At 40.5% G+C, this 72,089-nt stretch overlaps 2 protein-coding genes across 2 annotated transcripts; both read right to left on the bottom strand.

Annotated features, from left to right (window-relative positions):
* Positions 1-59,521: 59,521 nt before the first annotated feature.
* On the bottom strand, positions 59,522-63,061 carry LOC143867739 (uncharacterized). The gene is made up of 3 exons (XM_077376136.1): positions 62,554-63,061; positions 62,176-62,466; positions 59,522-59,637 (listed from the first exon to the last, which is right to left on the bottom strand). The coding sequence occupies exons 1-3, from the start codon at positions 63,059-63,061 to the stop codon at positions 59,522-59,524; spliced, it is 915 nt and encodes a 304-aa protein (XP_077232251.1).
* Positions 63,062-63,120: 59 nt separating this feature from the next.
* LOC143867723 (uncharacterized) lies at positions 63,121-64,154 on the bottom strand. Its single transcript, XM_077376135.1, has 3 exons — positions 63,984-64,154; positions 63,444-63,863; positions 63,121-63,360 (listed from the first exon to the last, which is right to left on the bottom strand). The coding sequence occupies exons 1-3, from the start codon at positions 64,152-64,154 to the stop codon at positions 63,121-63,123; spliced, it is 831 nt and encodes a 276-aa protein (XP_077232250.1).
* Positions 64,155-72,089: the final 7,935 nt, after the last annotated feature.

Below are 72,089 nucleotides of genomic sequence, written 5' to 3'. Positions count from 1 at the left end.
GAGTAGGCCTCGGATTTGAGGACCGAACCACTTTAAATCTCGGGTGCACTCTTTCTATCTCTTTGCTCTTTTATTTGCATTGCACCATTAGATTTAACTTGTATGCTTGAATATTGATTCTTGATCTCTTAATCTTAAAATCGGTTTAAAGGTTTTAAATTGGTAGATTCTATTTCTTAAAACAACCATATTCTCCCTCCTCATTGTGTTGCCAATCTAGTATAACTTGGGACCCCCCTACATCGGATTTTCAAAAACCCAAAAACTTGTCTTACATTGTTTTCGGGCCGGCCAAAATGCGTTGTCTGTTCAGCTTTGCCATTCGTGTGACAAGCACACTCTGCCAAAGAGGGGCATCTGTAGACACCCCATTTTGATCGAACCCTAAACCCTAATGAGAGTCTCTGAAATTGAATAAGGATCCCCGCAACAAGTAAACTCCCGAAGAACCGAGTCAAATGTTAAAGAGACCCCTGTTTTGTTAACTTTGATTATTAATGGGTACGAAATTATGAAAGATTGTAATCATTTCGAAGAGTATGCTCGGAAAATTTCAAGTGAAATGGATGAAAAAAGGCAAATGAGGCGAGGTGAGCTTGTGCAAACATCAAAGTGGGCTTTTGTTGATGTTGTTTACAGAAGAGGATTGAATCAGCCCGAACAGGGTGGTCCAGGAAGAGAAGAAATGGTCACTTTAAAAGTAAAATGGGAGTGGTTTATCCTAATTGCGATTGTCCCAGGAAATGGGGAGCTGAATATATCATTTAACCTTTTGGTATGTCTTACCTTGCCGCCCCTCCTTGTGCAGAGAATCAGTTATGAATGCACTCGAATGGGCTGTCCAAGGGAGGTTTGGGGGGTAAGCCGAATTTATCATTTCTCTTTATAAGAACCACCGAACTAGGGTTCCAGGGAGAGGGGACCTCATTTTCCAGCCATAAGAGAGAGTGGAAGAAGGGGATTTGCAGCCGCCGACCATCTTCCCCACGGCACCTCCATCTTCCATCAACACCGCCCACTCCAAACCCTCTTGCACCTCCATCTTCCATTTCCCATCTCCATTTCTACTGAACCCGATCCTACCCCATCAGCACCTCCGGCCACCACCACCGCCCACTCTAACCCATCTGCACCTCCATCAGCCATCTCCACGACCACGCTCAACACCCCTTGCTTCTACCCATCTCTATGAAACCCATTTTCATCTAGTTCAAACCCACACCCCAGCAGCCACCCATATCACATCTCTCAAACCCACTTCAAAGTTCATTTAAACCCCAATCCCATCATCCCTTTTTCAGCCATTATCGTCAAGACCCAAACCCTCTTCCATTTTTCGTTTAGAAATTTTAGCAGAGAGAGTTGAGAATGGCTGAGATTCAGAGAGAGAGAAAGACAGTAGAGGAGAAAGGCGTTCATTGGGTTTTCTTTAAAAGGAATTGAGAGAAAAGGGGAAAGAGCTTCTGAGAGGAATCTAGGGCTTTCCATTTTCCATTTTTATCAGAGAAATAGAGAGGAGGATTTTCCATCTTGAAAAAGCTAAAAAGAAAAATCGAAGAGAAAGAGAGGAGGAGGTTGCGGCTGCAACTCAACCACCGCCATCACATACTCCGGACACCTCCTAAATCCGCCCACCATCTTCTTCCCTTTTTTACTTCTATCCCAAACCCACTTAATTTCTCTCCTATTAGCAGCCATTAAAACCCCCTCCATCAGCCCTTGCCACCATCAAATCCGGCAAACCCACCATTTCCGCCGGCCACTTTGCCTTCTCCGGTAAACATCTCCGAGCTCCGATTGTTTCACCTCAGCCCTCCATAATCCCAATCCCATCAAACCCTCTTGTACCTCCATTTCTATCTCTTATCCACCATCATTTTTTGCTCATCAAACCCATCTCAACCATCCTACCCTGTTTTTTTTAACTCTATCAACCACTCCAACTTCAACTAATCACTAACCCCCTAACCCTCATTGGAACCCCCTCAACAGACTCAATTTTAATTCGCCATCTGTGTAGCACCCTCTTCACTGCAATTGGTCCTCCTTGAACACTTGAAAGCGGAGTCGGCATAAAAGCATGGAGAAGGCATTCGGCAACTGCAATCCTTCATCCATCTCAGGTAATACTTCTTATCCAATTTTTAGACATTAAGATTTTCTAATCCCGATAATTGCAGAAAATCTTATTGTTTTAGTCATTTTCTTTAGCAATTTAGTTTAGCATGCTTCTCTTTTGGATAAGCTAATAAACCCATGTTTTAGAAATTACGTGAGGTTGCCCTGCACTACTTATCAGGAGAAGATAGCAAGGAGGCATGTCTAATCCTTAGTTTTAACTTTTAATTGTATCTTGATTTCCCTTGGGCGCTGGATGTGCATTCTTGCGAGCAACTGTTGCCTCATTTTACAACTCTGGATTTATCTTCTTGGTTTTGGATCGGTTGTCTAGCAAATACTGCCAAATGATGCCATCAATTCTCCTCAACCCGTATCAAAAGACCCCGAAAGGGAGTGTGATTTGATCTATTATATTCAGATTGTCTTATCTGAATCAAGGGTATTTATCCATTGTTTAATGGATACATGATGTTCCTTATTATCTTGTCTTTCAACCTGTCAATTCTAATCATTCTTCATAGTTACACATGCCCTGCGACTTTGATTATTCGATCCTAATAGTTGTCTAAATGGGTCATTCAATTGGAATGCTTGCGTCGTCGCAATTTCTATGTCCCATTTTACATGAGAAGGTGAGATGGAATGGTAATTGTTAATGAGTAGGCTGAGAATCGAAATAAGGTGTATAAGGTTATTTTTCCCTCCTAGTGTCTTACAAAAAAAACTTGGGCAAAGAGCGAGGAGTACTGTTATCATCGCGATGTGTTTGGGCGAATGCTCGGGCGTCACTTCTGACTCTTAGAGTCTCCTATTGTCTTCGGAATTCTCATTGGAGTTAAGATTGGTTTCTAGCGCTTGATATCTCCTTCATTTTTATTTTATTTTTTTTGGATCTTCCTCTCATGCCAGGCTATGACGGACGACAACATCTTGAGCCAACCCATGGTTCTTCATGTCAATCTCTTATCCCATCCCTTCTTATAGGGTTTGAGGGGTTTCCTTTCTTTCCGGGACTATTCTTTGCACGTTCCTTGGGATCCTCTTCGAGTTTTGGAGTTCCATCAATCTTGAGAGCACTTTGTCAGGTATGGCGACGATGGAACGTTTCTTGAGCCAGCCTCTTCCCTTCCTGCCTTAGAGTTTTCGCAGGTTAGGGGTTTCTCTCCTCTTAGAGTGTTTAGCCAGTTAGGACTGTTCCTAAGTGACTGATCATTTAATAGATTTTCTTATAGAGTTTTTGTCGGTCCCTTTTTGTTTAGGAAGCTTTTCATCTATCGTTTGTTTAGGATTTTCCCTCACGGGTTAGATATCGTTTCCTTTGGAGATTGATTAGGGCTCATTAGTTTTGCTTTCGTCTCTTTGAGATTGTTCTTTTCTTTGGGGATTTTAGTCCCCCCTGTTTTGATTTCTTTCCCCTTAGGCTTTAGGGATCTCGTTTCCCTCTAAATTACTCTACCGCGATATGGTGGGTAAGGAAGCTCTTCTATCGGATCCCCTTTAGCCGAAGGGTGTTAACACACTTTTAAACGTCAAAAATATAAAAGCACTTCAAAAACATTTGAAAACATAAAAAACCTTTAAAAAAATCTAAAGTGTTGAGTTTTATAGCGTATTAGGAAAGTTCGTTTCGAACTACGTTGGCTTGATCCTCTTCGAGGAGGTACGTAGTGCAGCTTGGGATCTTCATCCCAAGTCCAGCCAAACTTTGTAAATAAATGCTTTAACCATTTTTCTTCAAAACCTTGTTTTTAACAAAAATATTCCTCTAGAGTTAGGGCTTTGTCCTAGATAGAGAGTTTTAGAGTTAGGGTTTTGTCTTTGATTTGTTGTGTGCTTATTTGTGATTGTTTTAGAGTTAGGGGTTTGTCCTAGAGTTATAGGAGCGCCTCCGTCCGGTCAGTTGGCGATTCACATCGCCGACTGATGACTAGAATAGGATGCGTTACTCAACCCTTTGTTTTTCTTAGGAAACACAGCCTAAACTACACATAGGTTGTAGGAACCGACAGCATTAGCTTAGGGCTAACCTGCATTTAGTTAGGGCATATAGGGTGTCCTAAAATCTACAATTCATTGGAATTTAAATAATCGTACAAGAAACTTTAATAATTGGTCCGATCTTTTAGATCGAGTCTATGATAGAGGTCTAGGTTTCTTAGGCATCATAGCTTAGAATAAGTGCGAAGAACTACGTTGCCTTGATTCTCGTGGAGGCGGGGATACGTAGGCTTCTTTGGATGAATACCAGACCATCCGAGGACTCGGGTTAATCATTTAGAGTCTTTGGATTTGTTGTGTAATTATTGTATTTCTTTTGATGTTTTTTCTTTCTTTCTTGTACTGATCCTATACCTTTAGCTATAGCTTGCATGTTTTTGCACATCAGAACTTAGACACCCTTTAGGCATGTCACTCATAACCTAGCTATGCTTAGGCAACACATCTTTCATTTTATTTTATGGGTGCTTATTATCTTTATCCTCAGGAAGTGCATGCTTAGATAGACGACTCCTGAGGATTGTTCCCATTTCACATGATTTTTGCCTAAAACTCTTCAAGGTTAATAATAAATGGCATAAGAGACCAAGTGTTCGCACTCGGGCGAATTGGGGGCGCTCTTCGGACCTTCTCCATTTGAAATTCCAAGGGTGGTCCCGAATTGGCAGCAAATGAGGAGTGAGAAAATTAGGTTGCTAACAAGTTTTAACTCTTTTGAAAACTCAAACCCAATTTTGTAAATTAAGAGATCAACAATAAAATTCAAGCACACAAGTTAAATCTAAAGTGCAAATGCAAAATAAAGAGCAAGAGTAAGAGAGATTGCACTCGAGATTTAAAGTGGTTCGGTCCTCCAAATGCGAGGCCTACTCCAGTCCACCAACCAAACCCGTTGATGGCTTCACTATGTGATCTTCTTAACTTCGGCGAAGATCGGTGCCGATTACAAATTCCGATTACCTTTAACCTTGGTGGCAATCTTCACCACGGAGAGTGGGCTACGCTTCTCCGAACACTCGCCCGATCCAAGTTCTTTGAGTAAGAAAGAAAGAACAAAAATCCCTCACAAGGGTTTACAAGAATTGCAGAAGATGTACAAATTGAGCCTATGATCCAAATCCTAATCTTTAGAGGATGAGAGGCATAATCAAGTTTGATTCACTCTTTGGATGTTCAAATGGAGTTTTAGAGTGTTAGGATTGATTGTTGGAATGTTTGGAATGCCCATATATATAGGGAAAACAAAATATGACCGTTCAATGGCATTGTTGTAATTCCAGGAAAAATCGCAACGGCTAAAAATCCGACCGTTGTAGTGTTCTCGGAGTTCCGAGAAAAAATCTCGGAGTTCCGGGAATACTAACAGAAGTGGGAAAAGTCTACTGGACCATTTCTCTGAGTTCTGAGAATTCTCGGAGTTCCGAGAAGCCTATGAAGAGCAGATTTTCACTTCTGTTTTTAGGCTTCCAACTTAACACCAAGTTGGGATTGCTATGAGGGTTCCAAGGTGTTGGAACTCCGCAAAGACAATCTCTTATATGTTTAGGGTGTGTGTTTAATTAATTAATTATGCCTTTCAAAATCCTAAACTAGGATTGGATCTTAATACAATCTAATATAACTTGATCTTCAATGGATTCTTCAAGTCTTCATTTGTCTTGGACTTCGATGTCTTTGGCCTTCATGATGTGGTCCAATGAGATCTTCTTGGCCTCAACCAAGCAATATTGTCTTAGCACCAATGTGATCTACAACTTAGACAATCAAACACATTAGTGATCATAAATCACTTGTGTATTGGAATCATCAAAATAAGATGGGAATGCCAAGGTGGAAACCATTGGGCTTACACCATTCGTCATCAGGCACGGACCTTCTTTATCTCTGGTTATCCATTGCAAACAGAGCATTTGTCTTTGGTTCCATGGCGCATCCATGGATGGCGATTCTGAGTTATTTTTAGATATATCTTGGTTTCGAGCCCTGGCTCCGGATCAGGATGTATCTCTTTCTTTTTATATATCGCCACTCATGCTATGCTGTGAGGGTGGCAACAGTTTCGAGAGTTCCTTGGTAGAGCTCTCCTTCACGTTGTGGATGATCCAGAGGATGTCAGGGACTCGCCTCCCTCGGCACCGTCCTCGGATCGGGGTCCACACCCCTATTTGGAGACAAGCTTTGTCTCATTTAGAGAGTTTCCCCATTAGGAGGCTTACCAAGCCTCATTTTAGAGCCCCCTGTCTTCTAGAGGGAATCTTTGACTTTTTTCCCCTCTCATTTTGGTAACATTATCAGAGAGTCATTGACTCATTTACGCCCCCCTTCTTTAGTATTGGTAGCTAGGAGTTTCTCCTTTAGAGTTGTTGTCATTCTTCCTTATTAGAGACTAACACAGTCTTATTAGAGCTTTGCTTACTTGGGATTTTAGATCGTTTTTTCTGTTCTTGGGACACTTGTTTAGTTTTTTGTGGATTGTGCATCTCGTTTTGGGATGCTAGTTTGTTGCTTTGGGGTTTCCCCTTTACCCTATGGGTTTTACCCTAGGGTGTTGTTTTGTGTCTTTCCTTTGGCCTTTAACCAAAAGGGTGAAAGAATTTGATTTTTTAAAATCCATAAACATTGAAATCATTTACAATCGCAAGAGGATTGAAATCATTTAAAAGGTCCAAATACATTAGAAATTTAAAACATAAAAAATATTTGAAAATCAAAAGCATTTAAAAACCTTAAAAAAAATCTAAAGTGTTGAGTGTTTTTATGAGTGTAGTTAGGAAGTTTCTTTTGAACTACGTTAGTTTCTACGTTAGTTTGATCCTCTTCCACGAGGTACGTAGTGCAGGTTGGGATCTTCATCCCAAGTCCAGCCAAACTTTGTAAATAAATACTTTAACCCTTTTTTCTTTAAAACCGTGTTTTCAAAAAGATCTTCCTCTAGAGTTAGGACTTTGTCTTAGATAGAGAGTTTTAGAGTTAGGGTTTAATCTTTGATTTGTTGTGTGCTTGTTTGTGCTTGTTTTAGAGTTAGGGGTTTGTCCTAGAGTTATAGGAGCGCCTCTGTCCAGTCAGTCGGCGATCCACATCGCCGACTGATGACTAGAATATGATGCGTTAGTCCACCCTTTGTTTTTCTTAGGAAACACAGCCTAGTTACACATAGGTTGTAGGAACCACCTGCATTAGCTTAGGGCTAACCTGCATTTAGTTAGGGCATATAGGGTGTCCTAAAATCTATATTTCACTGGAATTTAAATAATCGCTCATGAAGCTTTAATAACTAGTCCGGTCTTTTAGATCGAGTTTAGGATAGAGGTCTAGGTGTCTTAGGCATCATAGCTTAGAATAGGCGCGAAGAACTACGTTGCTCTGATTCTCGTGGAGGCGGGGATATGTAGGCTTCTTTGGATGGATATCAGACCATCCAAGGACTCGGGCTAAATCGTTTAGAGTTTTAGGATTTGTTGTGTTATTTTGTTGTGTTCTCTTACTTTCTTATGCAGACCTATACCTTTAGCTGTAGCATGTACGTGTTTGTTCATCAGAACTTAGACACCAGTTAGGCATGTCACTCATAACCTAGTTGTCATTAGGTGACACATCTTTTATTTTGTCTTGTATGTGCATATTATTTCATCCCCGAGTCATGTATGATTAGGTAGACGTCTTCTCGGGGATATTTCGTTCCCATTTCATTTGATTTTCGCCCGAAACTCTTCGAGGTTAATAATAAATGACATAAGAGACCAAGTGCTTGCGCTCGGACGAATTGGGGGTGCTCTTCGGACCTTCTCCATTCGTAATCAGGCACGTACCTTTTGTATCTCTGGCTATCCATTGCAAACAGAGCATTTGTTTTGGTTCCATAGCGTATCTATGGATGGCGACTCTAAGTTATTTTAGGTACATCTTGGTTTTGAGCCCTGGCTCCGGATCAGGAGGTATCTCATTCGTTTTGTATCGCCACTCATACTTTGCTGTGAGAGTGGCACCTATTTCGAGAGTTCCTTGGTAGAGCTCTCCTTCACATGTGGAGATTTTTTAGGATTGCAGGGGGACCTCGCGTCCCTCGTCGCAGTCGTCCTCACGGATCGGGGTCCACAGGCTGGCGACTCTGCTGGGGAGTTCTTGAAACATTCCCTAACTCTATAAAAATGCCATTTTTACTAACTTTAGGGAAATTTGGGCTAAAATCATTTTAAATGGGAACTTTATCGTTAGAATCCAGGGGCAGCAGATAGGTGCGTAAATAAAGCGAGGGATTTACATACTGCACAACATATATTATCATACTCTTTATTCTCTATTTCTTTCATTGTTTTTCATTATTACTGGCTCTACGAAAATAGATATAGTGCGTACCAGACTGGGAGGTCATTACCCTAACGGAACTGCTGGAACTATTTTCAAGCTATGCGCCGGTGCTGCAGTCGTAGACAATGGGCGTACTTTTGTCTACATCAGCCGATGAGCAATGAAGCATACTATGTATAACATGGGGCGTACTTGTGTTATACATATTAAGTATGGTTCATACGCATAGTACCCGATAGATTGAGTCTGGAGCCCTACTTTGTTTATATATTATGTATATACTTACTGACTTAGTGAAACCCAACTAGGAAGTACCTGTGTTTATATACATCTATATTGCATTCACATAGGGACGAGCATGTGTTGCTTACACATGTAAAGCTTAGAGTCAAGAGCCTTGTCCCCTTTGTAGACTAGGGTAGCTCATTTTATATGGCTATAGCATGGTCCTAGTACACTTATCAGTCTGTCTTAAGTCAGGATTTTCTTGACTCTGTTAGATTAGATTAGGGCTGGTGCCCCTGGTTAGGGTAAATGTATATGTATATATATGTATATATATTTACTGATTATAAATATTAAGGTCCTCCTCTTAGTCAGAGTTCCTTATTCATTTCAATCGGTTATATCTATTCTTTATTTAGATTTAAATCTAGTCGGTAGCTTTTGATCGCCATTACCTTGGCCATGATTAGTCCTTCGATTTATTGGTTATAGGATTTGACCCGTTGTCATATGCTCTCACCTATGGTCAGTCATTCATTTGATTATCTTTCTCCTGTGACCGCGTTTCATATACTGATTATGAGCTTACCTTGTCACTGTGGGATGAGTATTAGTATTCTCGCTGAGAGTCTTGCCCTACTATTTTGGTTGAGCTATGGGGATCCCTTGTATAGTCGTTATGCTACCGGATTTCATCCAGAGCATTTTGAGCATGACTGCTGTTCTTTAGAGATAGGTAAACCATGCGTTTGTCTTGTCATGTCCCTTTTCTAGCGCCATCGTGCTACCGGATTTTATTCAACATATTTTGAGCATGACCGTTATTCTTTACAGTTAATCAAACCATGAGTTTAACTTGCTTTGACTTCCTTGTCCAGCCGTTATGCTGCTGAATTTTTCACAAAATATTTTGAGCATGACTGCTATTCCTTAGAGTCATTTTACCTTATCTCAATTCCCATGTATATCCTTGATTAGCTTAGAAGCCATTTTTAGTGAGAATTTCTAGTTTGATCAGTCGTATTTACATCCTTTTAGTTTCACTGGGTTAGTGGCATGTACATGTCACTCTTGTGGTTACAATTTATTCTTTATTGTGTCATAGCCTGTACATGTCGCTCTTGGGGCAACAGTTTATTGGCTAACCTTTGATTGTATACCTATTATTTTGTTGTGTCATAGATTCAATTTGTATATCTATTATTCATTAGGATATATGTTTGCCTGTATACCCGTTTCGCCTTGAGGTCTGGCCGATAGCTCATTCGCTGCCCTTATGGCCATGGTCTACCATTCTGATCTTCTTGATCGTAAAGTTGTCGGTATTCATCACCAGATTTAGATCCGGTTTATGACATACTTCTGTCATCTTATGGCCGTGGTCTATTTTTTTGATCTATTGGTTACCTCTCATCTTTGATGAAAAATTCATTGTCACAGATTGTATCCTTTTCATATAATTGATTGTCAAGTTATCCTTGTCATTTGTCTACGCAAAGTTATTCCTATTCCCTCCTGTTCTTTGTCCTATTTGAATGTTAGGTCTGATCATGGCGAACAATTTGTTAGATAATTGGATAGCTGAGACTATTAAATCTTTTCCATTAAGAAGTGAAGAAAGGAGTGTGGCCGAACATTTCATCAGTTCATTTACCCATCTGAATAGTCGCGGTATAAATTGGAAGTATCTTCAAGCAGCTGCTGGATTTTGGGATCCTGTTTTTCACGTTTTTCGATTTGGGTCTTTTGAACTTTGTCCTATATTTGAAGATTGATGTGCCTTGTTAGAGCTTCCTCCTGAGGGACTTTGGATCCGACCTTCAAGCATAGACTCCCCTCATGACATTTTTTGCAAATTATTCGAAAATAAGATTGTGAAAACTTTGTCATGCTTAACAGAGAAAAATGTGCAATTTCAGGCCCTCATTGAATTGTTTTCCAAAAATGTCGATCCTACTGACTCCCGTTTTCAGGAATGTCGAATTAATGCCTTAGTCTTTGTTGTCTTTGCACGTCATATCCTTCTTAGAGACTCTAGTACTACTCCTTTCACTTTGTTGACGATAGTAGATCAGATAAATGAGGGGAGAAATCCTATCCCGACAATGCTAGCCGAAACCTTTTATGGCTTAGACCTTATTGCTAGTAAAAAGGTGCAGGGTAATTTTTTCGGGTGTGCTAAGCTGTTATATGTGTGGCTATGTGAGAAACTCACTATCCTTCAGCCACAAAACCGCATTGAGTACACTCTTAGGAGTTTTCATTCCTGGAAGACAAAGATTAAGCAACCTCAGCTTAATGAATGGCACCATTGGTTGCAGAAAGTAGGGGAAAACCAATTTCGTTGGGTGAGTCAATCCTGTCCACAAATTATCACCAGCACCTACCCATACTCATTTGTCTATCTTATGGGTTTAGAAAAATCATCTTTCTATGCACCTTTGTGTTTCCCTTGTCAGATTACTGGAAACTCTTGTCCTCCTAAGGTTATCACACCACCTAGCTGTGAAGACCTTACTCCTGATCTCATTGCATCCATTGTAGCTGCTTGGAGAGACAAAATCACGGAGAGGAGATCTGCTTTCGCGTCTAAACTTCGGAAGGGAGGAATATCTGGAGGGCCTGAAAACCGAAGAGCTCAGATTGATGAACCATGAGGATCTTCCGCATGAGATTATCATTTCTTTACTGTCTTCATTTGTTTTACTTGAACATAATCAAAGTCAAAAATTGTAATCCCCCTCTCATTATAGATGAAAATATAAAGAAAAGAGTTTTACTTGATACATGTTATGGACAGTTGGCGATTCAAAGTTTCATCAATTTTTATGTTGCCAATCGTTGTCGTTGTAACGTGTTTTGATATAATCAATGCAAAGTGTGTTTGTTTTCTTTTCTCTCTATTTGTGGAAGCTACCTGATTTCATTTCTCATTCATTTAATCTAGTTTGTTAACTTCCAACCAGGATTCTGAAAGATAGCAACCATCGCTCCGAAAAAGGACACCCAAGCTAAACCTACCTCAGTGTCTAGACTTGTTCATCACTTTGATCCCACTGTGTCACCAACAATACCTTTACCATCTTCTCCAGAGTCGTCAGGTTCTTTCAAAGTGAACCAAATGGCTACTGACCCAGTAGACCCCATGATAGTTATACAAGAGATGTTGAGAAATATGTGCCGAGATATAGCGGGACTGAAAGATGAAGTGACTCATCTGAAAAATCAGAATACTGAAAAAGTCTACTTCTAGAGATCCCGCGATTCAGCCTCCTCTGGCCGTATTTCCTAACCTCGCTAGACCTGTCATCCCTCTCGCAGAGATCGATCTGGACGAAGAGCAATATGCCGAGGACTATTATGTCCCTCAGGTAAATAAGGAAAAAGAGTTATTTGATATGTACGAGAAGATGGCTCGTGACATTGAGAGCATGAAGGTTCAAGGGTCCAAGGGGTTCGACATTTCTGAATTCCTGATATCCCCCGGTGCTATATTCCCACCTAAGTTCAAGGCGCTTGACTATGACAAATATGATGGAACTGGGTGTCCGAGAAACCACGTCAGGTGGTTCATCACTCTTTCTCAACAGCATGGCCTAAGTCGAGAGCAGATGGCCCATTTGTTTCCCATGTCTCTTATAGGGGTGGCCAAAAGATGGTTTTTGAGATTGAAACCCGAAGACATTAGGACATTGGAAGAAATCTCTAGCCGGTTTGTTGAACAATTCTCTATGGAAGAAGGGATTGAGGTTATTAAAAGAGACCTGAAGCAGTTGAAGCAGAATCCTCAGGAGACATTCACATCTTTCATCAGGCGCTGGAGGCTCAAGTCTGCTCAACTGAGCCAGAGAATGACAGAAGAAGACCAAATAAAGTTGGTCCTCAAGAGCTTGTCTCCACAGTAGTTTCACTTCATGGCACTGCAGCACTACCAGAATTTTGATCATTTGATCAAGACTGGCACCCAGACCGAGGATGCTATTGCCAAAGGCCTTAGAGCCAAGACTCTGTCTGATGTCCGAGAAGGGAAGAGGCCTATGATCCAGCCGAAGGAAGTTCATGCAGTGAGTTATACCAGACCGGTGGCCAAGCCTGTTGCAGAAGTTGTTAGACCAGTGATAAAGAAGCAGTTCATACAATTTGACCCATTACCGTATCCACTGCCCATGATACTTAAGAAATTGATCAGAGACGAGAAGATCAGACTTTCAGATGTCAAACCTGTACCTAATCCACTGCCTGCAAACTGGAGAAGGGATCAATACTTCGAATATCACAGAGGCCAGGGGCATATGACTGAGAACTATTTGTCTTTGAAGCACGCGATTCAGAACATGATCGATAAAGATGAACTTGTAGTTGAAAGGCCGAATACTACTCAGAATCCTCTTCCCAACCATCGTGTTGTTGCTCCTCCTACTACTAATGCCATCTTTGTAGATGAGCCCATCCTTGATCCCTCTGCTCTCATTTGCGCTATCACGTCAGATAAATATGTTTTGAAGTTTGACGATGAGGAGCTCAGAGAATTCAAAGAGAAAGAGCCTTATGTGCTGTCGTTTGACGACACTGAGCTTGCTGAGTCATCTTCATCCCATTTATATGCACTTCAGAATGTTGGTATGGAAAAGGCAAAGAAAGCCACCTATGTTCTAAGGATGGAGGACTTTGAACAGGAAAATGTCAGTAATGCACCGTATGTTTTCAGAATGGACGAAGATGAGCTGCTATTGCTAGACGATCAGTGTGACAAGATGCGTCACATGACCAGAGGTGGGCGAGTATTCAAACCTCCGGAATTGAGTGTAGAAAATCCGGCAGAGGTTGCGAGGAACGTAGAAAATCCGAAACAGAATAAAGTGAGCACAGACGAAGAAGATGAGAGCCTGTTAAAGCAGCTGAAAAAGACTCAAGCTAATATCTCAGTATGGGGTTTACTCATGGCCTCATCGAAACACAGGAAACTAGTCCTTCGAGAGCTTAATGTAGCACAAGTCTCTGTTAACACCACACCCGACGAGCTTGTCAGTCTCGTAGCCAAGGCCAGAGCAGCGAAGACCTTGTCATTTACTGATGACGATTTACCTCCTGAGGGCCGAGACCATACCAAACCTCTTAAAATCACAGTCATTTGCAATAAGAAGAAGGTGCCGGAGGTGTTGGTTGACAATGGCTCTGCGCTGAATGTTTGCCCGTTAAGCACCGCGACAACCCTTGGGTTCGGTCCTGAGAGCTTTATTCCATCCGAGCAGGGTATTCTGGCATATGACGGCACTCACAGAGATGTAATCGGGACTTTGGTCACTGAGATACAGATCGGAGGAGAGGACTTTGAGATAGAATTCCAAGTCTTGGATATTAAGGCTTCATTTCTACTGTTATTTGGCCGCCCGTGGATGCACAAGGTCGGGGTTGTTCCGTCTATTCTTCACCAAAAGCTGAAGTTTATTCACAGGAACAGAGTGATAACTGTAAAAGGGGATCCGGATCTCGAGATAGGGCAGATGACTCCAGATTTTACTGCGGGAAAATTCAAGGATGTGAGTCTGACTGGGTTTTCATTAGAGGTGACTGCGATCACTTTAGAAGAGGCTATGAATGAGGAAATTTGCTTCCTAACCAGCACGAATTCGAATGTCATCAGGATGATTCGACGGCAGGGGTATATACCAGGTGCTGGGTTAGGCAAATATCATCAGGGTTTGACCGAGTTTCCTGTGTTCAAAGCATTCAATGGTTTGTTCAGGCTGGGATACAAACCAACAAAGAAAGAAATCATAGAGATGAATCAGTTAATGCTGAAGTGGGCAGAAAACCATCGTCGGGGCTTGGGGTTACTAATGGCACCCATTGATTTGACAATGAATGGCCGGTTCCGAAAAGAGGACGCATGTTTCCCTTTTTGTGGCTTTACTGAGACGTGGTTAGATGAGAACACAGGGCAGATGCTTCCGGGGTTTGAGATTTTCTTCGATCTTGAGCTAGAAGATGAGCCAGTGGGTATGCAGATTGTAGAGACAGAGTCTGAGACTGATTGGGCAGAGCACACAGAGTCGAGCCTTCTGAATTCACTTTTTGAAGAAGGGTCACAGACTGTGGCCGTGATTGGCAGAAGCCCGCTGATACTAGACCCAACTCACCTTATCACCCTGGCTGAGGGACCTCTGACTAACTGGACTTCTCAAGTCCTACCCCAGGTTATTTTCCAGTACAATCGTATCCCTTCAAAAGAGTCACTGGTCCGTAAGTATGTGTCAGTCTCCGAGTTTGATTCAGAGTCTATTTCTTCTAATGAGTCTTTTGATGCAGGTACCATAGAGGACTATTCTCCTAAGGTCGGTGACGGTTCTTCTTTTTCTGGCAATATTGAGCTGGAGACTATTCATAATAAAGCATCTGATGCTGTTTTCTCACATAGTTCTGAGTCAGTTGACACTGGTGTCAACATATCCATTGAGTTTGTAAAACGAGTCCAAAGTTCATTGTAAACCCCGAAGAGGGTAATTCATCTTCTGATGTATTTGATTCAAATTTTAATGAAATAAAGGATTCTTCTTCTGTGTACATTCATGTCTCTGTTTCTATTTCATCTACTGAATCTGCTTTAAAATCTGATAATTTTAATAATAACAATCAAGATTCCCCCTCTGAAGAGGATGCTGACGAAACTCCCCCTGAAATCAGACATATGATCAAATAGGAGGAGAGTCGCCGAGCAAAACCACTTGATGAGGAAGTTGAAACTGTAACCATTGGTGACGAAACCTCAATTCGGGAAATAAAGATTGGCAAAACTTTGTCTCTTGAAGAGCACGAGGAATTGATCACCCTGCTTAAAGAGTTCAAGGAAGTTTTTGCTTGGTCTTATGATGATATGCCGGAATTAAGTGAGGAAATTGTCCAGCACAGATTACCCTTAATCCCTGGCGCCAAGCTAAAGAAGCAAAAACTCTAAAAGCTCAAAACAGAATGGGAGTTGAAAGTCTATGAAGAAATGAAGAAATTGTTAGAAGTAAAATTCATCCAAGTAGTGAAATATCCTGAATGTCTTGCAAATATTGTACCGGTGCCCAAAAAGGACGGGAAAGTTCGAATGTGCGTCGATTTTCGAGACCTGAACAAGGCAAGTCCTAAAGATGACTTTCCTCTTTCAAACATTGATCTCCTGGTGGATAACACTGCTGGACATGCTCTTTTATCCTTTATGGATGGGTTCTCAGGTTACAATCAGATTAAGATGGTACATGAAGACATGATAAAGACAGTGTTTATTACTCAGTGGGGTACTTACTGCTACAGGGTGATGCCGTTTGGTTTAAAAAATGCTGGTGCTACATATCAGAGGGCTGCTACAACTCTTCTTCATGATATGATTTCACAAAGAGGTCGAGGTTTACGTAGATGACATGATCGTAAAGGGGAAGACTCGGCCTGAACACACTGTTGCCCTAAGAAAGTTCTTTGAGCCGATCAGGAATATCAGCTTCGTCTGAACCCGAGTAAATGTGTATTTGGCGTTACGTCCGGAAAACTCTTGGGGTTTATGGTCAGCGAAAGAGGAATAGAGGTGGATCCGCAAAAGATCAAGGCGATCCAAGAAATGCAGCCGCCTAAAACAGAAAAGAAGATATGAAGTTTCCTTGGAAAAGTTCAGTATCTGAGACGATTCATGGCACATCTGACGATGATGTGTGAACCCATTTTCAAGCTTCTGAAGAAGAATTCCTCGAAAAAGTAGAATGCAAAATGTCAGGAGGCCTTTGAAAAAGTTAAGCAGTGCCTATCCTTACCCCATATTCTATCACCTGTCATTCCAGGCCAGCCGTTGTTGCTCAGCAGGATCCAGAAACTAAAAAGGAGAGGCCCATTTACTACATCAGCAAGAAGATTCTTGAGTATGAATTAAAGTACACTGTTTTGGAGAAGACTTGTCTAGCATTAGTTTGGGCCACCCAAAGGCTTAGACATTATTTGCTGTCAAGCAAGGTTCTTCTGCTTTCACGAATGGATCCTCTAAAGTACTTGTTTGAAAAACACGCCCTTACAGGAAGGACTGCAAGGTGGTTGTTGTTACTGTCTGAGTTCGACATCACTTATGTCACTCAGAAATCAGTTAAGGGGCGGGTTATAGCTGAGCAATTAGTTGATGCTCCAGTTGAGGAGAATGTTGTTCTGAAAGCCGAATTCCCTAATGAAGAGATTATGGATGTTGAAGAAGAGACTCCGAGCGCCAAGTGGTTAATGTACTTTGATGGAGCCGTAAACAGTCGTGGCCAAGGAGTGGGTGCAGTCTTGGTATCTCCAAAGAAAAGAGTATATTCCTATCTCTATCAAGTTGCAGTTTGAGTGCACCAACAACATGGCAGAGTATGAAGCTTGTATTGCCGGACTCGAAGCAGCCTTAGCTTTGCAGATTCAAGACATCGATGTGTTTGGAGATTCCATTCTGATAATTTGCCAGATTAATGGACAATGGAAAACTTGAGAAGATAAATTGATCCCTTATAATGCGTATTTGGAATCTCTGGTCCAGAAATTCAAGTGCGTCACATTTACTCACTTGTCAAGGACCAGAAATCATTTTGCTGATGCTTTGGCTAATCTGGCCTCGATGTTAGATATTTCTGCTACAATGGAAGTTCAACCGTTAGCCATCAGACTGCAATGGGCTCCTGCGCACGTGAATGCTATAGAGATTTCAGCTAGGTGTCCAGATGGGAAGCCTTGGTACACAGATATCAGAAACCTCATTTCAGGCGAGGGACATCTTCCAGAAGCTTCGAGCAAAGAAAGGAAGACTCTTCAGAAGTTAGCTGCTAACTTCATCATTTGCGGTGAAGAGTTGTACAAAAGGTCATTTGACGGCATACAACTCCATTGTGTTGATGAAGATAAAGCCGCAAAACTCATTGAACAGACCCACGAAGGAGTTTGTGGGCCTCATATGAATGAGAAAATGTTATCCAAAAAGATTTTGAGATTCTATTAGCCTACTATGGAAGCCGATTGCTTTCCTTTCATGAAAAAGTACCAAGTTTATGCTAATCTTACTCATGTTCCTCCTTCAGAATTGTACTCCTTGACTTCGCCATGGCCGTTTTCAGTATGGGGAATAGATATCATTGGGAAAGTATTTCCAAAGTCATGCAGCGAACATGAGTATATTTTGGTTGCCATTAACTACTTTACGAAGTGGATAGAGGCTGCATCTTATGCTTCCATCACTTCGAACACAATTGCAAAGTTCATCCGTACTAATATAATTTGCAGATACGGAGTACCTCACGAGTTGATTTTAGATAATGGATCACATTTCAAGAAAGAGGTGTTACACCTGTGTGAAGAATTTAAAATCAAGCACCATAAGTCATCTCCTTACAGACCTTAAACAAACGGGGCTGTAGAGGCTGCAAATAAGAATATTAAAGTCATTATCAGTAAGATGACTGAGACATATAAGGACTGGTCGAACAAACTCCCTTATGCCTTATGGGCTTATAGGACATCGATCAGGTCTTCAACCGGTGTAACTCCGTATTCTCTGGTGTACGAAATGGAAGCTGTTCTCCCTGTTGAGTTAAGAATTCCCTCTTTAAGAGTGATGATGGAGGCCAACCTGCCAGAGTCAGAATGGGCGAAGGCCAGATATGATGAGCTACAGATGATAGATGAGAAGAGGCTGAGAGCCTTGTATCATATCCAGGGATATCAGAGGCGGATTGAGAGAGCTTGCAATAGGAAAGTTCGTGTCCGAGATTTGAAGCCTGGGGATCTTGTTTTGAAGTCCTACAGGGCACCGATATTTGACCCAAGAGGAAAGTTCAGGCCAAACTGGTCTAGTTCTTACATTGTTGATGAAGTCTTGCCTGGAAAAGCCGTAAGACTCCTCAATGAAAATGGAAAAAAAATAAAGAAACCTACAAACCTGGATCAACTAAAGAAATATTACGCTTAAGTACACCAGAAGGCCATCCTTGGACGATTTGAGCTTCAAGCCAATATCCCAAATGTTTTAAACCATTTGCAAACCCTTTGGGCCTAAAAAAGATTAATGATGAAAACCCTTTATGTTAAAAGCACCTTTGAACCAAAAGCAAAATCAAAATTTCTTTGTTAAACTTAAACCAGGGGCATCTTTTATGACTTTCGTCATAAAAGATTTTAAACCCGAACTACGCGTGACCTGATTCCCAATTTCTTTGGCGATACGTAGGCAGCCTGGAGGGTCCAGATTCGGTCCAATTACATGCAAACATACCAAAGTCTAACTTGTTTGAACCTGAGCCTACCTGAAAGTCCTTCTGGTGTATTTTGGACCCCGATTTGTAGAAAAACAGAAAGAAAGAAAAAATGATGGAGTCTTGGACCCGCTAGACTGAAAACCTGAAAGGGCAGTCTAAGCAAAAGTTAGGGTCATTCGCCCACTAACTTGAAAACCCGAAAATGGCAACTTAGGCAAAGATCAGGGTGTAGAGCCTGCTGGATGGAAAATCTGCAAGGGCAGACAGTCCAGGCAAAATTAAGGCATGCGGTCCGCCGAATCGAAAACCTGAAAAAGGCGATTCGATCATGGCGGTGACTTCATGTAGAAAGGGCGGAGATTTAAAGAGCCAGTTAAACTTTCAGTTTCCTTTGGCACCTTCTCAAAGTCTGAGTAAACGCCATCAAGACTTTCTTGGATACTCTTTGAGTTAGGGACGTTGAAACCGAACAATCTAAAGGGATAATAACCATGACGGAAATACCGAAAAGGGGGTTGAAGCACCTTTAAACACGGTATTCAAAAGATTCTAAGAGTGGTTGACTTTTACCATTTTAAAACACTTATCAGTTTAAGAAGCAGATTTCAGTCTCTCTTAATGTTCAAGTCATGTGTTAGTCATTGTCTCATTTGTGGTTTGACAAAGACTTTCCTTTGTTGAGTCAATGTCAGTTTTCAGAGTCTTGTTTAGTTAATATTCCTCCAAAAGCCGGGGTGATAAAGAAAAAAAAAACAACCCTGAGAAGCAGAGAATTTGTGGCTCCTATGAACAAAGGCAAAGTAGAGCAGAGTTCAGAGGTTGGTAGGCTTTTAGCCCAGTTCCGGTATCAACGAATGTTAGAAATGAAGCAGAAGATTTTGAGCAGAACCATGTTCTTGTACTTTTGAAAAGTTTTATAAGCCCTAGTGTTTATCCGAAAACTTTGTAACCCAAATGTCCATTAATGAAAGCCTTTCAGGCTGTTTTTTTTGTGTTGCTCTCCAACGAATGTTGTTATGAAAGTAATCATACTAGGGGCATCTTTTATGACGTAACAAATGCAGTAGTGCTTGAGAGGGACATTCTTCTCAAATAGAGACTAGAGAAGTTTGAACACATTCTTTTACTTCAAGCTCCCTTGTCGAGTTATTTTCTTTTAGATCAAGATTTTCAAAAACCTTATTCCCTAGCAAAAGAAGAGCTTTTGATTGATTAGTTTACTTGTTTAATTCTTACTCTTTGAGTATTTGGTTAGTGTTGCTTTGGTAAAGCTTCGATTTAAAAAAAAAAAAAAGGAGACTCTTTGAGTGTTGCAGACTCATGGAGTGTTGGAGACTCATTAAGTCTTACAGACTCTTTTAAGTGTTTGATTTGGGACTCTCTGAGTGTTACAGGCTCTTTGAGTGTCCGCAATGTGTCCTTGCCTAACAGGTTAGGAGTCAGGCATATCTACGTGGAGGTTTGTATGGATTAGTGTTGCATGACGGGCATACAAATCTGGATTTATATGGAACCGCGTTACATCACGGGCATATAAATCTGGGTTCTTGTGGGACAATTTAGCAGTTCCTTTGCCGATTTGAGACTCTTTGAGTAGTTGAGACCCTTTGAGTGTTACAGACACTTCGAGTAGTTGAGGCTCTTTGAGTATAAATGTTTTTTTGTGTGTGTATGTTTGAGACTCTTTGAGTAGTTGAGACCCTTCGAGTGTCACAGATTCTTCGGGTAGTTGAGACTCTTTAAGTATAAATGTTTTTTTTATGTATTTGAGACTCTTTGAGTAGTTGAGACCCTTTGAGTATTACAGACTCTTCGGGTAGTTGAGTGTAGACACCCACATTTTGCTTTACTTTAACCAACAATAACCTAATATATGTTTTAGGTCATTAATATCTTGATCTGACTTTACGGATCATCAATCGGGACAAAATAAGATAGGGTCACTTCATAGCCCGAACCCTGATTCCATTCCGAGACCCGATTTCCGTAAATCGTTAGATCAATGGCAGATCTTGACCTGGGTCTAACCATCCAAAACCACCTAACCTCTCCTCTCATCCTAACCATCCAAACCTCACCTAACCTCACCTAACCTCTCCTCTCATCCTAACCATCCAAACCTCACCTAACCTCACCTAACCTCACCTAACCACCTAACCTCACCTAACCTTACCTAACCTCACCTAACCTCACCTAACCTCCTATCCCATTCTCCTATAAATACCCTCTCATCCCACCATCCAACAAAAAGAAGAAAAAGAACCCCTCTCTTAGAAAATTCATCCCTCTCCCTCATCTCTTCAAGGGTTCGGCCATCCTTGCCGGATCGGGTGATTTTATACGTTGGGTGATATATATCAAAAGCAGTCATTATCAAGCAAGGAATCATCTTCAAGGAATTACCATCAAAGAAAAATCAAACACAAAGTGGGTTTCCAAAGAGGTAGGCATTTATTTCAATTCTATGTAGGGTCTGTTTTCATGCATATCTTTTACTTTAAAAGAAAAACCATGTTAGGAAGCATGTAGGGTCTGTTTTCCCCCTGGTTAGCCTCTGGTTAGACCCTGGTTGCACCCAGGTTCGCTGCTGGTTGCACCCAGGTTCGATGCTGGTTGCACCCTGGTTCCCTACTGATTCGCACCCTGGTTCCCTGCTGGTTGCACCCTGGTTCCCTACTGGTTCGCACCCTGGTTCCCTACTGGTTCGCACCCTGCTTCCCTGCTGGTTGCACCCTGGTTCCCTACTGGTTCGCACCCTGGTTCGATATTGGTTCGCACCCTGGTTCCCTGCTGGTTCGCACTCTGGTTAGACCCTGGTTGCACCCAGGTTCGCTGCTGGTTGCACCCAGGTTCCCTGCTGGTTGCACCCTGGTTCCCCTGCTGGTTCGCACCCTGGTTCCCTGCTGGTTCGCACCCTGGTTCCCTGCTGGTTCGCACCCTGGTGCACCCTGGTCCGCACCCTGGTTTGTACCCTGCTTCCTCCTAGTTAGACCATGGCTAGTGTCGGGTTTGCTCCTAACTTAGACCCGACTCACTTGACCCTAACCATTAACCCAATCCAACCAAGTCATATCCCAACACAATCCGAGTCGCATGTCTGAATCCATTTGGCCGAATCTCATAAGCCCGCCCACTTTGAATTCCGAAAATTCAAACCCTTGATGATTCCAATATGCTCAATTCTTTGATGCAAATTCCCAATTCCAAAATCCCATTGTTATATCAATGTTTTTGAATCTCAAGTCCAATGCTCAAATACAAACCCGATTCCTGATCCAAATACCAAACCTGTTTTCCAAAATCCAAGCAACCTCCCCAGTGGAACTACGTGTGGCTTGATCCCCATCACGGGGTACGTAGGCAATTTGGCACTCCCAAGTTCAGTCGCACCTTTCTCTATCTTTCCCATTCCCTCACACTATTCATCATCTCGATTCATCTCGTGTCTCTCGGAACCATTGGATTATGGTTTCCGTCGTAAGGACCCTTAGAGCCCAATTTAGGAACACCGGTGTCGTGTCGTGTCCTAAGTTTTAGGGAGTCTTAGGTTTTAGGAGTCCAGCCTCATCACGGACGCTTGCTGTGTATAGCAACCGTGCCATAGGTCTAGTTACACTAGTCACCCACTCTTTCCCTAGGACAAGCCTAGTAAACTAGGATGTAGGCAAACCTGCATTAGTCTAAGGGACCATTTGCATTTAGATGAGAATCATATAGCATCTTAGATGAAATCCTAAGATAATAAAATCCTCAACTTGAATTAAATAACTTCTCCTAAAACTGTTGAAACAGTCAATCCCGTCTAGGTCGGTGTCCTAGTTGAGTTAGGCATAAGTAGCTTAGCTTAGGTGCACCGAACTACGTCGACTCTGATCCCAGTGAGGCTTGGGTACGTAGGCAGCTTGGATGTCTGACGGCATACCACCCGCGAGTCGGCACCACAACAAATTGTGGTGTTTTGGATATTAATTTTCTTGTAAATGCTTAATCAAATCATTTAGGGCTTTCCATGAAATTAGAATTCTAGGAGAACTTTCACTTAGAATGAATCCAGACAAATTAATAAATCAAGATACACATCTAGGATTCACATTGAAATTAGATCATAGGATGCATGTCACTTAGTTCGCACATTAACATAGAGTTGAATGAGCCATTTAAAATAAATTTAAAAGAGTTAGCTTTTGGAATCGAAGACCGATTATCGGGCAGGAATGGTGCATGTGGCGGATAACTCCCCATACCTTCCATTCTCGTAACCAGGTAGCGAGTCTAGATTTCTGGTTAATTTCGGGTCCTAGATCCCACATCTAGGTGGCGACTCTGTCATTCTCTTTCGTGTGGAGTTCGGATTGCCTTAGTGATCCCAAGTTCACATGAAAGATGAATTCAAATCAATATTAAAATGCACACGCCAATCGCGTGGATACGAGAGACCAAGAGAGAGAGCGCGGCGGCTCGCGCCCCACCCCTCTCGCGGGATCCGGGTACCACAGTCTGGCGACTCTGCTGGGGACCACCTAACTTCATTAAAATTTCAAAAGATAATTCATTTGAATTTAATTTAACTGGCTCATAAAAACTCTATACTTGTTAGATTAGTTTGTCTTGTTTTATTTTCTCATCACATTTTACTCGAACTTAACCTAACAAAACCTGAGGGCATCATAGATTGCGCAAACATATTGCACACACTTACATCACTTGCATCTAAACTCTTGCATCTCACGTGCACACACGTCCTATTTTAGGAACCCGGAGTGTTATCTAGCATGGTTGACTGGGATTTCATCACCTGGTGCCTCTGTGCTAGAGAAGCATTCCACCCTTAGCCTAGTACCTTTATGGTACGTAAACGGATCTCTTGTTCACGTACTGATACGCCGGACACTGGTACAGTATATCGAACAGGGATTCGCGCTAAGGGAACTCTTGGCCTTACCCCTAGATTAACCCACACATGCATGTAGTATACGAACACATGTGCATCATGTGTGTGAGCCTAGTTTAGGATATCCTACCCATTGGTGTCTAGATTAGGCCGTGGTCCATCTTCCAATGGTCACGATCGGTCCTTAGATACACGAACAAAGTCATGAGTCGAGATTCTCTCTCCACTCCGATAGATTAGGATTAGGGTTGATGCCTTCAGGTAACACTGATAAAATGTGAAAAAAAAAAAAAAAAATTTCCCTTTGGGTTAGGATATAAATCCCATAATTTTCAAAGATCTCATAGGATTAGTCATTCATGATCTATCCGTTGAAAGCAATCTTATGCTATCTCATCTAATCTTTTGATCGTGCGTCTTTCGTTCTTCTGTCATACGATTCGATCGTATCTTCATGCCATCCCCTAACTGGCAGATGCAGAATCTCACAATCTTTCGATTATGCGTTCTCATGATCTGATCATGCCTGGTCCAGATAATCCAATCTTGCTTGTACCCCTGGTCTGTTCCTCCTCTAGGGGCTACCTTTTTCAAGATTATTTTGCTAAGTCCTTCAGAGTTCACTCTCAGAATCATTGAGCTAGGGGCATTTCCCTATGCGAATCAGTCATCATTGTCCAAAATTGAAAGTATCAGCCATGATGATGTTCAGAACGAACCAGCCTTCGCCGAGCCTTCAACGCCAAACAGTTGCAGCAGTTAAAGTTTTAGTCACTTACTATTTTATGTTGAGTCAGTCATCATGGTCAGTATAATTGTTGAGTCCGGTCTTACAGTTAAAGGTCAATGCCTAGTCCAGGCAAGTTATCTTCTGTTTCTCTTTCTTATTTAGAGTTGTGAATCGTGAGCATGTTCAGGATAGGTCGTCTGATGTAATAGCTTTTCTTTAAATAAAATTTCAGTCAGTTCCAAAAAGTTCACTTGTGTCTGTTCTTAAGTGTGCTTCTGATCTTAAAATAAGACTCCCTCCTCAAATGAGGACAAAATTGACGAAACTCCACTTGAGTCACAGCAATTACTTGAACGAGAGGAGGAGCGCCAATCCCAACCTTTCAAAGATGAAATTGAAATGATAAACACTGGCACTGAAACTTTGATTCAGTGAATGCCGATTGAAAATACATTACCCTCTAAAGAGTGTGAAGAATTGATAAAATTATTTCAAGAATAAGAAGATTGTCTAGAAAAGCTACAACCGATACCAGGGGCAAGACATAGATGGAAAGCTCAAAGAAAATGAAGAAAGTGAGAAGATATATGCTATACAAGGGGCATAGAGTGGAAACAACTTTCATATTTCCAATCAATGACCTTGGTTCTCAAATTCATAAAGCCAACAAATTCAAGATGAAAAGTTCAAAAGCAAACAATGAAAAGTGATCATCAGATATCGAGAGTACGAATCCATAGATGGAGGATGTCAAAGAACAAGTTTCGCTCTATGAAAGTCAAAAGCACGTATTAGAATCTTGAAAGAAGAAGATCCATTATCTCTTACCTGGAAATGCCGTCAAACTCCGCGAAAAAAAAAAACAAAAGAGAAAAAAAAATAATCAGTACCAGAGGGACTCTAGTAACCTAGATCGATTCCCAATCTGAACATCGAAAGGCCTCCTTTGGCCGATTAAATCCCAAAATCAAAACCCAATGTCAAAAGAATACCGATTTGCAAACCCTTCGAGCCTAAATCAAATTTTCTTGAAAACCCATCAAACTTGGGGCATTTCCCCGAACTACGCGAGACCTGATCCCTACACTGGGGTACGTAGGCAGCTCGGTTAAACCGAGTTCGGTCGATTCAAAAAAAAAGAAAAAGAAAAATCAATCGTTCCAGAAAAAAAAAGAGGGACAAGTTCCAAAAGAAGAGAAGTTAATTGTTCCAGAAAGAAAAGAAAAAAGGAAAAAAATCAATTAACCTTCAAACAATTGATCTTCAAACTAGGGGCATTCGCCTTGACCTACACACGACCTGATTCCTACCTTGGGATATGTAGGCAACCTGTTCACAGGTTCGGTCGAAATCTTTGTTGAACCTTAAGCCATTCTTTGAAAAGCCCTATCCTACCTATAAAGTCCTTCTGGTGTTCAGAACTAATGAGCTAGGTCCCGAGACACAATAAAAAAAAATGATGAATAAGAAAACGAACGGAGTTTGAAGATCTGCTAGACTGAAAACCTGAAAGGGCGGTCTAGGCAAAATTTAAGATCATTCCCCTGCTAAGTTGAAAACCCGAAAGGGCGGCTTAGGCAAAAGCTAAGGGGATAGCCTGCTGGATCGAAAACCTAGAATGGTGGTTCAGGCAAAAGTTAAGGCTAGCGCGGTCCGCCAAGTTAAAAACCCCGAAGAGGTGACTTGGTCACGGTAAGAGAATCATTATAAGAAGGCTACAGCTGGTATCAAGACTGAAGATCAACTGAAGTTCAAGCAAATTCAAGTGATATCCTCAAAACTGGGGGCATTGAAGCTAAGCAATCTTAGGGGGCGTAATTAAATCCTTGAGGCATTACTGTTTTAAGGAAAAAGTCCAGTGTTTACCAATTGAAAAACTATTCCTCGAAAGGATAGACTTACCAAACAAAATATTAACTAAGTCAGAAGCATCACTGTGTTTGTCAGTATAGTCAGTCAATCTTTGTTATTCTAAGTTCACTCCTTCAGGGCTGCTCAATCCTTTGAGTAGTGCCTTTCATCTAAGTTTTCTCTTTAGAAAGAGTCAATCGTCGTTCCTATGTCCAAATGATGTAACTGTCTTGGTGAAGGAGGCCCGGCCTAGGCAGCTCCCTGCAATTATACCTGAAAGGGTTCGAGAATCTAGTCAAACAGCTACATTTCAAAGAAGATCAACTCAGAAGAGTTCAGAAGTAGAAACATCAGAAAGCCCAGCTTCCGTAAAAAGATCATACCCCAGGAAGGCACCTTAAGCTTGGAAGAGCCCCAGATGCAATGGTGGTTGAGCCAATTTCTCAGAAAGATGAACCATTAAAATTCAGAATTTCCTTCCGGTTAGTTAAATACTATCCTGGTCAAGAAATGTTCATCTAAGCACCTGTCAAAAAACAGATCCCGCTTTTCCATGTTAGAGAGCCGTTGTTCTAAATTACCAATTTCAAGTATCTTGTTCAAGGTTTCAGTTATCAAAATCCCCAGAAGACAAGACCAACAGTCTCATTGAGAAAAATCTTGTTGAAGTTTCATAAAAGTGTTCCTAATCCATTCTTGTTACTAATGGTTCTTCGTTCATAAGGTTGGTCGTCTCATCATTCGTCAAAGTCTTGGTTTCCAATATCTTTACTGGGCACGATCTATAATGTCCCCGATTTCATTGAGTTCAAAAAAAAAAAAAAAAAAAAAAAATCCAAAATTCATCAAATCCAATCCCCGATTCAAACAAATCCAATCTTACGTCAAATTCAAGTTCATGAAAAATCTCATGTCCTCTTTGAGCCCTTTTCTGAAAGGTGCCTCATTTCTCGAGTCCATTTGTGAATGGTCTCGTCTTCTCCTTGAACCCGTTTGTGAACAGGTTTCTCATTCTCTGAGTCCATTTGTGAATGCTCTAATGTCCTCTTTGAGCCCGTTTGTGAACGGTGCCTCTGTTCTCGAGGCCATTTGTGAATGGTCTCATCTTCTCCTTGAGCCCGTTTGCGGACGGTACCTCATTTTCCAAAAATAAAAAAATTTATCAAATCCAAATCCTTAATTAAAAAAAAAAATAAAAAAAATCCAATCCTACGTCAAATTCAAGTTCATAAAAAATCTCTAAATTCTTCGAGCCCGTTTGTGAACGGGGCCTCATTTCTCAAGTCCATTTGTGAATGGTCTCGTCTTCTCCTTGAACCCGTTTGTGAACGGTGTCTCATTCTCTGAGTCCATTTGTGAATGGTCTCATCTTCTCCTTGAGCCCGTTTGTGAACGGTGCCTCATTTTCTGAGTCCATTTGTGAATGGTCTCGTGTCCTCTTTGAGCCCGTTTGTGAACGGTGCCTCATTTCTCGAGTCCATTTGTGAATGGTCTTGTCTTCTCCTTGAGCCCGTTTGTGAACGGTGCCTCATTTCTCGAATCCATTTGTGAATGGTCTCGTCTTCTCCTTGAGCCCGTTTGTGAATGGTGCCTCATTTCTCGAGTCCATTTGTGAATGGTCTTGTCTTATCCTTGAGCCCATTTGTGAATGGCGCCTCTTTTCTCGAATCCATTTGTGAATGGTATCGTCCTCCTTGAGCCCGTTTGTGAATGGTGCCTCATTTCTCGAGTCCATTTGTGAATGGTCTTGTCTTCTCCTTGAGCCCGTTTGTGAACGGTGCCTCTTTTCTTCGAGTCCATACAACTATGGTCTCTTATCCTCTTTGAACATCATACATCTATGATGTCTCATTTCCTTGGAATCCGTACAAATACGGTATTTCATTCTCTTCGAGTCCATACAACTATGGTCTCTTATACCCTTTGAACATCATACAACTATGATGTCTCATTTCCTTGGAATCCTTACAAATACGGTATTTCATTCTCTTCGAGTCCATACAACTATGGTCTCTTATACCCTTTGAACATCATACAACTATGATGTCTCATTTCCTTGGAATCCGTACAAATACGGTATTTCATTCTCTTCGAGTCCATACAACTATGGTCTCTTATCCCCTTTGAACATCATACAACTATGATGTCTCATTTCCTTGGAATCCGTACAAATACGGTATTTCATTCTCTTCAAGTCCATACAACTATGGTCTCTTATCCTCTTTGAACATCATACAACTATGATGTCTCATTTCCTTGGAATCCGTACAAATACGGTATTTCATTCTCTTCGAGTCCATACAACTTTGATCTCTTATCCCCTTTGAACATCATACAACTATGATGTCTCATTTCCTTGGAATCCTTACAAATACGGTATTTCATTCTCTTCGAGTCCATACAACTATGGTCTCTTATACCCTTTGAACATCATACAACTATGATGTCTCATTTCCTTGGAATCCGTACAAATACGGTATTTCATTCTCTTCGAGTCCATACAACTATGGTCTCTTATACCCTTTGAACATCATACAACTATGATGTCTCATTTCCTTGGAATCCGTACAAATACGGTATTTCATTCTCTTCGAGTCCATACAACTATGGTCTCTTATCCCCTTTGAACATCATACAACTATGATGTCTCATTTCCTTGGAATCCGTACAAATACGGTATTTCATTCTCTTCAAGTCCATACAACAATGATCTCTTATACCCTTTGAACATCATACAACTATGATGTCTCATTTCCTTGGAATCCGTATAAATACGGTATTTTATCTTGCCCAAGCCCATTAAAAAATGATGCTGCATTTTCATTAAGAATCTTTCAAAAGTCATCCATTATTCTCTCTGAGACCATTTGAAAATGACGTCTCATTTCCTCTGAAGCTGTTCAAAAGCGATATTCCTTTCCCTCCGAAAATCCATTTGAAAATGGTATCCCATTTCTCTCGTTGCCAGCGGCACCGCAGCGGGTTTGTTTTATTGCATTCCAATTCTAGGATTTCATCTAAGGTCTTGCATTATATTAGGTTGCATTGTGTTTAGGGGGTTCCTTTGTCGATTAAAGTTACGCAAAATGGTTCTGTCATTTTAACTTTGGTATTCGATGACTACGTCGTCTCTACCAAAGAGGGGCATCTGTAGACACCCACATTTTGCTTTACTTTAACCAACAATAACCTAATATATGTTTTAGGTCATTAATATCTTGATCTGACTTTACGGATCATCAATCGGGACAAAATAAGATAGGGTCACTTCATAGCCCGAACCCTGATTCCATTCCGAGACCCGATTTCCGTAAATCGTTAGATCAATGGCAGATCTTGACCTGGGTCTAACCATCCAAAACCACCTAACCTCTCCTCTCATCCTAACCATCCAAACCTCACCTAACCTCACCTAACCTCTCCTCTCATCCTAACCATCCAAACCTCACCTAACCTCACCTAACCTCACCTAACCACCTAACCTCACCTAACCTTACCTAACCTCACCTAACCTCACCTAACCTCCTATCCCATTCTCCTATAAATACCCTCTCATCCCACCATCCAACAAAAAGAAGAAAAAGAACCCCTCTCTTAGAAAATTCATCCCTCTCCCTCATCTCTTCAAGGGTTCGGCCATCCTTGCCGGATCGGGTGATTTTATACGTTGGGTGATATATATCAAAAGCAGTCATTATCAAGCAAGGAATCATCTTCAAGGAATTACCATCAAAGAAAAATCAAACACAAAGTGGGTTTCCAAAGAGGTAGGCATTTATTTCAATTCTATGTAGGGTCTGTTTTCATGCATATCTTTTACTTTAAAAGAAAAACCATGTTAGGAAGCATGTAGGGTCTGTTTTCCCCCTGGTTAGCCTCTGGTTAGACCCTGGTTGCACCCAGGTTCGCTGCTGGTTGCACCCAGGTTCGATGCTGGTTGCACCCTGGTTCCCTACTGATTCGCACCCTGGTTCCCTGCTGGTTGCACCCTGGTTCCCTACTGGTTCGCACCCTGGTTCCCTACTGGTTCGCACCCTGCTTCCCTGCTGGTTGCACCCTGGTTCCCTACTGGTTCGCACCCTGGTTCGATATTGGTTCGCACCCTGGTTCCCTGCTGGTTCGCACTCTGGTTAGACCCTGGTTGCACCCAGGTTCGCTGCTGGTTGCACCCAGGTTCCCTGCTGGTTGCACCCTGGTTCCCCTGCTGGTTCGCACCCTGGTTCCCTGCTGGTTCGCACCCTGGTTCCCTGCTGGTTCGCACCCTGGTGCACCCTGGTCCGCACCCTGGTTTGTACCCTGCTTCCTCCTAGTTAGACCATGGCTAGTGTCGGGTTTGCTCCTAACTTAGACCCGACTCACTTGACCCTAACCATTAACCCAATCCAACCAAGTCATATCCCAACACAATCCGAGTCGCATGTCTGAATCCATTTGGCCGAATCTCATAAGCCCGCCCACTTTGAATTCCGAAAATTCAAACCCTTGATGATTCCAATATGCTCAATTCTTTGATGCAAATTCCCAATTCCAAAATCCCATTGTTATATCAATGTTTTTGAATCTCAAGTCCAATGCTCAAATACAAACCCGATTCCTGATCCAAATACCAAACCTGTTTTCCAAAATCCAAGCAACCTCCCCAGTGGAACTACGTGTGGCTTGATCCCCATCACGGGGTACGTAGGCAATTTGGCACTCCCAAGTTCAGTCGCACCTTTCTCTATCTTTCCCATTCCCTCACACTATTCATCATCTCGATTCATCTCGTGTCTCTCGGAACCATTGGATTATGGTTTCCGTCGTAAGGACCCTTAGAGCCCAATTTAGGAACACCGGTGTCGTGTCGTGTCCTAAGTTTTAGGGAGTCTTAGGTTTTAGGAGTCCAGCCTCATCACGGACGCTTGCTGTGTATAGCAACCGTGCCATAGGTCTAGTTACACTAGTCACCCACTCTTTCCCTAGGACAAGCCTAGTAAACTAGGATGTAGGCAAACCTGCATTAGTCTAAGGGACCATTTGCATTTAGATGAGAATCATATAGCATCTTAGATGAAATCCTAAGATAATAAAATCCTCAACTTGAATTAAATAACTTCTCCTAAAACTGTTGAAACAGTCAATCCCGTCTAGGTCGGTGTCCTAGTTGAGTTAGGCATAAGTAGCTTAGCTTAGGTGCACCGAACTACGTCGACTCTGATCCCAGTGAGGCTTGGGTACGTAGGCAGCTTGGATGTCTGACGGCATACCACCCGCGAGTCGGCACCACAACAAATTGTGGTGTTTTGGATATTAATTTTCTTGTAAATGCTTAATCAAATCATTTAGGGCTTTCCATGAAATTAGAATTCTAGGAGAACTTTCACTTAGAATGAATCCAGACAAATTAATAAATCAAGATACACATCTAGGATTCACATTGAAATTAGATCATAGGATGCATGTCACTTAGTTCGCACATTAACATAGAGTTGAATGAGCCATTTAAAATAAATTTAAAAGAGTTAGCTTTTGGAATCGAAGACCGATTATCGGGCAGGAATGGTGCATGTGGCGGATAACTCCCCATACCTTCCATTCTCGTAACCAGGTAGCGAGTCTAGATTTCTGGTTAATTTCGGGTCCTAGATCCCACATCTAGGTGGCGACTCTGTCATTCTCTTTCGTGTGGAGTTCGGATTGCCTTAGTGATCCCAAGTTCACATGAAAGATGAATTCAAATCAATATTAAAATGCACACGCCAATCGCGTGGATACGAGAGACCAAGAGAGAGAGCGCGGCGGCTCGCGCCCCACCCCTCTCGCGGGATCCGGGTACCACATTGAGGCTCTATGAGTATAAAGGTTTTTGCATGTATCTGAGACTCTTTGAGTAGTTGAGACCCTTTGAGTGTTGCAGACACTTCGGGTAGTTGAGGCTCTTTGAGTATAAAGATTTTCGTGTGTGTTTGGGACTCTTTGAGTAGTTGAGACCCTTTGAGTGTTACAGACACTTCGGGTAGTTGAGACTCTTTGAGTATAAAGGTTTCTGTGTGTGTTTTGGACTCTTTGAGTGTTACAGACTCTTTGAGTGTTTGATTCGAGACTCTCTGAGTGTTACAGACCCTTTGAGTGATTGATTTGATATTCTTTGAGTGATTGATTTACATTTGCATGGATAATTGTTTACATTCTCTGAAGTAATTCCGTTGTATTCATTTTCATAAAACTTTGTTTTAAAGATAAAAGCATATGTTTGTGTTTTGTGGTTGCTTACTTTAAAAGTCCTTGCGTATTAGTTTAGATAGTTGAGTCGTGAGTATTAGAGAGAGGCTGTCTCATTGAGATGTCTTGATGCCAAATTAAGGGTCAATGAGAGGTTATCTCCCTTTTGCTTGCAGTCTTTGAGTCTCGTAGTGTTATTTTGTTGTCTTACCTTTGCGAGTACCTTTTTAGAACCCAAAACCTAAAAATTTGTTTTGCTTTCGGGTCAGCCAAAATGTGTTGTCTGTTCAGCTTTGGAGTTTGCGCGTTGCACACGCTCTGTCAAAGAGGGGCATCTATAGACACCCCATTTTGACCGAACCCTAATAGAGTCGTTAGGATAGAAACCCTGTCAAACTAGTGTTTTAATGTCCCAAATTTGTTCCTAGAATAGGTTAGGGTCTCATTTAGGTCCCCATAAAATTTTGTCCGAATCCGTTTGCCTAGTAAACAGATGAGGTTTGTAGTGTAGTATAGTATAGGGACAAGGGTGGCGATTTAGCCAGAAATAGGGGTGCACTGAAACCTGAAAAATCAGTTCAAATTTTCCGTAAGGGGTTGTCCAGGGAGATATAGGGGTATGCGGATTAGTGTTTAACAAAATTAGAGGGTGTATTATCCTGAACCAGGGCAATTTCATAAATAGTGAAGATGCTTTTCTTCCCCTCCAAGTCACCATTAGGCCCTAAGCTAGGTTAGTGAAAGGGTTAGGGCTAGAATTAGTTAGGAAAGAATCTTAGGAAGCTTCCTTGGTGGTTAAAAAGGCTTCAAATCCTCACCCTTGATCCATAAAGGAGATTTGGAGGGTTGAGATCATTTTTCAAAAGAAGATATTTTGCACAAATTTTCTTCCCCCTATTCTCTACTTGGGCCACCTGCAGGTTAAAAGTTGTCAGAGATTACAGTAGAGGTTGGCTGTCCATGGAAAGGGAGGGGAGGGCTATTACATAATTTTTAGCTTAGGTTTATGCTACCCGAGACCACCCCTCCAGTGTGTTAAAAGGTATTCATAATACACTGAAGGTGGCTGTCCCTGAAAAGAAAGGGGGGGTATGAATTTATCCTTTTTTCCCTTAAGTAGACAATCGGTTAAGATTTTGAGAGGAGGCGTAATTTTTTGCAAAAAAGAAACCATTTTGCAGAGAGAGGGAGCTCATTTTCAGAGAAAAGAGAGACAGGAAGGAACCACCATCCCCGATAGTCCCCATCTCCTCTGCAACTCCGGCAGGCCACCTCCATTCTCATCCACTTCTCATTCCCATTTCCCCAATAAATCCCCCACTAAACCCATTCCATCGCCACCATTTTCTAACCCTCTGTTTCAACCCCATCCTCAAACCCATTCCGACCCAACACCATCTTCTCTGGTAGGTTTGCCGGAATCCGGCGAAGGCATCACAGCTACCATCTTCTCCTCCAACCAATAAAACCCAACCCTCAAACCCATTTCGATCCTTCTTCTCCGGATATTCCTAACCCAGCCACCAAGCCCATCTCACTCCAGCCGGCCAACCCCATTAATTCCGACCAAACCCACTTCATTCCTACCCCCATCTCTACCATCTCCGGCCACCACCCCATTCCCATTTCTCTGCAAAACCCAAGACCCCTAAACCCATTTAATCTCCTCCAACCTCCACTATTAACCCATTTTCTTCCCTAAGCCATCTACACCCCTACCTCCATCTCAGAAACCACCATCTTCTGCGGTAAGAAATCCCCAAATCCGATCCCCATCTTCTCCGGCCGACCTCTTCTCATTGTTCTAAAACCCACCATCCTCCATTGCCCAAACCCAATCATTTTCTTGTTTACATTTTTACCATCAACTCACCTCCACCACCATCTTCTCCGGTGAGAAATCCCCAAATCCGACCGGATCTATCATCCCAACCACCTCCTTCACCTCGATCCTCTCCCATTTGCAGCAGCCATTAAAACCTAATTCCATCTTCTACCCCCTATTCATACTCATTACCTCTACCACCATCTACAAACCCACTCTGGCCAATACCCCATCTCTACCTCCGGGAAATCGATCGGAATTCGGCCACCCTATCTCAAATCTCCGGTCAACCTCTGGTGTAGCTCCGAGAAAACTTCAATAGCGGCTTAATCAACAACAATTTGTACAGATTGATTAGTTCAAGATCAAAATTGAATTATAATTGGAAGAATTCAGGTAAGTCTTTATGTATGTTTTCATCTAATATAATTTCTGTGTGAGTTGAAGCTTTAATCATTTTTTTTATGAGGATTGGATGATCACTTGTGTAATTAGTACATTTGATTAAGAAATTACAGAATCATTTTCTCTTGGATGAAATAATTAACTATTTTAGTTCTCTTTCATTCTATTTAATAAAGATCAGGATCTGATAATGTCTTTCTTGATTTTAAATTACATGTTCCGTGAGATTAAAATATAAAGTATATATTCTGTTCATATGATCTGATAAGGAATTCTTGTCTGTGAAATTCATTTTCTGCAATGCGCTAGTTCTAAATTCTTGTTTTTTTTTTTTTTAAAAGAAAAAAAGCTCTAAGGCTCTGTCGTAATTTGTGTATAGGAAGGTTTTATAATCTGATAATTTGTCATTACCCTTTTGGTCGAATGATTTGTGGCTAAATTTTCATGTTTGAATATTTTGTCTATAATCTAGTAATTGAATGGTCTGTAGCTGGATTTTCCTTTAATCATGCCCAGTTTCAAGTGGAAATTGATAATGTCTAAGTTCTGCCTTCATATGCTTCATCTTTAGAGTTTCAACTTTCATGAATTTGGGCTTAGACCATCGTATTAATCCATTTTTGTATGAGTTAACATATTTTTTCATCCATTCTTTTATTCACTCTCAGTATTCTACATTTCTCTTGTGGTCTTTTACATAATTCTGTTTTTTTTTTTGCTTAAGTGCTATTTTGTTTCAATCCTAGAAAATGACCAGCAAGTTTCTTACGCATGCCCATAATCCGCTTGATTGAATGCCTATAGGAAGATTTTTTTTTCCCTATATAATTCATCCCGCATTTTTTAAGAACTGAGGTCAGCCTAAGGGGTGCTTTGTAGTATGTATGCACGACCGTTGGAAATGTATGAATGTAGTCTATGTTTCTGCCCCTGTTTGTACAATGTGAGCCCATATTTCAGCCCTGTTTGACAGGCATAGCCCAGCCCCCTGTTGGCAGAAATGTTCATCAAATGCACTAAATAGGGCTGACTAGGGGAAGGAAATAGGGGCGATTAGGCTTGGTTAGAGTTTTGAGATTAATAATATTTCTTGTGTGCTTTAATCTGTTGAATGATTGCTTGCATGTTTTAATACCTCAACCGGACTAACTTGGATTATGGCTATATTGTTAGCTTACAGAGGCTTGGTTTAGTAGCTTCCCCAATCTCCACTTAGAAGGTTGATGTGTGCGTTGATGGAATTAGTAAAATGGTTGTTCTCATGAGTGAAATAGCAATTGGCCATAATGGCATGCGCTTTCTCTGTGAAAATATTTGTTCAGGTAATTTCCATGATTGCTTATCTGTTGGCCTTGGAAGCTCATATCCCTGGAGTGGATTTTAGTTGTGAAATAGTGGCCTCGAAGCGGACCTTACAAAATCATGTGAATGTTCAAGGTTAATTCATTCGAATTTTCTTTATGGGTAGATGTAAAGTGTTGTTTCACCTTCCTCATTTTCCTCTAGATTCTAACCTTTCGTTGGTAATTGATATGGTTTTATTTCTTACTTTTTATCTTGATCATGGCATATCATTGAGCATCATAGATAGTTTGGTCTGGCACAAAGGAATTTTTCATCCCTTCATATATGAGGACATTTTAGTAGTGAATTGGTTCCATTTGTAAGATTCCTTTCGAATATAGAGCTTCTGTCTTTAAATTGTCAAGAAAATCATTTTAGACAACTTCCCTGAGTGTTTGGTTAGATGTCAGTAGTGTTGTGGTAATTCCTCTTTAATGTAGTGGTAATTGGAGAGCCTCATGTTGCTTAGATTGTGCTAATTGAATGAATAACTGCTTTTAGAATGCAAGGATAATTGGAAAGCTGATTGTATGCCCCTGTTTTATTTTCTTTTGAGATGTCAAATGTTTTTGAGAAGATATTATCTGGTAGAAGGTCTGATTGTAAGTCCCTGCTTTAGCTTCTCAAATTAGGTTCATAATTTTTGGGAGGTATGTAATGACCAGTGTGTAAACTAGAGACCTTTTCTTAACCATGGAATATAGGCTTACAGAGGAGAGGACAGAAATGTGGACCCCGATCCCGAGTACGGTGAGCGAGGGACACGAGATCCTACGTCAATCCTCTAAGATCTCCACAATGTGAAGGAGAGCTCTACCAAGGAACTCTCGAAATGATGCCACTCACAGCATGGGTGGCTATATGAATGAGATACCTCTCGATTCAAGGACTAGCCCGGAACTAAGATGTACCTATAACAAAGAAGAGTCGTCATCCAAGGAAGTAGGCCCTGGATCCCATGAAATACTCTGTTGCAACGGATAACCAGAGATACAAAAGTCTGTGCCTGATGACGAATGGGGAAGGTGTTAAGCGCCCCCAATTCGCCCAAGTGCAAGCACCTGGTCTCTTATGCCATTTATTAATAAGTTTGAAGAGTTTTGGGCGAAAATCAGATGAAATGAGAACGAATATCCCCGAGTGAACGTCTACCTATGCATACATGACCCAGGGATGGGAAAATAAAACAAACAAGTCCTAACTCATTACATCTAATCCTAACTCAACACATCTAAGAAAGTAGTAAGCAACCACATACACAGCTACAGCTAAGCAGATAATCAAGATAAGATGAATGAATAAATGCTACAGCTAAGCATGTGAATGGACAGATAAGCACAGCAATAAACAATAAAAGCAGTATAATAAACACACTAGCATGCGAGCCTATGTAAGAGATAATGCTAAGAAAATAACGATCAATCACATGCTAGACAAGTAAGCAATCTAAAAGTAACACATAAGAAACCAAAGATAACACAAAATGAGCTAAAAGATGCAAAGAAAGAAAGGAATCGAAAAATCAATGGTATACGAAAATCAAAAATGCCAGGGAAAAGAAAATAGGACATACGATAGGTACAGGGAGCGATTCTAAGGAATCAAGCTCAACGATCCTGATCCGCTAAAGATCAGACAAGTCTCGCGATCGTCATAGCCTATCATTGGGCTCAGCGAGGACAATCCCTGTGAAGGGGCCACACTACGTCGTCACCCGTCCCAAAACACGGAAAAACGTCGGAAAACCGATAAAACCGGAAAACTATGATCGAAATCGGAAATGAAGTGAAAAGAAGGCTCCGAGTGACCTGGCAATCACCATCCTTGCCCATTTTGGTTTTTCTATATTTTTTCTTAAGGTTTGAAAATGTTTTATTTAAAAGGTTTGAAAGATTTTTGAGAAAAGTTTGACTGAACTTGGGATACCGGTCCCAAGCTGCCTACGTACCCTGTGGAAAGGGATCAAGCCAACGTAGTTCGAAACAGCTTTTCGAAATACACTTTGAGTGATTTTTGATTTTCTGTTGTTTTTGCAATTTTTTATGTATTATTTATCCCTTTTGATTGAAAGGGGGTTTTTGGCTCAAGAGGTTGTCGTCCGTCATCGCCGGAACCCGACGAAACGTTCTCATGATCGATGGAATCTCGAAACACAAAGAGTATCCCAAGGAATGTAAGGAGAATGACTCTGAATGGAGAATAAACCCGAGGAAATGTCCCTATAATCGATGGAATCCCAAAGCCCGAGTAGGATCCCTAGGAACGTGAAGAGAGTGAACCCGAAGAAGACACCCCGAACCCTGCAAGAAATGATGACCACGAACAAGAGGAAACCCCTAAGCCCCATGAGAAGTGACGAGATAAGAAAAGAGACATGAAGGGCAAAGGGGTGGCTCAAAAAACATTCCGTCATCACCCCAAGCCCGACAAGATATTCCCAAAATCGATATATCGTCCATAAACTGGTCAAACTCCTGAAGACCAAGGAATTTCCTGACACCGAGGAAGATCCCAAAAACAGAAGAAGAACCAGTAGAGTGAGAGAATGAGACAATGGAAATGGGACATTGAAGCTCAAATCTAGTTGAAACTGGAAGGTAAAATGTGCAAGTTACCCTTAAAGTCCAGAACAAGAAATTAGAATAAAGGGCAAAACCTATGACATTTCTATCAGAACATACACATGACTTTTGGATGCCTACTGTAAAGATCAGGAAGAGAAAAACATACGGATGCAAGGGACTGGATCCTTGCCCTTACACAGCCTCGGTACACTTCAAAAGTTGAGTATCGAAGTGAGGTTTAAGTTGGGAATGAGACTACATTTCTATCTTCTCTAGTGGAAATATAAACTCCATTTGCTAATGGGTCACGGGCTAAGAAATCTATAGAGGGTTCACTTGTATTTTAAGTGACCTCTCCCCTTGACAGAATCTGAATCCAAAGGGGTCATCACACGGGTGCTGGGCTTATACAATATATGATCCACGATCGACCTCCACATTTCGATATTTGATAATGGCACTACCAATTTGGTTGCACTCCAATAAAGACCACGGGTAGGAAATGTAATCTAGACCAAGAAATGAAATCTATCATTAGGAAAAATATTAGCTCAACAATTCACACGATATGAGAAAACGGAACATGTGTTATCTCCTTCTCGTGTATGAGTTATGTTGCAAAGACCTTGAACAGCTTATGGACTGTACATCATCATAATTTGAGCAATGAAGGTCTTACCGTATTTCAATGATCACACTCTCTCATTTATAAACCAAGGTTGAAAACTTTGATGCCTTGCACAGGTTCTGAGGTCCAATTGTGGCCCAATAGAATACTAGACACAGTAGAGAGAGCATATGTACATACTCCTTTCATGAAATCTATCTAAATTTAAGAAAACAGGGAGTGAAATGTATACGAGCACATATAGAAAACGACTCTAATAGCTAGGACTAACTTAAGGGATTCATCAAAAGGAAGTAGCAGAAAGATGATAATCAAGAGAAAAATGGGTTTCATACAGATACCTCCCAAAATCCAAGCAACAATCACACAAGATTCATGGAACAGAAGTCAAAGAAGCTGTAAAGCAACAAATTGCTAAACATAGCAAACATCAAAGCCAAGATTACCCACACAAGATTAAACAAGAAATGAAATTGTAAGGAGAAGATAGAACTGATATTACCTCTTGGCCACGTCTTCTCCTCTTTGCCCAAAATGCCCAAGAAAATTCTTTCTTCTACCCAAGTAAACTCTTCTCCTTTTCTTCAATTTCCACAAAACCAGAGAGTTCTCAGATCTCTCTCCTTTCCCTTTTCTTCTTCTTCTTCTTATGTTAATCCCACCCAATTTCAGATCTGGGATGACAGGAAATGGGGATCCAATCGGCAGAGTGGGTGGCTATAATGGAGGCAAAGGGTATAGAAGTGGTGGCTATGGGTGGTGGTAATCGGAGAAAATGGGCATTTGACGAAAAAAATGGAGGTGATGGGAATTCAAAAGGGTGATGAATGTGGTAGATGGTGGCTGAAATTAATGGAGGCTCGGCTGGGAAAACAGGGTCATGGAGTTGGATAAGAGACTAAAAATGGATGAAATGGCCAAGAAATAGGGTTGAGAATGGAGGTGGGTGATGGTCGGAGAAGGTGGGAGTGGCCGGATTCCGGTAATGCTACCGCAGAAGATGGTGGCTCATATTGGTAACAAGGAGGAAGGTGATGGTTGTGATGAAGATAAAAGGGCGAAATCGAGGTGATGGGTTTTACCTGGAAGAAGGTGAGATGAGTTTGAAATTGGGGTGGCTGGAGATGATACTCGAGGACGGTCGGATCTTCTTCTTCTTCTTATTCAGCTTTCTATTGAAACACTCTCTGCAAATCACTGGAAATTCTATTGTCCTTTATCTTCTTCCTCTTCCCTTGCACATTTTACAAACCCTAAATGAAAGCTCTCCCAAATTTTCAGATCTAGAGAGAAATGAGAGAAGTAGATCTGGGATAGAAGAACAAGGTGATGATGGTGGCTATCAGAAACAACGGTGATGATGATTGGGCGTGATGTAGAAAAGAGGTGGGTGTGATAGCTACAAAATAGATGGAAGTAGAAGTGGAGGTGATGCTAATGGAGGTGGCTAGAGGTTGAAGATGGTGGTGGTGATCGGGTATGGGGGTGTGGGTTTCGGATCCAAAACAGAGGACAAAATGGCAAAAGTAAATGGTGGAAATCAAGGTTGAACAAAGGAAGAAGATGAGGCTATGGTGGCTGGTGGTGGTGCGGTGGAGATGGAGGCCGGAATCGGGTAGGATTGACGGTGACTGAGCTCCTGTCCTCTCTTCCCACTCTCAAACCCTCTCTCTGTAAATTCTCTCTCCCTCTCTCTCTCTCTCTCTCTCTCTCTCTCTCTCTCTCTCTCTCTCCCTCTGCTGCTGTTCTTGCGGCTGCCCCTCTCCCTTTTTTCAGAAAATGGGGCTCCCTCTCAAACCCTAATTCATTTCCCCTTTAAGGGAAATGATATACTCATACACCCCCTCCATTTACTTGGGACAGCCACCTCCTAATGCATTTATAACTACTCCTTTGCACAAGGGGGGCGGGGGGGCTGGGCAAAACAGACCCAAACGGAAATGATATATTTGACCCCCCTTTTCTCTCATGGGTAACCCCCATCTCATGTAAAGGGGAATGATACATTTGCACCCCTTATCCTTGCTCAGGACAACCCCTACTAGTGTATTTCTCACTCTCTTTCATCCTAAATTGGGTGGTTTGGGATAGGAAATTGAAATCCAAGTAGTGACTTGGTTTGGCAACCTAGAGGGGGGGTGAATAGGATGTTTATAAAACTTTTACCTTTTGAAAACTTTTACTAAAATTTCACCCAAGACTTATCCCTTGTTTAATTAAGTTTGAAATAGTTGAACTTAAACAATATTACAAATTAATATAAGTTCAAAAACCCTTGTTGATTAGCAAACTTAATTAGGTGATTTATAGCCTAGTTAGCAAGGTACCAATATTCAATCAAAACCAAAATGCTAACTACTCACTCAATTCCAAATATGTAAGAATGCAAGCACAAATAAATAAGAAAATGAGAGGGAGAGAAAGATAGAGAAATACCAACACAAGTGACACAAAGATTTATAGTGGTTCGGCAAACGGCCTACTCCACTCTACTCAAGGTCGCACTTGAGGATTTCCACTATTGAGACCTCCACGACGCCCGGCTCCGAGGCTTTTACACTCCAAGGGAATTAGATAAGGATGCCCTTCCACCTTTACAATGACTCTCCTTCTCCGCCGAGTTCTAAGCGCTTTCTCACAAGGGAATTAAACACGGATGCCCTTGCCACCGATAGAATAAAGAAGAAGATAAAAGCTTTGCCTCTATGTAGGCTACAATGCAAGTTGAAGCTCCAAAGATGCTCTCAAGAATAAACAAGTTTAAGCCTAAACCAATCTCAAAAGATTTTCTCAAATCAAGGCACAAAGAGTTTGGTTGGTGAGAGAATTTAACCAAAAATAGTTCACAAATGATTTTCTATGGTTTGTTGAAGTTGGACAATGTTCCTCTGGTGTTTTGGACCCTTGAATGGGTATATATAAAGTCCCAACTCCATGTGACCGTTTGGGGGGTAAAACAGTCAAAACTGGGTCAAAAAATCAACTAGCCGTTGCACCCCAACGGCTATATTTTTTTGAAGAAAAACATTTCTCGGAGTTCCGAGAAAAATTCTCGGAGTTCCGAGCGAAATTCTCGGAGTTCCAAGAAAATCTCGGAGTTCCGAGAATTCAAACAGAGCCTTTAAATTTAGAATCTGGTGCATTTCTCGGAGCTCCGAGAATGTTCTCGGAGTTCCGAGATCGGAGCTCCGAGAATAATTCTCGGAGTTCCGAGACTGGTTTCCAGCAAACAGTGTCGAACTTGTAAAATTCATATCTCCCTCATTTCTCGTCGGATTTTGACGTTTCTATACTCTACGGATATGAGAAAAATAAGAACTATCTGTTAAAAATATTTTAAAAAATATTTGAAAATGTTTTAAATAAGTTTTGATAGGATTTAGTTGCTGGTCCAGGTTGTTGCTTCGGAACTCTGTTTTGTTCATTCTTGTGTTGAATGCCATATGGGTCCCAACATGTTGGTACACCACCATGGCCATTCACTTATCCATTTAAGTCCTTAAAGGGTGTGTTAGTCTCTTTGAAAAACATATTTTTAAGGGTTTTAAGATGTGCCTTGATCAAGAGAAAACACAAGAGAGAAAGGTGATACATACTACCCTTTTGAACACTCTCTTGAATGAACTCTTGAGCCAATCTTCATTTGATCTTCAATGTGGTTCTTGGATTGCTTGTGGGATCTTCACTTGAGCTCCTTGCTTTAACATCTTCCAAGGATGATGCCACCAATGTGTTCAAGCTCCTTTGCATGTTGATCCTCAAGCATGTGTTGTGTTGCATTGTGTAATGGCGATATGACATGTCAAGCATGTCAAGTTCCTGTCTAAGACACAACACTCAAGGCAACTGATCAGTCCATAAACGACTAATCAATTTGTATTTGTTAATCATCAAAACAAGGTGATTGACTGAACCCATGGGGAACCCTTGGGGAACCCTTGGGCTTACAGAAATAGGGTATAAATTCTTCTATTTTTCAAATGGGAACTAGTATTGGCAGTCCTTGAATTTGATGATATACCCCCCCTTTTTGCCTTGCTTAGATTAAGAAAATGATGTGAGAACAACCATGTTTTTGGTAAGAGCACTCCCCTAGCTCGTCATTTCTCTTTTGGGTTAAAAGTACATGGGAATTGACATGAAAACATCCTCGCTTTGATAAATCACCCTCCTTGAACATTGAATGAAGGAAAACGATATGAGTACCTCTTTCCGGGTTTTCCAAAATGCCTTGTAGACGAGGGAATTTTGGACTTTTCAGGTTCTTTCGCACTTGGGACTAGATTTTTTTCAAAAATTTCGAGATCAACTTTGAGAATTTGAAATTGATTCTGAATTCGGTTTCAAGACTCAGGATTTGGGAATTTCGGGATTTGTTTCGGACGCTTCAGGAGTTTAGGGCTTGATGAAAATGGGGTGTCTACAGATGCCCCTCTTTGGCAGAGGGCGCTTGTCGCACGAATGCCAAAGCTAAAGAGACAACACATTTTGATTGGCCCGAAATTTCAAATGAAAAGATACAAAAGGGATTGAATTTTTATTAAATGGCAATTTGGACTTTGAACAATCAGGCGGAACCCACACGCACTGAAAATGGGGCTGGGATAATTAGACGGAACCTTCACGCCTTGAAAATAGAATTTTTAGTTAGGCGGGACCTTCGTGCACTAATAAACGGGAGATTTGGTTAGGCGGAACCTTCACCCGCTAACCACAAGGAATCTTTGTTATGCGAAACATTCACGTAGTAACAAGCAAAGAATATTTGTTATGTGGAACCCTAACATAATAACAAAAGGGGAACTTTAACTAGGCGGAACCCTCACGCATTAATCAAAAGAGAAAACTTTGTTATGCTGAACCCTCACGCAGTAACAAGCAAGAGAAATTTGCTATGTGGAACCCTCACACGATAACAAAAAAAAGGGAATTTTAATTAGGCGGAACCCTCAAGCACTAATCAAAAGGAAAAGCTTTGTTATGCAGAACCCTCACGCAGTAACCAGCAGGGGAAATTTGTTACGTGGGACCCTCACACGATAACTGTTTGAAAAATTAAATAACCGCAAGTGCACGGATCGTGTAAATACGGGTCGAACTCAAGGAAGAGAAATCTAGTTGTCAATCCTATTCTTTTACCGATTAGAATACTAGCTATGATATAATGTTGCCTGGAATGGACTCAGGATTTCCGTGGACTTAGACCTCGGAGCCAACACTATATATAAGCGTGTATTCTATTCAATCTAAGAATCGGATTCAACTACGATCTTGACTTGGAAATCTTAATTTAGGCAAAGTGTACCAAAATTCTAATGATCTTGATTAACTACTTATCTAATCTTATTAGAAAACTAAAATTCTAAAGGCCTAAATTAATTGAAAAATTGCGAAAGTAATTTGGAATAGTGTAAAAACCTTAATTCAATATAAAAGATTACTTAGGGTTAGAATCCACCATGGGTTTGGATTAAATTGATTAATTAAAACAACTCTTGAATTGGGTTGAAAATTCGATTAACTAGTCAATAAGGAATAAGATCAAAGGGATGTCATTCCTTATAAGTAATTAATCAAATCCACTCTCCAATTTACATTGATTATATAGAACTTTATATTTGTTAATCAACAATCATTCATACGAAAGGGAAAAGCCAATGGCATGAATGATTGGGATTTTCCAAACACAAACTCCTACACAATTTTTTAATTGAGTAGATTGATTTAATTGTAATTATTTCTCCTTCCCCATGGCTTCAACTAAACCCTAAGTAAATAGGATTTAGTTACTCATGAAGAAGTGAAGAAAAACAAAAATAAAGGAGAAAGAAAAGAGAAGAGATGCCATATAATTATTTAAAAGGAAAACTAAAAGAAAAATAAACTCTCCACTAGTTTAAATTAAACAAAAAAAATACATCACTTTGGAACTAGAAAATAGAACAAAATACAAAAAGAACTTATTCTTTTTCTCCTCCAATCTTTGGTTGAATCTTCCTCCTTCAAGCTTTAATGTCACCTTGAGTTTGAATGGTGGATGATTGATCCTTGGTTGAGAGTAGAAAAGAAAAAGAGCATGAAAGAGAACAAGAAAACCTAAGAGAGAGAGAGCTTGAGAATGGTGGAGAATTGTATCAAGGATGGAGAGAGAGGAGGAGCTTGTTTTGTTACTTGAGAAAGTGTAAATCTTTCCCATATATTCCTTTCCAATAATATGCATGATGTCCAAAATCCAATACCCATATGACCGAAACTGTGGTATGCAATCCAGAGCAGAATCCGTGTGAAATTCGGCAAAATAGGAATATTAGTCCCTTCTTTAATTATAATGGGTCCCACTTTTCTTGACCGCAAATTTTTCCTCGAAAAATATACATGCACGCCCATTCCAGTAGGTAGGTGATCAAAACCGTTCATTTGAAAACCCATTGTGCAAGTTAAATCATAGACATACGAGCTCATAATATTGCCTACTTTACACTTGAATTTCGTAATAGTAGCCCATATTGCTAATTCAAACAAACCGATACTTGCCAATTTTTAAATCCAAAATATGGAAGCTTTTGCTTTTCTTCTTTGACCATCAAAAGAGAGTGAGGACTTTCTCCTTTTTCAAATGATATAAAAAAAGAAATGACCAAACTACTTTCCAAAATAGACTAGTCGGTGGATATTTCACATGCGTGGGATATTAATCCAAAACGGACATTATTGGTGGACTAAAATAGATGTCCCTTTTAGTTACCTCCATGAACTGATCCAACCGTCCATTTTATGGCCAAAGATTTGAATTAATTATCTCCCATAATCTATTCCCGTAGGTCGATCTAAACCGCACAAATGATGGCTCACAATGGGAATTTGATTGTCCTTTGAATTCTTGTAGGTGATTACTACCCAAAGTGATATTGGCACCACCCTCTTGGATTAGAAATTCAAATTCAAATATACAGGAAAGGGTGGGTCCCACTTGCATCCTAATAGGGAAATAATATATTCGACCATTTTTCATCCCGACTTTCTATGTATGACCCATGTCACGGCTTGATCCAAATTGTTCAATTGATGGGCTCCCAAAGTGCTTCCATATGATGATCCGAACACTTCAAATGATGAGCCAACACATGTTACACATATAGCACTCCCACGACTAACTGAATCCTTCGGAAGTTATTAAATAATGTTAGTGGGCCCCATTCATTATAACCGAAGTTCCATTTTCCACGAAAATTTGAGAATAATCCTGAAACACCAAAAACAAGAAAAATACGTCAAGTAGCACTGTTCCAAGTATAAAATATGCATAATTTACTACTTAAGATTCACACATTTATGTGCTCATCAGATTCCCCCATACTTGACCTTTGCTTGTCCTCAAGCAAACAAAAAAAATAAAAAATAAACAAAAATAAAATCATAACTCACTTTCGTAGGAATCACGATTGCACTTAGCACGTGCAACAAGCCTTTAAACCTCTAGGTTACCCTAGTGGACGAGTTTTGTCTCGTGAGTGTTTGCAGTGAATAAACACACAAAATTCTAAAAATAAACTTTTCTTTCAAATCCCACTATAGAGTAAAGCCAAAAAAAATTTCAATCCTTTTTCTTTGATAAATTGCTCAAAATAGAAGAACAAGAATACCCCCATACTTAAACTTTGCATCCTATCCCAAGTTGAAAAAATTAGAAAAATATTTTAATCAAGGAATCCTCTTTTGAATTTGTCATACTTTGCTCCCTTAAACTTGCCTCTAATGTAATCGTACCATAAAAGAAATTTGATTCGGAAACTTCGTAGAAAACTTACAAATTTATATGGTCCACCATACTTTCAACTTTTCCCATAGTTTCTAAGAATAGAACTCTTTTTTTTTTTTTTTGTAATCCTCTACTGCTTTTGGCGTGAATGACATGCAGGGCATGCACCAGACACCCAGGCTACTAAGCAGTGTCCGACTAATCTTTGATTTGCATATGTCATAGACATTGATGCATATGAGTTCAAGCTTTACTTTTGATTACGTGCAATGCTTTGATTTATTAAGCTTTCTAATTGACCCATGTATGGAGTTTTCAGTCAGTTGCTCTGAAGCCAGTTGGCTTTAAGGAACTAGGCATAAAAACCCTTCAGACTTAATAGCTCAAGTCAACAAGGCTACAAATCAAAACTATAATCAAGAAGCAAACTTTCTAAAAATCATTCATTCTTTCTTTGTTTCAACCTTTCTTTCCTTTTTATCCATACCATATAAAAAGCAAGTTTCTATTTCTATTTCTTATTCAAATCCTTTTAAAAAGAAAGATTCCAAAAGAAAACAAAACTAAGAAAGGAAAGTATTCTTTCTAATTTTTCAAATTCCAAAATTAAAATATCCACTAACTTTATTTCTTAAAATAAGAGAACAACTTTCTTTCTAAGAATACCAAGTTCTTTCTAATTTGCGAAAAATTACCAAAAATAAAAAGAAAGGAAATTTTCTAACTTTAACTATAGAAAAGATTAGAAAAGAAAGTTTCTAAAAGCTACCCCCACATACTTGAATCATGCAGTGTCCTCAATGCATGCAAAAATAGAAACAAGGACAATAAAGAGAAGAGAGGGGCATACCTTTTTCTTTTAAGAGAGATTTGAATAAAGAGGCTCATGAAGATCCATGACCTCTTCTAAATTAGATCTTGGTAACTCAACAAAGGACTTCAATCTGAGTAAATGAAACTTGTCCTTCCAAGTAGAGTCATTATTTTCTTTTAAAAAATTAATTAACTCTTCTTCTTGGGTCGAGTTTAAGTCCATTTTGATTGTCACAGGAGATGTGCAAGTCTTACCCACATATGCTTTTCTTAAATTTGAATGCAAAGGCGGCAAATTTAACTGTGGGGCCTTTTTGGGTGGAGGCTTGGGAAGGGGCGGAAATAGGGATGCTCCAAATTCTATTTGTTGGATGCTAAGGTCATCAGAAAAGGAGTCCCCTATATCTCTTACATTCTCCAAGCCTTCTTCATCCAGAGCTTCTTCAAATCCTGCATTCAAAATATTTTCACAATTAGTCTCAGGAGAGGAGTGCAACATATTAATTTCTTCTTGTAAATTAGGTTGCTTACCTAATCTAAAAACATTAAAGCCCATGGAAGCATTCCCAAAAGTTAATTTCATTAAACCATTTCTACAATCAATTAAGGCGTTGCTCGTAGCAAGGAAAGGCCTACCAAGAATTATAGGAATTTGATCCTTGATATTAGCAACGGGCTCAGTTTCTAGCACAATGAAATCTACAGGAAATAAGAACTCTCCTACTTTAACTAAGACATCCTCAACCATCCCTTTCGGTTTCTTCATTGATCTATCCGCCAACTGAAGAGTGACGGTGGTGGGTTTGAGTTCTCCTAATCCTAATTGTTTAAAAACAGAAAGAGGTAATAAATTCACACTGGCCCCTAAATCTAAAAGAGCATGATTAATATGAGTATTTCCAATAGTGCATGCAATGGTAGGACATCCCGGGTCCTTGTACTTAGCCACCATCTGTTGAGACAAGATGGAACTAATGTTTGCAGCCAAGAATGCCTTCTTGGGTACATTAGACTTGCGCTTTTGTGTGCACAAGTCTTTTAAAACTTTGGCATAAGTCGGGACTTCGGAAATCGCATCTAACAATGGAATATTAATTTGCACTTGTTTAAACATATTTAAAATTTTCTCCTTAGCAGCCACATTTTTATTATTAGCAAGTCTCCTTGGAAAAGGAGCTTTAGGCACATACTCTTTTTCAGGTGGAGAAACTGCCTGCTCTGTACTTACCTGTTCGGGCTCTTCTTCTGAACCAATGGAGGATGACTCTTTACTTACCTTAATTGGAGATTCTTGAGCATCTTTAGAAGGTTCGGATCTGCCCTCCTCCCTTTGATATTCTCTGCCACTCCTTAAAGCAAATACAGCGTTACAGTGATCGGAGGGCTCCTGCTGCGGCAAGTTTGGTTGCATGGCATTCAACTGATTTACCTGTGGTTGTTGATTCCCATTTATGGCCACATTCCTTGGATTAGGAACTGGTTGACTTGGCATCTTCCCCTTTTCCCTTTCATGCAAGGCCATGGCAAGTTGCGAGATTTGTTTCTCCATATTGTGTTGGCTTGTCATGAAAGTGCTAGTGAGAAGTTCTATGCTCTTTTCTAAGGAAGTTATGCGTGCCGACTCCCCTTGTTTTGGAAAACCCGGTGGTTGCTGATTTGAAACATTATTTAAAATTGGGTTTTGAAAAGGTGGAGGTGTGGTTAGGGGTGGTCGAACATTCATAGAAGGGAAGGTGGGCCTAGGTTGGCCAAATTGGCCTTGACCTTGGAAATTTGATGGCCCTCCTTGATAATTCCCTTGATTCCAAGAAAAGTTGGGATGATTCCTCCATCCCGGATTATATGTGCTACTATATGGATTATTTAAAAACATGGCACTTGCATTTTCATTAGAATTACCAAATTTAGCAAGAGTTGGGCACTCTTCCATGACATGGTCCGTGGCTTGACACCAATTGCACATAAGAACACTATGTGCAATTTGATGGACCTGTGAAGGTCCCTTAACCACTATGGCTTCTAGCCTTTTGATAAGAATATCTAGGTGAGCCTCTTTAGCTACAGTACCCTCAATGAAACCCTTACCAATGGCTCTTTCACTCTCTTGAGTTGATTCCCACTCACGAGTCTTTTCAGCTAATTCAATTAAAAAGTTCCAAGCATCATTTTCATCCGTATATGATGTAAATCCTGTTGGGCACATAGATTCTAACAACTGCTTGGTTTGATAGTCAATACCCTCATAAATAATTTGGCATAAATGCCAAGTGTCAAGTCCGTGGTGAGGGCACTCTTGGAGAAGATCCTTAAACCTCTCCATGAATTTGGAAAAAGACTCATGGGGTTTTTGCCTAAACTGAAGAATGTCATTCCTTAGTTTATTCGTTTTATGCATAGGAAAGAACTTTTTAAGAAAGGCAACAGTGAATTCTTCCCAAGTAGTGATAGAATTGGTGGGAAGACCATAGAGCCATTTCTTAGCCCCATCCTTGAGTGAAAAAGTGATAAATCTAAGCTTTACCGCATCATCTGAGAGTTGCTGCATTTTAATGAGGACACACACTTCCTCAAACTCCCTAAGAAATAGATAGGCATCCTCAGAAGGTAGCCCATGAAAATGAGGTAACATGGTGATGAATTGGGATTTGAGTTCAAAATTATTTCCCTGCACAGCAGGCAGACGTATGCATGAAGGTTGCACGGTTCGGGCCGGATAGAAGCGATCGCGCAAACTCTTGGGTGTCTCTTGTTCTTCCGCCATGACTACTTGATTTGGATTTGGTGCGATGTCTTCTGCCGTCTCTAACCGGTTTGCTCTTTCTAGTCGATTGGCCGAGTTCCGCACCCAACCTTCACTCATAAACACAGGAAAACCAAGTAAGAGATATGGATAGCCAAGAAACAAAAAAAAATATAGCTAAACTAAAAATAACTACTAATCTAACACTTTGAATAATTAAGATTCTAATGCAACTCTCTTCCCCGGCAGCGGCGCCAAAAACTTGTTTGAAAAATTAAATAACCGCAAGTGCACGGATCGTGTAAATACGGGTCGAACTCAAGGAAGAGAAATCTAGTTGTCAATCCTATTCTTTTACCGATTAGAATACTAGCTATGATATAATGTTGCCTGGAATGGACTCAGGATTTCCGTGGACTTAGACCTCGGAGCCAACACTATATATAAGCGTGTATTCTATTCAATCTAAGAATCGGATTCAACTACGATCTTGACTTGGAAATCTTAATTTAGGCAAAGTGTACCAAAATTCTAATGATCTTGATTAACTACTTATCTAATCTTATTAGAAAACTAAAATTCTAAAGGCCTAAATTAATTGAAAAATTGCGAAAGTAATTTGGAATAGTGTAAAAACCTTAATTCAATATAAAAGATTACTTAGGGTTAGAATCCACCATGGGTTTGGATTAAATTGATTAATTAAAACAACTCTTGAATTGGGTTGAAAATTCGATTAACTAGTCAATAAGGAATAAGATCAAAGGGATGTCATTCCTTATAAGTAATTAATCAAATCCACTCTCCAATTTACATTGATTATATAGAACTTTATATTTGTTAATCAACAATCATTCATACGAAAGGGAAAAGCCAATGGCATGAATGATTGGGATTTTCCAAACACAAACTCCTACACAATTTTTTAATTGAGTAGATTGATTTAATTGTAATTATTTCTCCTTCCCCATGGCTTCAACTAAACCCTAAGTAAATAGGATTTAGTTACTCATGAAGAAGTGAAGAAAAACAAAAATAAAGGAGAAAGAAAAGAGAAGAGATGCCATATAATTATTTAAAAGGAAAACTAAAAGAAAAATAAACTCTCCACTAGTTTAAATTAAACAAAAAAAATACATCACTTTGGAACTAGAAAATAGAACAAAATACAAAAAGAACTTATTCTTTTTCTCCTCCAATCTTTGGTTGAATCTTCCTCCTTCAAGCTTTAATGTCACCTTGAGTTTGAATGGTGGATGATTGATCCTTGGTTGAGAGTAGAAAAGAAAAAGAGCATGAAAGAGAACAAGAAAACCTAAGAGAGAGAGAGCTTGAGAATGGTGGAGAATTGTATCAAGGATGGAGAGAGAGGAGGAGCTTGTTTTGTTACATGAGAAAGTGTAAATCTTTCCCATATATTCCTTTCCAATAATATGCATGATGTCCAAAATCCAATACCCATATGACCGAAACTGTGGTATGCAATCCAGAGCAGAATCCGTGTGAAATTCGGCAAAATAGGAATATTAGTCCCTTCTTTAATTATAATGGGTCCCACTTTTCTTGACCGCAAATTTTTCCTCGAAAAATATACATGCACGCCCATTCCAGTAGGTAGGTGATCAAAACCGTTCATTTGAAAACCCATTGTGCAAGTTAAATCATAGACATACGAGCTCATAATATTGCCTACTTTACACTTGAATTTCGTAATAGTAGCCCATATTGCTAATTCAAACAAACCGATACTTGCCAATTTTTAAATCCAAAATATGGAAGCTTTTGCTTTTCTTCTTTGACCATCAAAAGAGAGTGAGGACTTTCTCCTTTTTCAAATGATATAAAAAAAGAAATGACCAAACTACTTTCCAAAATAGACTAGTCGGTGGATATTTCACATGCGTGGGATATTAATCCAAAACGGACATTATTGGTGGACTAAAATAGATGTCCCTTTTAGTTACCTCCATGAACTGATCCAACCGTCCATTTTATGGCCAAAGATTTGAATTAATTATCTCCCATAATCTATTCCCGTAGGTCGATCTAAACCGCACAAATGATGGCTCACAATGGGAATTTGATTGTCCTTTGAATTCTTGTAGGTGATTACTACCCAAAGTGATATTGGCACCACCCTCTTGGATTAGAAATTCAAATTCAAATATACAGGAAAGGGTGGGTCCCACTTGCATCCTAATAGGGAAATAATATATTCGACCATTTTTCATCCCGACTTTCTATGTATGACCCATGTCACGGCTTGATCCAAATTGTTCAATTGATGGGCTCCCAAAGTGCTTCCATATGATGATCCGAACACTTCAAATGATGAGCCAACACATGTTACACATATAGCACTCCCACGACTAACTGAATCCTTCAGAAGTTATTAAATAATGTTAGTGGGCCCCATTCATTATAACCGAAGTTCCATTTTCCACGAAAATTTGAGAATAATCCTGAAACACCAAAAACAAGAAAAATACGTCAAGTAGCACTGTTCCAAGTATAAAATATGCATAATTTACTACTTAAGATTCACACATTTATGTGCTCATCAGATTCCCCCATACTTGACCTTTGCTTGTCCTCAAGCAAACAAAAAAAATAAAAAATAAACAAAAATAAAATCATAACTCACTTTCGTAGGAATCACGATTGCACTTAGCACGTGCAACAAGCCTTTAAACCTCTAGGTTACCCTAGTGGACGAGTTTTGTCTCGTGAGTGTTTGCAGTGAATAAACACACAAAATTCTAAAAATAAACTTTTCTTTCAAATCCCACTATAGAGTAAAGCCAAAAAAAATTTCAATCCTTTTTCTTTGATAAATTGCTCAAAATAGAAGAACAAGAATACCCCCATACTTAAACTTTGCATCCTATCCCAAGTTGAAAAAATTAGAAAAATATTTTAATCAAGGAATCCTCTTTTGAATTTGTCATACTTTGCTCCCTTAAACTTGCCTCTAATGTAATCGTACCATAAAAGAAATTTGATTCGGAAACTTCGTAGAAAACTTACAAATTTATATGGTCCACCATACTTTCAACTTTTCCCATAGTTTCTAAGAATAGAACTCTTTTTTTTTTTTTTTGTAATCCTCTACTGCTTTTGGCGTGAATGACATGCAGGGCATGCACCAGACACCCAGGCTACTAAGCAGTGTCCGACTAATCTTTGATTTGCATATGTCATAGACATTGATGCATATGAGTTCAAGCTTTACTTTTGATTACGTGCAATGCTTTGATTTATTAAGCTTTCTAATTGACCCATGTATGGAGTTTTCAGTCAGTTGCTCTGAAGCCAGTTGGCTTTAAGGAACTAGGCATAAAAACCCTTCAGACTTAATAGCTCAAGTCAACAAGGCTACAAATCAAAACTATAATCAAGAAGCAAACTTTCTAAAAATCATTCATTCTTTCTTTGTTTCAACCTTTCTTTCCTTTTTATCCATACCATATAAAAAGCAAGTTTCTATTTCTATTTCTTATTCAAATCCTTTTAAAAAGAAAGATTCCAAAAGAAAACAAAACTAAGAAAGGAAAGTATTCTTTCTAATTTTTCAAATTCCAAAATTAAAATATCCACTAACTTTATTTCTTAAAATAAGAGAACAACTTTCTTTCTAAGAATACCAAGTTCTTTCTAATTTGCGAAAAATTACCAAAAATAAAAAGAAAGGAAATTTTCTAACTTTAACTATAGAAAAGATTAGAAAAGAAAGTTTCTAAAAGCTACCCCCACATACTTGAATCATGCAGTGTCCTCAATGCATGCAAAAATAGAAACAAGGACAATAAAGAGAAGAGAGGGGCATACCTTTTTCTTTTAAGAGAGATTTGAATAAAGAGGCTCATGAAGATCCATGACCTCTTCTAAATTAGATCTTGGTAACTCAACAAAGGACTTCAATCTGAGTAAATGAAACTTGTCCTTCCAAGTAGAGTCATTATTTTCTTTTAAAAAATTAATTAACTCTTCTTCTTGGGTCGAGTTTAAGTCCATTTTGATTGTCACAGGAGATGTGCAAGTCTTACCCACATATGCTTTTCTTAAATTTGAATGCAAAGGCGGCAAATTTAACTGTGGGGCCTTTTTGGGTGGAGGCTTGGGAAGGGGCGGAAATAGGGATGCTCCAAATTCTATTTGTTGGATGCTAAGGTCATCAGAAAAGGAGTCCCCTATATCTCTTACATTCTCCAAGCCTTCTTCATCCAGAGCTTCTTCAAATCCTGCATTCAAAATATTTTCACAATTAGTCTCAGGAGAGGAGTGCAACATATTAATTTCTTCTTGTAAATTAGGTTGCTTACCTAATCTAAAAACATTAAAGCCCATGGAAGCATTCCCAAAAGTTAATTTCATTAAACCATTTCTACAATCAATTAAGGCGTTGCTCGTAGCAAGGAAAGGCCTACCAAGAATTATAGGAATTTGATCCTTGATATTAGCAACGGGCTCAGTTTCTAGCACAATGAAATCTACAGGAAATAAGAACTCTCCTACTTTAACTAAGACATCCTCAACCATCCCTTTCGGTTTCTTCATTGATCTATCCGCCAACTGAAGAGTGACGGTGGTGGGTTTGAGTTCTCCTAATCCTAATTGTTTAAAAACAGAAAGAGGTAATAAATTCACACTGGCCCCTAAATCTAAAAGAGCATGATTAATATGAGTATTTCCAATAGTGCATGCAATGGTAGGACATCCCGGGTCCTTGTACTTAGCCACCATCTGTTGAGACAAGATGGAACTAATGTTTGCAGCCAAGAATGCCTTCTTGGGTACATTAGACTTGCGCTTTTGTGTGCACAAGTCTTTTAAAACTTTGGCATAAGTCGGGACTTCGGAAATCGCATCTAACAATGGAATATTAATTTGCACTTGTTTAAACATATTTAAAATTTTCTCCTTAGCAGCCACATTTTTATTATTAGCAAGTCTCCTTGGAAAAGGAGCTTTAGGCACATACTCTTTTTCAGGTGGAGAAACTGCCTGCTCTGTACTTACCTGTTCGGGCTCTTCTTCTGAACCAATGGAGGATGACTCTTTACTTACCTTAATTGGAGATTCTTGAGCATCTTTAGAAGGTTCGGATCTGCCCTCCTCCCTTTGATATTCTCTGCCACTCCTTAAAGCAAATACAGCGTTACAGTGATCGGAGGGCTCCTGCTGCGGCAAGTTTGGTTGCATGGCATTCAACTGATTTACCTGTGGTTGTTGATTCCCATTTATGGCCACATTCCTTGGATTAGGAACTGGTTGACTTGGCATCTTCCCCTTTTCCCTTTCATGCAAGGCCATGGCAAGTTGCGAGATTTGTTTCTCCATATTGTGTTGGCTTGTCATGAAAGTGCTAGTGAGAAGTTCTATGCTCTTTTCTAAGGAAGTTATGCGTGCCGACTCCCCTTGTTTTGGAAAACCCGGTGGTTGCTGATTTGAAACATTATTTAAAATTGGGTTTTGAAAAGGTGGAGGTGTGGTTAGGGGTGGTCGAACATTCATAGAAGGGAAGGTGGGCCTAGGTTGGCCAAATTGGCCTTGACCTTGGAAATTTGATGGCCCTCCTTGATAATTCCCTTGATTCCAAGAAAAGTTGGGATGATTCCTCCATCCCGGATTATATGTGCTACTATATGGATTATTTAAAAACATGGCACTTGCATTTTCATTAGAATTACCAAATTTAGCAAGAGTTGGGCACTCTTCCATGACATGGTCCGTGGCTTGACACCAATTGCACATAAGAACACTATGTGCAATTTGATGGACCTGTGAAGGTCCCTTAACCACTATGGCTTCTAGCCTTTTGATAAGAATATCTAGGTGAGCCTCTTTAGCTACAGTACCCTCAATGAAACCCTTACCAATGGCTCTTTCACTCTCTTGAGTTGATTCCCACTCACGAGTCTTTTCAGCTAATTCAATTAAAAAGTTCCAAGCATCATTTTCATCCGTATATGATGTAAATCCTGTTGGGCACATAGATTCTAACAACTGCTTGGTTTGATAGTCAATACCCTCATAAATAATTTGGCATAAATGCCAAGTGTCAAGTCCGTGGTGAGGGCACTCTTGGAGAAGATCCTTAAACCTCTCCATGAATTTGGAAAAAGACTCATGGGGTTTTTGCCTAAACTGAAGAATGTCATTCCTTAGTTTATTCGTTTTATGCATAGGAAAGAACTTTTTAAGAAAGGCAACAGTGAATTCTTCCCAAGTAGTGATAGAATTGGTGGGAAGACCATAGAGCCATTTCTTAGCCCCATCCTTGAGTGAAAAAGTGATAAATCTAAGCTTTACCGCATCATCTGAGAGTTGCTGCATTTTAATGAGGACACACACTTCCTCAAACTCCCTAAGAAATAGATAGGCATCCTCAGAAGGTAGCCCATGAAAATGAGGTAACATGGTGATGAATTGGGATTTGAGTTCAAAATTATTTCCCTGCACAGCAGGCAGACGTATGCATGAAGGTTGCACGGTTCGGGCCGGATAGAAGCGATCACGCAAACTCTTGGGTGTCTCTTGTTCTTCCGCCATGACTACTTGATTTGGATTTGGTGCGATGTCTTCTGCCGTCTCTAACCGGTTTGCTCTTTCTAGTCGATTGGCCGAGTTCCGCACCCAACCTTCACTCATAAACACAGGAAAACCAAGTAAGAGATATGGATAGCCAAGAAACAAAAAAAAATATAGCTAAACTAAAAATAACTACTAATCTAACACTTTGAATAATTAAGATTCTAATGCAACTCTCTTCCCCGGCAGCGGCGCCAAAAACTTGTTTGAAAAATTAAATAACCGCAAGTGCACGGATCGTGTAAATACGGGTCGAACTCAAGGAAGAGAAATCTAGTTGTCAATCCTATTCTTTTACCGATTAGAATACTAGCTATGATATAATGTTGCCTGGAATGGACTCAGGATTTCCGTGGACTTAGACCTCGGAGCCAACACTATATATAAGCGTGTATTCTATTCAATCTAAGAATCGGATTCAACTACGATCTTGACTTGGAAATCTTAATTTAGGCAAAGTGTACCAAAATTCTAATGATCTTGATTAACTACTTATCTAATCTTATTAGAAAACTAAAATTCTAAAGGCCTAAATTAATTGAAAAATTGCGAAAGTAATTTGGAATAGTGTAAAAACCTTAATTCAATATAAAAGATTACTTAGGGTTAGAATCCACCATGGGTTTGGATTAAATTGATTAATTAAAACAACTCTTGAATTGGGTTGAAAATTCGATTAACTAGTCAATAAGGAATAAGATCAAAGGGATGTCATTCCTTATAAGTAATTAATCAAATCCACTCTCCAATTTACATTGATTATATAGAACTTTATATTTGTTAATCAACAATCATTCATACGAAAGGGAAAAGCCAATGGCATGAATGATTGGGATTTTCCAAACACAAACTCCTACACAATTTTTTAATTGAGTAGATTGATTTAATTGTAATTATTTCTCCTTCCCCATGGCTTCAACTAAACCCTAAGTAAATAGGATTTAGTTACTCATGAAGAAGTGAAGAAAAACAAAAATAAAGGAGAAAGAAAAGAGAAGAGATGCCATATAATTATTTAAAAGGAAAACTAAAAGAAAAATAAACTCTCCACTAGTTTAAATTAAACAAAAAAAATACATCACTTTGGAACTAGAAAATAGAACAAAATACAAAAAGAACTTATTCTTTTTCTCCTCCAATCTTTGGTTGAATCTTCCTCCTTCAAGCTTTAATGTCACCTTGAGTTTGAATGGTGGATGATTGATCCTTGGTTGAGAGTAGAAAAGAAAAAGAGCATGAAAGAGAACAAGAAAACCTAAGAGAGAGAGAGCTTGAGAATGGTGGAGAATTGTATCAAGGATGGAGAGAGAGGAGGAGCTTGTTTTGTTACTTGAGAAAGTGTAAATCTTTCCCATATATTCCTTTCCAATAATATGCATGATATCCAAAATCCAATACCCATATGACCGAAACTGTGGTATGCAATCCAGAGCAGAATCCGTGTGAAATTCGGCAAAATAGGAATATTAGTCCCTTCTTTAATTATAATGGGTCCCACTTTTCTTGACCGCAAATTTTTCCTCGAAAAATATACATGCACGCCCATTCCAGTAGGTAGGTGATCAAAACCGTTCATTTGAAAACCCATTGTGCAAGTTAAATCATAGACATACGAGCTCATAATATTGCCTACTTTACACTTGAATTTCGTAATAGTAGCCCATATTGCTAATTCAAACAAACCGATACTTGCCAATTTTTAAATCCAAAATATGGAAGCTTTTGCTTTTCTTCTTTGACCATCAAAAGAGAGTGAGGACTTTCTCCTTTTTCAAATGATATAAAAAAAGAAATGACCAAACTACTTTCCAAAATAGACTAGTCGGTGGATATTTCACATGCGTGGGATATTAATCCAAAACGGACATTATTGGTGGACTAAAATAGATGTCCCTTTTAGTTACCTCCATGAACTGATCCAACCGTCCATTTTATGGCCAAAGATTTGAATTAATTATCTCCCATAATCTATTCCCGTAGGTCGATCTAAACCGCACAAATGATGGCTCACAATGGGAATTTGATTGTCCTTTGAATTCTTGTAGGTGATTACTACCCAAAGTGATATTGGCACCACCCTCTTGGATTAGAAATTCAAATTCAAATATACAGGAAAGGGTGGGTCCCACTTGCATCCTAATAGGGAAATAATATATTCGACCATTTTTCATCCCGACTTTCTATGTATGACCCATGTCACGGCTTGATCCAAATTGTTCAATTGATGGGCTCCCAAAGTGCTTCCATATGATGATCCGAACACTTCAAATGATGAGCCAACACATGTTACACATATAGCACTCCCACGACTAACTGAATCCTTCGGAAGTTATTAAATAATGTTAGTGGGCCCCATTCATTATAACCGAAGTTCCATTTTCCACGAAAATTTGAGAATAATCCTGAAACACCAAAAACAAGAAAAATACGTCAAGTAGCACTGTTCCAAGTATAAAATATGCATAATTTACTACTTAAGATTCACACATTTATGTGCTCATCAATAACAAAAGGGGAACTTTAATTAGGCGGAACCCTCACGCACTAATAAAAAAGAGAAAGCTTTGTTATGCGAAACCCTCACGCAGTAACAAAAAGGGGAATTTTAATTAGGCGGAACCCTCACGCACTAATGAAAAGGGAAAACTTTGTTATGCGGAACCCTCACGCAGTAACAAGCAAGGAAAAAATTGTTATGTGGAACCCTCACACAGTACCAAAAGGAAAATTTTAATTAGGCGGACCCTCACGAACTAATCAAAAGGAAAAGCTTTGTTATACGGAACCCTCACGCAATAACAAGCAAGGAAAAATTTGTTATGTGGAACCCTCACACAGTAACAAAAGGGAAAGCTTAGTTATGAGGAACACTCACGCAGTAACAAGCAGAAAATTTTTGTTATGAGGAACCCTCACACAGTAACAAAAAGGGGGGACTTTTAATTAGGCGGAACCCTCACGCACCAATCAAAAGGGAAAGCTTAGTTATGCGGAACCTTCACGCAATAACAAGCTGAGAACTTGATTGAGGAGTAAAATCTTATGAAAAGATTGATAATCTTCTGCTCTTGATTGATTAATTGATTTGGGTTGATTGATTTGGATTGATGGATTTGGATTGATTTCTTTGGAGAATGCTTTGTCTCTCCAAAGAAGCGGGAGCTTCTTTTTTTTTTGATATGCTTGCTGGATTGATTCAGATTGATTCAGATTGATCCCTTTGGGAATTGCTTTGTCTCTTGCCGAGAAAATAGGGGCGCGAGTTCCTTGCTGAGGACTAAACTCACGTGATTTGATGGGATTTTGGGTACTGACCCATTTTTGAAAGAATTAGATTTCGCTGGGAATTGAACGCTTTGAGCAGTTGCCAGCGGACTCTCTGGGAAGTAGATGCTAGACTCCATTGGGGACTAGCTTTGCTGATGAGTTGACTATAGAGTAGGCTTAGCTGGGGAATTTGGAGGTTTGACTAGAGATGTGCTCGAGCTTCTCTCATCTCAACATGCTGGAGACACTGGTTTATTCTTATTGTCCTTGTGGATTTGACAGCTTTTATGACTTGGCGTGATTTGCTAAGTCATAAAAGATGCCCCTAGTGTACTTCATACTTCCATGACTAGAGTCTTAATAAAGCAATACAAATGCAAGGAAACAAATATTTCATTTCATGAATATTGGATTTACAAAGCTCTCTGTGTAGAGGAAACATGAGAACCATGAGATCAATTCTGCCTAAAAGGTCTCTTTCAAATCTGCCAGCTGACAAAATTTCAATAGGCCTGATAGCCTACCATTCCTCTGAACCTACTCTGATTTAATCTGTCTTCTGGAGACGAGACTTCTTGCTTTGGTGCCTGTCACCCCAGCTCTGGGAAAGGTACAGACCATACAAGACCTTGGAGATTTAGACTTGACACGCGACAAACTTCGACAAGTGACAAGTAAAAGACATTGACAACCACAGGACTTGGATTTCAAGAAAGACTCAACTTGCTTCTTGACCTGACAAATATTTTAAATGGTGAAGGTTAACCACTCTTAGAGTGACTTGAATACCATGCTTAAAAGTGATTCATTCCCTGTTCGGTATTACTATCATAGTCATTAAACCCTTTTGATTGCTTGGTCTTAAATGCCCCTAGTTTAGAGGAATATCAAAGAAAGTCAAGCTGGCACTATTCAGACTTTGATGATGCCATTACTGGGTTACTAGTCTTGTTTGCCTTCGGTTGTTCAGCTTCTTTAGAAATCACTGCCCAAGTTTTCAATCTGGCGGACCGCTTGCCTTAATTTTTGCCTGAAATGCTCTTGCGAGTTTTCAATCCAGCAGGCTCACACCTTGATTTTTGCCTAAGCCGACCTTTCCGGTTTTCAGCTTAGCAGGTGATGACCCTAACTTTTGCTTAGATCGCCCTTGCGGGTTTTCAATCTAACGGGTCTTCAGACTCCATTTCTTTTCTCTTTTTTTTTTAGCCACAAACCTTTGCTTATTGCACCAAAAGGACTTTTTAGGTAGGTTAGGGTTTGAAAGAACAAAGTTTTGGTAAGTTTTTCAAGGTTTCGACCGAATCTGGACTAGCCAGACTGCCTACGTACCCCCAAAGGATGAGGATCTGGTTGGGCGTAGTTCAAGGCACAAATGCCCTTAGTTTATGGGTTTTGAAAAGAGAATGGTTTTAACTTTTGTGTAAGCTCAAAAGGGTTTTGCAAAGGATTCTTTTGATATGTTTGTTTTTTTTTCTTTTTTAAAGGGTTTTTTGGTTTGGAGTTCTGGTCGGCCAGGGAAGGCCTTCTGGTGCGCTAAGCATAGTATTTCTTGAGTTGGTCAAGGTTTGTTGGCTCTGTTAGCTTTTCTCCATTTTCATTGAGGAGTCTGACGGCTTTTCCAGGCAGGACTTCGTCAACGATGTATGGACCTGACCATTTCGGCTTGAATTTACCCCTGGGATCATATATCAATGCCCGAAAGGATTTCAGAACAAGATCTCCCTTCTTGAGGTCTCGAACACGAACTTTCTTGTTGAAGACTTTCTCGACACGGCGTTGATACCCCTGAACATGGTACAATGCTTTCAGCCTCTTTTCATCAATCATTTGTAACTCTTGATATCTAGCTTGAGCCCAAACAAATTCTGGCAACCCAGCTTCCATCATCACTCTCAGGGAGGGAATTCGCAGTTCAACAGGTAAGACAGCTTCCATTCCGTACACCAGAGAATAAGGAGTTGCACCTGTAGAGGACCTGATCAACGTCCTATAGGCCCACAAAGCATACGGGAGTTTGTTCGACCAATCTTTGTAAGTCTCGGTCATCTTGCTGATGATCACTTTGATGTTTTTGTTAGCGGCCTCCACAGCTCCGTTAGTTTGAGGTCTATAAGGCGACGACTTATGATGTTTAATCTTAAACTCCTCACACAAGCGCGCCACCTCCTTCTTGAAATGGGACCCATTGTCTGAAATTAGTTCATGTGGTACTCCCTGTCTGCAAATAATATTTGCTTTGATGAACTTTGCAACATAAGCCGAGGTCAATGACGCATACGAAGCAGCTTCTATCCACTTTGTGAAGTAATCAATGGCGACCAAGATATAGTCATGTCCGCTAGAAGACTTCAGACTTATCTTCCCGATGATATCTATTCCCCATACTGAGAACAGCCACGGTAAAGTAAGAGAATGTAACTGAGAAGGCGGCACATGGATGAGATTGGCGTAAACCTGACACTTGTGGCATTTCTTCACATAGGCGTAGCAATCAGCTTCCATTGTCAGCCAGTAATACCCAAGTCCGAGAATCTTCCTTGACAGCATCTTTCCATTCATATGCGGTCCACAAACTCCTTCGTGTGTTTGCTCTATGAGTTCAGCTGCTTGATCCTCATCTATACACAAAAGTTGGATTCCATCGAACGACCTTCTGACAACTCCTCACCACAGATGACAAAGTTAGAGGCCAATTTCTGAAGAGACCTTCGCTCTTTTCCTAAAGCTTCCGGTGGATGCCCCTTGCCTGAGATGAAGTCCTTGATATCTGTGTACCAAGGCTTGCCATCTGAACACCTCGCTGCTATTTCAATGGCGTTAACATGAGCCGGGGCCCATTGAAGCCTTACTTCTAATGGCTGCACCTCCATTGTAGCAGAAATATCAAGCATCGAAGCAAGAGTAGCTAATGAGTGAATGTGATATTTCTGAATTTTCTGACCAGAGACTCTAGGTACGTATTATACGGGATCAACTTATCGTCTCTTGTTTTCCAGTTTCCGTTGATTTGACAGATGATCAGAATTGAATCTCTGAATAAGTCTAGGTCCTGAATGCGCAAGGCTATGGCTGCTTCCAAACCTGTGATACACGCCTCGTATTCTGCCATATTGTTTGTGCACTTGAACTGAGGTTTGATGGATATAGGGATATACTCCTTTCTTGGTGACACCAACACCGCTCCTACACCTTGGCCTCGATTGTTGACTGCTCCATCAAAGTACATCAACCACTTTGTGTCTGGAATTTCATCTTCCACAGTCATTATTTCCTCATCACGAAACTCTGCTTTCAAAAATTCATTATTTTCTGCTGGTGAATCAGCTAACTGTTCAGCTATCATGCGCCCCTTAATTGACTTCTGAGTGACATAAGTGATATCGAACTCAAACAATAACAACAACCACCTGGCGGTTCTTCCGGTGAGGACTGGCTTCTCGAACAAATATTTCAATTGGTCCATCCGTGAGAGTAGAAGAACCCTATTCGATAACAAACAATGCCTCAACTTTTGAGTAGCCCAAACTAGTGCTAGGCAATTCTTCTCAAGAAAGGTATATTTCTGCTCGTACTCCAACATTTTCTTACTGATATAGTAAATGGCTCTTTCTCGTTTCGACTCTGGATCTTGCTGCGGTAACATACACCCCATCGCTGTGTCAGTAACAGACAAGTACAACAACATCGGTTGTCCTGGTATAATTGGTGACAAAACTGGTGGTAAAGCTAGACATTGCTTGATTTTTTCGAAAGCCTCCTGACACTCTTCATTCCACTCCTTGGAAGCATTCTTCTTTAAGAGTTTGAAAATCGGCTCACAAGTTGTTGTCAACTATACAATGAACCTTCTCAAATATTGAACCTTGCCTAAGAACCCACGGATCTGTTTCTCGGTCTTTGGAGGTGCCATTTCTTGGATAGCTTTGATTTTATGTGGATCTACTTCAATCCCTCCCTGGCTGACCAAGAATCCCAGCAGTTTTCCTGATGTAACTCCAAATACACACTTATTCGGGTTGAGATGGAGCTTGAACTTTTTAATTCGCTGGAAGAACTTTCTCAATGCCCCTGCATACTCTTCCCTGGTCTTCGCTTTAACGATCATGTCATCAACATTTACTTCGACCTCTTTGTGTATCATGTCATGCAATAAAGTGGTAGCAGCTCTCTGATATGTTGCTCCAGCATTTTTGAGTCCAAATGGCATAACTTTGTAACAATATGTCCCCCATTGAGTGATGAAAGCCGTCTTGATCATGTCTTCAGGAGCCATCTTGATCTGGTTGTATCCTGAGAATCCATCCATAAATGAAAGGAGAGCATGGCCTGCTGTGTTGTCCACCAAGATGTCAATGTGTGGCAGAGGGAAATCATCTTTCGGACTTGCTCTGTTCAGATCTCTGAAGTCCACACACATTCTGACTTTTCTGTCCTTTTTGGGCACCGGTACTATGTTGGCTAACCATTCAGGGTATTCAACAACTTGTATGAAGCCAACATCCAATTGTTTCTGAACTTCATCTCTGACTAGCAAGTCCCACTCTGGTTTCATTTTTCGAAGTTTTTGCTTTTTCGGCCTGGCACCTGGGATTAAGGGAAGTCTATGTTGAACAATGTCTTCACTTAATCCCAGCATGTCATCATAGGACTAAGTGAAAACTTCTTTGAATTCCTTCAATAGGGTAATTAATTCCTCACGCTCTTCAGGAGTTAATGTTTTGCCAATTCGAATTTCCCGAATTAGGGTTTCATCACCTATATTGATGGTCTCAATTTCCTCTTCGAGTGGTTTTGCTCGACGCTGCTCCTCGTGTCTAATCATGTGTTTGATTTTAGGGGAAGTTTCGTCGGCATCCTCACCAGAGGGGGAGTCTTGATTATTGTTATTATCAATTTGATCAGATCAAGAAGCAGAAATTGAAGTAGAGATAGGCGAATAAAAAGAAGAGTCTTTTATTTCATTCAAAGAAATCGAAGTTACATCTGTTGACGCGCCCTCAATGGGTTCAGTATTGAAATCTTTAGAAATCTTTACAGACTCATCATCAGACTGGACTATCGTATGAACAGACCTGACAAACTCGGTAGACTCAACGAAAGATGCAATGGACTCTGCATCGGACTGAACAACGGCATCAGAAGACTCCTCATCAACAGGCTCGATCACAACCGTACCTGTATCAAAAGAAACATCAGATATAGCAAACTCTATTTTTGACTCGAAAATGGACATATAGCTAGAGACAACGGACTCTTTGATAGAAACAGGACTGTACTGGATGACGACTTGGGGTATGACCTGGGAACTCCAGTTCGTGAGGGGTCCCTCAGCTGGGGTGATAAGGCTTTCGGGATCAAGAATCAGTGCATCTCCTCCGATCATGGCTACGATCGGTAACTCAACCTGGAACAGGGAATTCAGAAGACACGGCTCAAGGATATTAGCCCAATCAACTTCTGGTTCAATCTCATGAATCTGCAAACTCGGGTACTCATCTGGCAGCTCCATATTAAAAAATATCTCGAACCCTGGCAGCTCTTGCCCTGTTAACTCATCAACCCACGGCTCTGCGAACCCACAAAATGCAAAGTCATCACCCTCTCTGCGGTACTTACCGTTTCTGATCAGACTAAATAGTTTCATCGGCAGCTCCAGACCCTGACGACGGAGCTCGGACCATTTCTGCATGTAATTTCTCATTTCTCTAATCTCTTCGCCAGTAGGCTCGTATCCGAGTCCAAACAACCCTTCATTCTTTCTCATGTTAGGCCATTCGTCTATCCCCTGATGATTGCGACCCAAACCTGCACCGGGAAGGTACCCCTGTCTACGCATCATTTTTACAACCTGGGGATTAGTGCTGGTGAGGAACAAAATCTCTTCATTCTTTGCTTTTTCAAATGATATGGCTGTGACTTCTACAGAGAACCCGGTCAGACTAACATCGCCTTTCTTTTCTGAGGTACCCTCTTGCGAAATTTGGCCTACCTCTAAATCATGATCACCCTTGACTGTTATCACCCTGTTGTTTCTGATGAACTTCAGTTTCTGGTGCAGTGAAGAAGGGATAACTCCAACCTTATGGAGCCAAGGTCGGCCCAGCAAGAGAAGGAAAGACACTTTGATATCGAGCACTTCGAACTCTACTTCAAAGATTTTTCCTCCTATCAGAATTTCGGTTGCTAGTGTTCTAATAACATCGCGTCTGGTACCGTCATACGCCAAAATTCCTTGTTCAGAAGGGATGAAGTCATTTGGCCCAAATCCCAAGACAGTAGCAGTGGCTAACGGACATACATTCAGTGCGGACCCATTGTCAACTAATACATCTGGGACCTTCTTCCCGCTACAGATAACAGTGATTTTCAGTGGACGTGTATGATTGCGACCTTCAGATGTCAAATCTTCATCAGTGAAAGAAAGAGTCTTGGACACCCTAGCCATTGCTACTAAACCAACCAGCTCATCAGATGTAATGTCTACAGATACCTATGTAGCATTCAACTCTCTTAGTACAACTTGACGGTGCTTTGGGGAAGCCATAAGCAAACCCCAAATTGAAATACTAGCCTGGGTCTTTTTAAGTTGACGTATCCTCTTCTTCGCAACTCGGCTTGTTTTGCTTCTGCGCTTCTGCGGCCCTTACAACTTCAGCTGGGTTCTCAGCTCTCAACTCAACAGGTTTGAAGATTCGCCCACCATGGACTTCGTCACATTGATCATTCAAAAAATCAAAGTCATCGTCATCAAAGCTTAGAACATACGGAACGACATCTGGGACTTCCTCTTCATCACATTGAAGAATATATGGACTAATAGAAGACTCGGCAGAGTCATCTTCATCTCCGCCCAGCACATAAGGTTTCTCTTCCTCTACTCCTTCAACTTCCTCGCCAAATGCCAAGACAGTCGATAAATTAGAAGCGATAGCACAGATCAAGGAAGCAGGATCAAGAATAGGCTCTTCAACAAAAATCGCCCCAATTGTAGGTGGGGGGCGCGCAGCATGAGTTGGTAGTGGATTCCGGGTAACGTTTGGCATAGATACACCAATCTTTTTCGCTTCTATCGTATCCTGAATTTAATGCCTCAAGGCCATGCAGTTATCTGTTAGGTGCCCTGCTCCTTGATGATATACACAATACTGATCTTCATGCCAATATATGGGGAGAACAGGTGGTGGAGGTCTCGATTCTAAGAGAGTGATCTTTTTGTCTCGTAGTAACTTCTTGAGAGCGACAGATAAGGGGTAAGGTAGCGGATCAAAATGCCTTGGCGCTTTCTTCGTTGGCTGCTCTGTCTCTGCCACAACTCTTCTTACAGGGCGTGCATCAATCACATTGTTAACTTCGAGCTTTGAAGCTACCATTGGTTTCTTTCCATTCCTTGGATCAAAAGATGACTTCGCCAGAGAACCCTTCAAAAATGCATCTTCAGTTATGGTTCCTGTCTTGATCAAGTGATTGAAATCAGAATAATACAGCGTCGCCATGAAGTGGTAATACTGAGGAGACAAATTCTTGACCACAATTTTGATCTGATCTTCTTCAGAAGGACGGTTAGTCATCTGGGCCGCTTTTCTCCTCCATCTTCTTACAAAAGTTGTAAATGTTTCTGGGGTCCTTGCTTGATTGATTTCAGGTCCCTCTTCGTAACCTCTATTCCTTCTTCCATCGAAAATTGCTCAACAAACTTGTTAGCAATTTCGTCTAAAGTTCCGAGTTCTTCGGGTTTCAGATGAAGGAACCACTTCTTAGCTACTCCTATTAGAGTCATCGGAAACACCTTAGCGATCTGCTCTGGAGACAGCCCATACCCTTCTAGATTCGAAATGAACGACCTCAGATGACTCCACGGGCACTCCGTCCCATCATATTTATCAAAATCTAGCATTCTGAATTTTGGAGGAAGGGTGACACCAGGGAAAAGGGAAAAGTCAAACATATTGATCTTCTTTGGGCCCTTAACTTGCATGCTTTCAACTTGCTGGGTCAATTTTTCAACTTTATCGACCAATTCTTTCTCTTTGCTTAGCTTGACTGATTGCGGGAGACAGTTCTCCTCTACATACTGCTCGTCATAGAAATCATCTTCGGGGGAGATGACAGACCGAACAAAGCCTAGAATCACATTGGGAGGATTTTGGACGACAGGTTGCTTCGAGGTAGCGGTTTTCTCACTTTTCAACTGAGTAACCTCTTCTTTTAGGGTAGATACCTCTCTTGTAAGGTTCCTCATCATGTCTCTCATTTCAGCCAACATCTCATTTGACTCTGCCATTTGGTTAAGACGAGGGGAGACAAGCGGAAATAAAGCTGGCGAGATAGGTGAAGAAGATCTACAACTTAATCTCGACGTAGAAGATTGTCGGGACCAAGTAGGCTGCGAAATGGTAACCTTTTTCGGAGCAATGGCTTTTGCTTAACTCAGACTCCTGAAATGGAAGTAAAAACACTAATTTAAATTAAGATAATCAGAAAGAATGTTATGTACAAATTGAAACAACAGATAATACAAACACATCTCTCCCTTGGGTAAAAACCAGCAGTACAACAATTGTAAGAATGGTCATGACGGCCCATCAAACCTAAACGAATAGCCATCACACTTAGGGTGTTTCAGATAAAAATCTGGCAACATAACGGCCTCACAAAAGGATCATGGCATGGTAAACTCATGGTTTATCACTAACACTAAACCATAAGGCCATACTCAGAAGGTTTTAAATAAAATCCGGCAACATGACGGCCCCATAGAAGGATCATGGTAAGGTAAGCTCATGGTTTAGCAACAAGCCTAGAAAGATGATGACCACACTCGGGACATTTAGAGAAAATCCGGCAGCATGACAGCTGTACTAGGAGATATGATACGGTAAGCACATGGTTTATCAATAACCCTAAAGGATAACAGTTACGCTTAAGGTTTTTGGAGAAAATCCGGCAGCATAACGACTGTACAAGGAGGGTCTCGGTAACCAAGCATAAAGAATACACCGACAAGGTCAAGATGAAGCAGGGCTCTCAGCAAGAACACACACTCTGGTAGTAATAATGGCAAGATAGACTCACAATCGACATGCGGAGCGATTTGATCAAGATCGATCAAAGGATCAAGCTCAGGGAAAATAGATCATGGCTAGAAAGATAACGATGTGAAACCAATGATCTGATCATTACCCAAAAGACGGATAGATGGGAAAAAAAATGGTAAGATTAAGGAGGAAAACCTAACTAAGAAGCAAACCCTAATCTAGTAAATAAATATATATACGTATACATATATATATATATATATACATCCTAACCAGAGGCACCAACCCTAGTCTAATCTAGCACAGTCAAGGAAGTCTTAACTCATGACAGACTCATGAGTGTACTAGGACCCCATTTGTAGCCACACGAGGTGAACTACCCTAGTCTATAAATGGGTCAAGGCTCCTAACTCTAGGCTCCACATGTGTAAGCAACACATGTTCATCCCCATATGAATGCAATATATATATATATATATATATAAACACGGGCACTTCCTAGTTGGATTTCACTAAGTCGATAAGTATATATATAAAATATATAAAACAAAGTAGGGCTCCAGACTCAATCTATCGGGTACCATGCGTATGAACCATACTTAATATGTATAACAAAAGTACGCCCAATGTTATACATAGTATGCTTCACTGCTCATTGGTTGTTGTAAACACAAGTACGCCTAGTGTTTACGGCTGCAGCACTGGCGCATAGCTTGGAAATAAATTCAACGGCCCAGCAGGGTAATGACATCCATCTGATACGCGCCAAATCTATCCCGTGGAGCGAATGACAATAATAATAAAAAAAAGCAAGGAAAAGGACAAATAATAATGCATGTTGTGCAGTGTGTGATTCCCTTGTTTTACGCACCTATTTGGGTGCCCCTGGATTCTAACAATAAATTCCCCATTCAAAATGATTTTGACCCAAATTTCTTCAAAATTAATAAAAATGGCATTTTTACAGAGTTGGGCAATGTTTCAAGAACTCCCCAGCAGAGTCGCCAGCCTGTGGACCCCAATCCCGAGGACGGTGGGCGAGGGACACGAGATCTCACGTCAATCCTCTAAGATCTCCACAATGTGAAGGAGAGCTCTACTAAGGAACTCTCGAAATGATGCCACTCACAACATGGGTGGCTATATGAATGAGATACCTCTCGATTCAAGGACCAGCCCGGAACCAAGATGTGCCTATAACAAAGAAGAGTCGCCATCCACGGAAATGGGCCCTGGATCCCATACAATACTCTGTTGCAACAGATAACCAGAGATACAAAAGTCCGTGCCTGGTGACAAATGAGGAAGATCCGAAGAGCACCCCCAATTCGCCCAAGTGTGAGCACCTAATGCCATTTACTATTAAGTTTGAAGAGTTTTGGGCAAAAATCAGATGAAATGGGAACGAGTATACCCGAGAAAATGTCTATCTAAGCAAGCACGACCCGGGGATGGGCAAAAGAAAATGAACATCCAAATCCTAACTCACCGCATCTACTCCTAACCCATCACATCTAGAAAAGCAGTAACATCCGCATGCACAGCTACAGCTAAGCAAGTAATATAGCAGATATGATAAGCAGGAATGCAGTAAATATCTACAGCTAAGCATATGATCATGATAAGTAAGCAGATAAATGTTACAGCTAAGCATGTAAATAAGCGTGTGAAACTAAACACACAAGGAATAAGCAAGCTAAAAGTAAACACACAAGGAGTCAAAGACAAACACACGACAAGCTAGAAGATGCGAGGAAAGAAAGGAATCAGAAAGTCGCCGGTATACATAAACCCAAAATACCAGGGAAAAGAAAATGGGACATACGATAGACTCAGGGAGCGATTCTAAAGGAATCGAGCTCAGTGATCCTGATCCGCTAAAGATCGGACAAGTCTCACGGTCGTCATAGCTTATCGTTGGGCTCAGCGAGGACAATCCCTGTGAAGGGGCCACGCTACGTCATCGCCCGTCCCAAAGCCCGATAAAACATTGGAAAACCGATAAAACTGGCAAACCACGATCAAAATCGAAAATGAAAATGAAAAGAAGGCTCCGAGTGACCTGGCAATCACCATCCTTGCCCATTTTGGTTTTTGTTTTGAAAGGGTTGAAAGTGTTTTATTTAAAAGGTTTGAAAGATTTTTGGAGAAAGTTTGACTGAACTTAGGATGCAGATCCCAAGCTGCCTACGTACCCTGTCGAAAGCGATCAAGCCAACGTAGTTCAAAACAGCTTTTTGAAAAACGCTTTGAGCTATTTTTGAATTTTGTTATTCTGCATTTTTTATGTATTTTTATCCCTTTTGATTGAAAGGGGGTTTTTGGCTCAAGAGGTTGCCGTCCGTCATCGCCTGAACCCGACGAAACGTTCTCATGATCGATGGAATGTCGAAACACAAAGAGTATCCCAAGGAATGTAAAGAGAATGACTCTGAATGGAGAATAAACCCGAGGAAATGTCCCTATAATCGATGGAATCCCAAAGCCCGAGTAGGATCCCTAGGAACGTGAAGAGAGTGAACCCGAAGAAGACATCCCGAACCCTGCAAGAA

This window comes from Tasmannia lanceolata, unplaced genomic scaffold, assembly GCF_043159265.1.
Source record: "Tasmannia lanceolata isolate RefF3 unplaced genomic scaffold, GAP_Taslan_0.1 ptg000003l, whole genome shotgun sequence".
In the NCBI taxonomy this organism is placed as follows: Eukaryota; Viridiplantae; Streptophyta; class Magnoliopsida; order Canellales; family Winteraceae; genus Tasmannia; species Tasmannia lanceolata.
This window is presented reverse-complemented; position numbering and strand designations above follow the sequence as displayed.

Excerpts from the sequence above, each read along its gene's own strand:
- LOC143867723 (XM_077376135.1), bottom strand. The coding sequence starts at position 64,154 with ATGGGGTGTATGTTACCGCAGCAAGATCCAGAGTCGAAACGAGAAAGA. Across the intron at positions 63,864-63,983 it reads ATTGTTTGTTATCGAATAGG|AAGTCAATTAAGGGGCGCAT; the intron begins GTTCTTCTACTC and ends TATGTCACTCAG. Across the intron at positions 63,361-63,443 it reads ATACGTACCTAGAGTCTCTG|CCATTAGAAGTAAGGCTTCA; the intron begins GTCAGAAAATTC and ends ATGGAGGTGCAG.
- LOC143867739 (XM_077376136.1), bottom strand. The coding sequence starts at position 63,061 with ATGAATGGAAAGATGCTGTCAAGGAAGATTCTCGGACTTGGGTATTAC. Across the intron at positions 62,467-62,553 it reads AAACATCAAAGTGATCATCA|GTGCAACTCCTTATTCTCTG; the intron begins GCAAGATGACCG and ends GGTCCTCTACAG. Across the intron at positions 59,638-62,175 it reads ATTGATATATGATCCCAGGG|GATTATTCTCAAATTTTCGT; the intron begins GTAAATTCAAGC and ends TTGGTGTTTCAG.